This window comes from Pyxicephalus adspersus, chromosome 3, assembly GCF_032062135.1.
Source record: "Pyxicephalus adspersus chromosome 3, UCB_Pads_2.0, whole genome shotgun sequence".
NCBI lineage: Eukaryota > Metazoa > Chordata > Amphibia > Anura > Pyxicephalidae > Pyxicephalus > Pyxicephalus adspersus.
In genome coordinates, this window is record NC_092860.1 from 103,494,584 (window position 1) to 103,555,973 (window position 61,390).

Below are 61,390 nucleotides of genomic sequence, written 5' to 3' on the forward strand. Positions count from 1 at the left end.
GAGCCCCTTTGAGGGACAGCTAGTGACATGACTATGGACTTTGTAAAGCGTTGTGTAATATGTCAGCACTGTATGAATAATGTTTATTATTATTAATAATAATAATCACAATGCTAGTCCTTAATATATACAGTATTCTATCCGCTCAAGGATGTAGAATTGTACATGGTTCTATTGGATACAGGTTAGGTCTTGTGTTGATTACTTGACACGAATGTGTCAAGAACTCTCTTTTTTACATGGAAGAGTTGCTTAATTTCACTCCTTTTTTCTGCTCCCTATTTTCTTCTTTATGCCTTTCCTATTTCCCTTTATAAAAATGTACAGTATTTATCTGGAACTTTCCTGAAAACAATTGTCCATGTCCATACTTTGCAAGACAGATGTAAACTTTTCTTGATGGTTTTGTTGTTACTTTGTTCTTTATGATGTAAGATGTGTGTAATGGATAACATTTTTTTGCCTGTATTAGTATTTTGATTGTATTTTTGGTTGCAAATAAAAAAAGAAGATAAAAAAATATGTTATTGGCAGCATCACCGGGTAATAACTAAGAAAAAAATAATGCAGCCAGCACAACTAAAGGCTGGCAAGCTATTGAATGTTTGTTTTTTGGTTTAGACATGCTTTAAAATCACATAAATGTAGGAAAGGAAATAAGCTGTAAGTCCCCTAGGTGAAGACAATTTGGGCAAGCCAACAACCTGGTTTTAAATCCATGTATTAGAAACAAAAGAAGGGAAGTAGAAGTGAAGATGACGCGGGTGTTTTTGGCCTAAATAATATTACATATAAAAAGTGTGTCTGCAAGACAGATATGCAATCAAAACAAAGTATAATCATATACACAATTATGATTGGATATGACCCCCATATTTGGGGTAGTAGATTCGTCTATACTTGACAAAGAAAGCACCTGTGCAGCCCTAGCCAGCACCAGTATTCCCCAGAAACCAGTCCCCCAATCTACGCCTTCTCTTTTATTAAGCCCCCACTCAGCCTCGGGAGACTGGTTGCATCTCCCAGCACTCGATTTGCCCCCAGGACTTGTGCTCAAAGGATGGAGTCTAGAGATGGGCTGGCAGCAGACCAGGAGCCCACAGATGCCAAGCATTCAATAGACTAGTTCAGAATTCAGAGCCAGAAATCAAAAACGATATTCCATCCACCAGGTGAAGTACACAGGGGAAAAACACAAGCAGAGTTGTGGTCACTATAGGGCGGTTCAGGCAGCATAAATTTGCAGTGTCAGAAACAGGCAAAGTCAGCAACAGTAAATCAACTGAGAAACTCTCCAACACAGATTAGCCCAGCTACAACAGGCAGTGGTGACTGGGAGTAGAGAGGCTTTAAAATTCCAGCAGCCAATGGCAGTGCTGGTCAGTCGCTGATCAGACTCTAGAATCCCCTTCAGCTGTGCACAGCCTAACATTGGATGCTGAGGATGCCAGAATACATCGGGCTGCACTGCTAAAGGGAAGCAGGGGCTCCTGCTATTTCTTAATACTTTTTGCTGCTGCAAGTGACATTGCTGGGCAAAATAGGCTCTGTGGGATACTGTGATGGCGCACAGCATAGAATCGCTGGCCCGTTAAGCGTTTCCCAACAGCACCTGTATAGTATGTCATGCCTGTGCCTCTGCTTAGGGGGTATCGCAGATATGAAGTACACCAGAATTTGTTTGGATCAAATGTATCTAGTGGTCTCATATTCCAATGCACTTCCCCTATTTGGCTTCCTCAGGGGAAGTGGAGACATTTGCAGATATTCTGGTGATGGCTATTAGGAAGTTAAGAGTGCTTATAGAGAGTGGATTTCTTGATATGGTTGGAGTTATATTCCTGTATTTGCAGGAAGGGTGCCAGACGTGGTAGACAAGATAAAGTGAACAAGAAGTTAATCCATGGTGGAAGTGGTCCGTTTGGAAGGGGGCCTTTCAGAAAGCATACCCTTCTCCCAGATGCTGGAAGTTTAATCACGTACCCAAAGCTGTCCTTACATTTCTCTCTTTCCTTTCTCTTCTCATTTAGTAGTTACCTCCAATTTAAACATACTGCCACACTCTCCTTTTTTACCTGACTTCTAGACATGGGAAGTAAAATATATGGGGAACATTCAATTTCTGATTTGGAAAGTTAATATTTACATTGAGTTGCCGGAGAAATAACACACTAGCTGCTGGTACCTCTAAATGTCTGCTTTTAAATTCTCCTGATATTTGGATAAGTTTACTCTAACAAAATGTCAGACAGATTGCAATGGCAAGTCGCAACAATTAAAAACATTAAAATTAAACAATATGCACTTTCAAGAAAAATGTCAGTCCAATTTAGAAGCCATAACTACAAGCAAGCAGCAAAACACATTGCTGAAACACCTACATTTTTAGGGCTTGATCTGAAGCCAGTCTTGTACATTGCACAGTCAAACAGGCGAGACCCCTGGAACCTGTTCACACCATCCTGTAATTTCCTGACTCCATCTTGTTGTACCTGTGTTTGTTGGAATTATTATTCCATGTGACTAAAAATGCTGTATTTTCAGTGTGTTTTTAATGCATTGACATTGATTTAATGCAAAAATGCACATTGAATATAATACAATGTGCATTTTTACAGAAACATACTAAAGATTCCAAGCACATAAAATCCAATTATATGAATAGGCCCATACTGATAGTTTAGTAATTCAGCTTTTTGGCTCAGTTTAGTTACCCATCAACCTCTTGCTTGGTCTTTCAACTGATTCAGCATTAATAACCCTAACACCTATGTGATCAAAATTTATTTCTCCCTCTTAAAGTACATATTTAAATTATTGGGTGTGGGGCAACATGTGTATGTTTTTTTTATATCTGGTTTATATCTTCTAACAAAATGCATGCTGGGTAGGAAAGATGTTCACAAAAACATTTAAATACCTACACATGGTACAGTAGTTAAATGCCCTGAAACATAAGAATGTGTCATACATAGGACTGCAGATTTCTAAAATTCTTTTGTTGTTTTTTGGTATTGTTTAAACAGGAATACAGATTAGTCTGTTTTGTATTAATAGCTAGTTATTTATCTGTAAAGTGATAAATAATAAATGTCAGACTCATACAAGGTAATTAAAATGTAAACATGACTGACATATCCTTATAACAAATAAAAGAGTTGTCTGACAGCAAGTATATTAGATGAGACAATTTCCACTAATCAATATGAAAAAGTAGCCGAGGGCTAGGTATAAAAAGCAGTAGGAGAGGAGAAACATTAGATGAAAGGTGAATCATTTATTGATTAATTTGCCTTATAAACTGTGGCTTTAATGTAACAAAATGCTTTGATAGGAATCTGGGCTATATGCCGAATATTCATACTAGTTACTTTTAGCACATACCATTTGTATGGTTTATAAAGTAAGAATAATATTGCTGACTTTTTATGTTTTAGAGTTTTGACTTTGTTTTTTGGAGAGGAATTATAAATTAACACGCACTAGATTTCCACTATGGGAGTTTTCTCCCTCATCAGCCACTATTTTCTTTTTCTTCCACCCTATCACTTTATTTTACTAATTTATTCTCATATTAGATTAGATTGTAATTATAGTTAAAGATACAAACTTTTTTTTTCATAATGTATTGTTTGTAATTGGAATTGTAGCATTGAATATAACACAGATTGGACACTTCCCATGTGGGAAAGATTCCCCCACTCAATAGATTCATTCTCCTCCGTTTTTTTTTTTTTTTTTTTTTTTTTTTTTTTTTTTTAGAGTTTAATAATGCATTGGAAATGGAGAGTGTAACAGAAAATGTAATGATATATCTATTAGACATTATGAGATTAGCTGTATGAAGTCAATATTCTATCGAATGTTGAGTAGAATTAATTGTTTTTTAGCTATATAAATTGTAATCATATTGTTTTTTTGTTTGTTTAAAAATGAAAAATGTAATAAAGATATTGAAATATATAATAGTGTTTGGTTTTATTTATTATATAACCTATTTTTTTATAGTGGAAATAGCTTCTACGCTGTTTCATTTTAAATAACAATGTCCATCCTGTAGCCTACAACCAATCATTTAGAATGGCCAAGGGTTTATATACCATTATACAATAAGCTGTAGGCTTTGGGGTAGACATGATTCGGGCAGTTGTAAGGCCATCTGATCCCATTTAGAAGCCTCAGAAGAAGCTGTACCACCACCCCATGAATCCTGAAGTTACCTGTCCTTCCAGGCTAGGACCCCCAAGGTGGGTGTTAGGATGAATAACAGTGGGACCTTCTTTTTGGTAATCTATCTTGTGAAGAACTACCCCAAAATTGTTAAGGTGTGAACCCTTTTGTTTTAGAGCTCTCATTTCCCAGCCAAGGCTGCCCAAGGTAGAGGCTGATTGAGCTGGTATTCAACTTTATTAGACCACTTATGCCTACTTAAAAAGTACCTGTCACCTTAACTATACTAAGCTAAAAGGAAAACAATGTTAAAATAATTAAAGCTTGAGAAAAAACAAACACAAATGTTCTTGTTGGTGGTGCAGACGTATGAAAACGATGAATCACACGTATTTGCAGGGCTGATTTTATACTTTTTTTCTTCCCTAAGCTTTTGCTTGAGGGGTGAATATGGAAGGGTGGGCATATTGATAGAAGAAAAATTTTGATGGGAGTCATGATAGTTGTGGGCAGAACAGCCCAATACTAATTATTTTATCTATTATAATGGTAATATTAAAGTCACAATAGCAGTACGGATACCACCCCTAGTGGCCACGGCACCCTAGTGGCCTTGGCCCCCTGGCCACCATCTAGGTGGCTTTTGGAGAAATCCAGCCCTGCATATTAGGTATTGCTTTGCTTATCAGAGTGAGAGAACTCTAGAGAGAGAATTCTAGACCCAGATCTTTTGGTTAACTTGGTTGCTATAAATATTTTTCAACAATGTCAATTATGTCAACAATTTGGATACCATTGTTTTTAACTATTTTGAGGATTCACACAATTTTCAGTGTTGACATATTAATTATCTATTCACTCAACACAACCTTTTATGTTTTACAAGAAAATACATAGAATATTTATTTTAATAATATTATTATTACACAGTATTTATATAGCACCATCATATTATGCAGCGCTGTACAAAGTCCATGGTCATGTCACTCAAAGGGGCTCACAATCCAATGTCCCTACCATAGTCATATGTCCTTAATACAGTCTAAGGTCAGTTTTGGGAGGAAGCTAATTAACCTCACTTCATGATTTTGGGATGTGGGAAGGAAACCCACGCAGACACGGGGAGAACCTGTAAACTCCATACTCCAAAACTCCATAGTATCCTGGCCAAAATTCGAACCTGGAACCTAGCGCTGCAAAGGCAAAAGTGCTAACTCCTTAGTCACAATTTACTTTATATTTTACTGACAAATTTAGGTTTGACAAACTGTAGCACTAAATATTGTATGACATTGTTAAATTCTTTGGATTCTTTACTTTTAGAAAATAATGTTTTGGGTTTTTGACACTTGTGTAAAGTGATGTAGATATTATGTATGGCAATAGTGTTACATGTATTTTTCATAGGTAACCATTGAGAAATTAATAGAAAGTAGCATAAACTAAAATACCTTTTTTAATATTGCATTATAGGCATCCAGCAGTATGCTTTTCATTAATCTACAAAAAAATATGCTTTCCATGATGGCTACCAAGAGTCTACAAAATCTGAGCTATGATGATTTATGATCCCTTGTTTTTCTGTCCCACAACCCTCAAGGTTGCTAACACTAGCACAGAAAGCATTCAGTGGTAGCTAAAACAAAAAAGAAAAGTCTCTTGGTTTTTGTGTTGTTCCTCACTAGATCCCATAGTTTTGTTACTGGCCTAGTTTCAATAGCAATCAACCATATTCTTGTGTTGCAAGCACCCCGCATATAAAAATAAATAAGTGATCAAGTCTATAACATTTACATAGTTTTGCATGTGTTGCCATCTAATGTTTTTAATAAGTTTATTATGTACATTTAGAAACATAAACAATTAACTGGATGTACACACTCATATCTGTTTAATGTAAATGATAAATGCATCTGCTGTTTAATTAAAAATTCCCTAAGATTACCTCGCTATCCTAATTTATCCACTGACTTTAAATGTTTTATGTATGTCATGTAGTGATGCACAGTTCATCTGGGTTTTACATAGCAGAAGGTAAATCTGAGTGCTTATGGGACAGATGTAATGTAATCATGAGTGAACTGGGTTTCTATGTGAGGGGATTCCATTGGGGTCGATCATCACTGTCAGTTTAAAACCAAGTGAGAATTATGTTCTTGGGATATAGGTTCATCAGTAGATATCTTCTTTCCAAAAACATAGTTTAAAAACACAAGTAAATAAATACAGTGAGGCTAACCTTACCATTTTCATCAGTGAAGCTGGGTGATCCAGCAAACCTGGAATGGATTTCCTAAAAGTTATTTGCTATTTCTTAGCAAATGTTTTCAGTCCTGACCACATCCATTCCAGGTTTGCTGGATCACCCAGCTTTACTAATGAAAGTATATCCTCTCCAGTCTTGGAGAGTTTCAATAAATCAGGCCAGTATGTGAAGAATGGTAAGGTTACAGTTGACAAAGATTGCTGGAAGTAAAGATGAGAGTAACTATTGCGGGGTTGATATACTAAATGAGATGACAATCTTCACTTGATAAATTGTAGTAGTGTTTACTTTAAATGTACAGATGAAATATATTAAACAGTAATTTGTTTTTAGCATGCATGTATAATTAAAGATAAATTAAAATATTATGTATAAATTGTCAGTTGTTTTAGTATATCAGTTGTATTCTTTTCTCTTTATTAGCACTGCCTGTCCAAAAAAGTCATACACTCTGATATGTCATTGGACCTCCTTCAGCTTTGATTACGGCACATATTCACCATGGTATTGTTTGAATAGACTTATGCATATCACAACATTTACCTCCATCCAAAATTGAATACATTTTTTGCTAAGATGATGGCATGATGGCAGAGTCAGATCACTGCATCCTGAACTATTCTTATATATTCACAATAATATTCATAATAATATTCACAATTTTGAGCCCAATTTAGGAATTGTCATCTTGGCATATACCTGTGTTATCAGGAAAGAAAAAATCAATTGATGGAAAAACCTGGTCATTCACGTAGTCATCTGATCTCATCTTTTGAGCACTTTGGGTTGCTGAACCTAGAACCAACCAACTAAAGCAACCTCAGATCAGACCAAGATCGTCCCACAAGCTTCGGGACTTATATATTGTCACACTACCTATGAATCTTTAAAAGGCTTCAGAAGTTTGTAATACATGTAAGTAACATGAACATTGGATGAATGAGTGCTGTATTGTACAAATTTACTAAAATCTGTACAATACAGCTGAAAGCAGTGAAAACGCTTCCAGGTTCCCAACATCTCTCTCTCTTCTCCTCTTCTTTAGAAGTTTTCCTACATGTTAGCATTGATTACACCATAATTGAACAGATCAACTCTTAAGGGCAAGTTAAATTGATTGCTCAATTTTCACTGCAACCCGTATTCATTGCCTATCGGGGCTGCCACAAAGAGATGCTACCATGAAGCATCTTCCCATGCAGTATTGTTTCATGGCATGAGGAAATGACCTCACTGTCAGTGTGAATTAGCCCTAAATTGCATCACACACAATTACAATGTTATATATTGGAGTTTATCAGTCCTTTAATGGGATGGGTGTTCGGTTGGCTTATATTTTGTACTTTTTAAGTTTAAGTTAAAAGAAGTGTGCTTGTCACTTACTGTGACCTTAAAATAATATATTTTCTCTAAATTTCTAGTCCCATCAATTCACCATGTAATGAAGATAAACAAAAGACAGCCATATTTGTAAGCCTTTGTCACAACCATAACTCCCTCTACAGACACAGTGAATAAAAAAGTGTACACATGAAAAGACAGGAAGCAGGTTTATGTAGAGAATTACCAGGCAAAACAAAAATAAAATACAAAAAGGTTTACATCTAACTGCAATATTTTACATTTGTGGTTTGGGGTTCACTTTAACTCACTTAAACTAATTTTTTTGTTAGATTTACAAGCTTTTCCCAGAAGACAGAAAGCAATATGGACAAGTCAATAACACACAGCAACTAGCTAGTATTCATATTTTACTGACATATCCTCAAAAAAATATAGGTGGATTAAGGGTCCCACTTTTTATTTACAGCATTTACAAAGCTGTTGCAATACATAAGCAGAATATTTCACTTATTGTGCATATGTGCACGGTAAACATCTTAATATTGCCAATATGAAAAGACAAGGATTGGTTTCAATTGCATGGAAATTTACAATTTACTAGCAAGTTACCAATTTGTCATCTGTAATAAACAAAAATTCTGGCATTGGAAGCTCTTATTTTCATATCCCTAGTTCCTCAATAAGCCCAACCTTTACCTGATTATTGCACTGGGGAGTAAAACAGTGAGCAGGATTCGCTTGTTTACTAGGGTCAAATTAGTATTTTTCACATATTTACATGCTGCTACTAAACTATTATCGCTCATTTTTTGATTATAGCAGAAAGATGCCAATGCTATGATTGATATATTGATCTCTATACCACCTTTTAGAAAGGCAAAGGCATAAACTATGCCATTGCAATTTCCAAGAAATAAAAGAAGCCACTAAAATATGTAATTTATTATTTACTGTTGTTATTTATTGACCTGAACAATGTGCCCCCCTAGAGTTTAAAAAACTCCCAGGAGAATGCAATTTAATACACAAATACATTCCTTAACATCATCATGTATATGATGAAAAGATTTAGAGCCCTTTGGGATGTTTAAAGTGATTTATAGTGCATATCTACTGCAGAACTTATTATGAGCTTTGGGAGCCCTAATTCACGTTAACAATTTTTTTATTAAAAATGCATTGCAAATTTTCGTGATCCTATGTGATTAAAAAATTGCTTTTGTATTTGGACATTACAAAAAATACTACATATTTTTTATTAATATTATTATTATTTTTATTATTAACAGTAAAATGAAAATCCAAGTTTTATTTAGTATAGGTTTTTATATCTATTAAAATATTTTGTTAGCTCGTCCATTTCTTTGCATCCTAATAAAGCATTCTGCTATCATTACATTACCACAGCAATAGTGCCATCTAGTGAATTGCAATTCCTTCATGTCAGAACCTGAGCTATGTTGCTGCTGCCTAGCAAATCATCCCTGGAGGGGATTGTGAAAAAGGCCAAAACAAGAATAAAAATATTTAATGTGCTTAGGAATAAACATGTTTGAGTAGATACATCCTACTGCAGATGTAAAACTACAGACTATGTACATATATAATGGGGTGTAAGTGTGAAACTCTAAAACCTGTACACAGGTTCTTGCAGAAATGGTCAGTATGGTAAGTAAAGGTCCTGTTCTACCACACATCCCTTTAAATATCAGCTTCAACACTGATCATACATACCGATAACACCACTGACAAGGAAAAGTAAAACACAATGTCAATTGTGGGTAAGATATAATGAACAACAGACAGTTATTGTGCAACAGAAATGAACAAGTAAGTATAATGATCTGAGTGATTTTGACATTATGATAGCAAGTGAAATTATGCAAGAATTTGTAATGTATCAGATCTTGTAGGATGTTCCCAGTTTATCACCGCAGGCGGGAGATCATGAGTTTGGGAGACGTAGCCTGCTGTATAGGGGAAAAAAAGAGTGCTGATCTCACTTTGCATGTGTGAGATCGGCATCTCTTTTCCCTCAATGTAGGAAAATGCCTCTTCTACACATGCTCTTTCTCAGCCATGGGCAGAAGGAACAGCCAAGGGCCTCCCGAGATGCGTGATGTGGGTATCTCAGGATTTTTTAAAAAAAAGGGTGTTGCAGTTTAAAAAAGAAAAGAATAATATTTTGACTTTATACAAAAGGGTTGTCTACCCTTTTATATAAAGTAAAAACTTCAGTTTAAGTCCCCTTTAGGTAGGGCTGATTTAGATTACCAAGTTTATAGGTAGGGGTAAAAAGGAACAAGACTGAACACACCGGGGTTGATTTACTAAAGGCTATTTAGACAAAGAGGGATAAGTTACTAAGTGTTCACTAATTCATTTGCTAAGTAAACAGCATATATTGCTTTGGTAAATCAACAAAAAAACTTTTTTATTATAAGCAAATTTAAGCACGTCAGAAACACAAATTGGGAGCTAGATCTTACAATCTGTCACAGTAAAAGAGGGGGGTAGACACAGGATGGGAGTATACAGTCTAAGAAGACTATATTAATTATTTAGATTTAACAATTTATTGGTGTATACCTAATTATTAAAAAGGTTGTAACAGTTTATTTTGTTAAAAAAAATGAACATTTTAGAAAAAAGTTATACAAATAAGAAAATGAGTTCTAGAATGTGAGGATAACAGTGAGTTGTCTATTGTGAACAAACAAAAATAATTTTCAAACTTTTTTTTATATTCATGATATCTACTAGACCCTTGTTCGGACATATTTCTGTAACTTACAGGTCTAAAATGTAAAAAAAAAAATTTCATGAAAAACAGTGTAACGCTTTTGGTACAGAAATCTAGACATCAGTGTAACGCCCAGGAGGATTATGTATTTTAGGTGTCTAAATGTCAGATTGGATATTATTACTAAATCTACAAGTCAAGATCTTGGGATTTTGTTTTAGTCAGAACTTTTATTGTGGAACAGATTCCCTGTGTTATATTTGCATTTAGTTGATTGAGAAAGAGCGTTAGTACTTTGAGATACTTAAGTATTGAATGTGGAATTGGTTGTGCTTACCCCTAGAATCTGTCCACAGCATCAAAATAGGCAAAAAGATACAATTGTTGGAACCAGAATGAGTGTTTAAATGTTTAGCCATCAAAAATTAACTTTGGCATCAAAACTGTATGCAGGTGCTCTAAACTCAGAATGTCCTTAGTGAGTCCTTTGGGGCTAAATGACACTTATCCTAATTCAACAAAAAAGAGGTAATCTGGTAATGGAATAAGTTTACTGTGGGGGCTGTGCTGGAGAGGAGGTTAGTATTGCAGTCAGAGCTGCTATTTTCATTCAAATTATTTCTTTGCCTGGAGTTTTGCTAGTGCTGGGCTTCAAAATGTATTCTTTAGACCGCAGTAACAGAATAAAAATATATCCTCAAATAATAAGAATTTTGGAACATTTTTGTTTTGTATGCAGAAAGTTTATTATACACATTAAATAGTAACAACTAGTAACAAACGCAACATGAAAAATAGTTTGCTTTTTATCATATTAATATTTATTATTATTAAAACTCTAGACTTTCCACATTGCCTGATGGCTGACAGAAAAATACTCTATTACTGCGGGTTTTTTTTTGTTTTGTTTTTTTAATTAGTTGGGTATCAAGTTTTTCAATTTTGAAACAGAATATTAGAAAATCTGGGTAAAAAAATTATTTTCCTTTTTTATTTTACCTTTTACTTCTTTTTAAGAGGAGTTTCAGCTGAACATTAATGGTGGATTTTTCACCAAAATAAAGGTTTAATCTGGCAAGCTTCTTCATTGGGTTATTTTCACCTTAGAAGAAAGATGAAAAAATACTAGGCTAATTCTGTAAATGAGAGAAACTGGAAAACTGTCTTTCTGATAAAAATAAAAAGGTAAAAAAATCTTTTCTAATACTAAAAACAAACATTTTTTAGGAACTAATACTACACTATAACCTGTCTGTTTTAACTGTAAACATACTAGCACTGACGTTTAGAGCTTTTAAAAGACAAAATTGGTTGTTGGTTATCACAGTAAAAAATCAAACTTAGCTGCCAGAATTGGAATGCTGACATTTTTCACCACTGGCAGAGTTTTCTAATTATGTCTTCAAATACCTTGCTCTGATTTTAAAGTTCAGGAAAGAGGAGATGTCAGGAAGTAATGCAGAGCTGGCTGTGCCACATATTGATTTGTCCTTTTTCTAATTTTACCTGTCTGGCATATGGGTATGCAATTACATAATATGAATGATTAACAGTACCTACAATTTATAGTAAATTGGTCACATAATCTGTGACAAAACCCTGCATAGTCAAACCTGTAGAAAAGTCATATCTGTGCCCATACATGTCTCATTTACAGAATTATAAGGATTTTGGCTGCTAACCAAAGGGCATGCTCCAGTAGGGTACTTCTTCAGGCCTTCCAATATCCAAGATTCTCTGCAATCCTTGTTGGCAATGTAATGTGCATGCAAGCTACTATTGCCAATACCAAACGTTCATTATGTATGTTACTTAGACTACTCCAGGGCTTTGGAAGTAACTGTCCATTGAAGACATGAATACATTTCAAGTTGGCTAAAACAAAAAAAATATCATGTATGTTACTGTGATCTGTATCACCAACTAAAAATTAGGAAAATCTATTAAAAAAAAACTGTATGCGTAGTTTCAACTAGAAGCTCCTGGAAAAAAAATGTGAGATTCCAGGCCCTGATCAAAAAAGCTTTTGAATGATGCCAGGCCATTGCCCAGCAAGTTGTCTAACCAGCCGCTGGTTAGACATGAATATGCTCTAGAAACTGTTCATGCAGTTTTAAATTGAAGCCACTGATAGAAACAGGAGCTTTTCATTAGCAAGTTTGTCTTTCTTGATAGTTTAGCTCAAGCCTTCCACTTGCACCTGGTTCTGTTGCTCGCTAACCTTGGCCGATTTTGCATGTACTCCCTTGCTGTTTAGCCAAAACCATTTGAATATTTTGTAGGTATTTCGCTCAAAACTTTTGTACCTGGCTTCTCGACTGGTTAGTCAGGTACAAGTGGTAGGTCTGGGCTAACCAACAAGGGAGCCAGGGGCAGGTGGAGGGTCTGGTTAGCCAACAAGAGAGCCAGGTGCAAGTAAAGGTTGACACTCAGTTGGCACCTGGCTCCATCTCTGGCTAGCCCAGACTTTCCACTTGCTCCTTGTTCCCTTGCTGTGACAATTATATGTGACAAATGGGTGGGGTTGCTTCTCATTCAGGGGAGTTGGATTACTCACTATTTTGCCCAAGAACACTGCCATAAATAAGGAATAGTATCAAAATTAAAACGTCCTCCAAGAGCAACTTCTCTCAACGATACAGAGGAAGTTTGGTGAGGATCTGTGTATTTTTCAACATGAAGAAGCACCATATCCAAGGGAAAAAAATGAAGTGCCCTGAGATCATAACAATGACATTTGTCTTTATCATTATCTAGGGATATCAAAGCCTAGATAAATATCCAAGCTTGGCCAAACAGTGGAGCTGAATTCCCTTCTTAAAAACATGCAAAATAATACTTCCTGTTCGCTTTGCTACAACTGCATAAGCTTTATATTTTAGATGCTGTGGCAGTTTTTTGTTGCCTCTAAACATGTTGTTGATTGGATGTAAGAATCTAATGGATAGCCATATAGAGTTGTGAAAAAGAGAAGCCAGTTAGATTAGGTAGGTTTGGTCTGTCAAAACAATTAGTGGGGGCTACATATTGAATCTTTTACCAGTTTTAGGTACACTACTGTCATCACTTTTATCTAGAATGCCTAATTAGGTCCTCCAACAAACTAGAAAATGAAGAACAGGTTTTATTTGGATATCTTTTGACCAAGTAACTATTCAGAATATATAAATCATGTTTTAATGTAGTGCCTGATGGACTACAACCAAAAAACGGTTTCTCTCTTTCTCAAAAAATCTTTAGGTCATAAAGAATGTTTTATATTCTGCTTTTGAGATTAATGTATTATATGACTAAAATATATATTTTTTTTTTCTTAAAATCTTATGTATTTTGCCCCTTTTCATGTACTCTAAGGTTGTTCTGATATTATCTGCCTGTGTACGGATATCTTTATGAAAGATTAGACAGCATCTATACCATTGCTGTAGATGCTGACCTTCTATTCACAGTGCTATTTCTATTTTCTTAAAATGGAATTAGAGCAGAGCAAGTTGAGACAGGAAGGGTCCATGTTATAAAAAGTATGATTAGTTTTTTTTCATACAAATGTATATTCTACCAAAGAATGCCGTGATCCAATTATTCCTTGATTTATTTCCAACCCTGGAACATTAAGTCGATACCAAACACCCCTGAAAAAAACTAAATTGGCAAAACGCATCCAGTAACTAAGACTACAGCTGTTACTGAAAAACGCTAGTTGACTGGATGTAGAGTTTATAAACCCATCCCATAATGATACAATGGATTAGTAAAGGTTATATGAATATTTTATGTATGAAATTTAATATGAATACATAATTATACTTGTTTTAACAAAAACAGCCTGAAAACCCTGTCTTTTCTTTTTTCAAAAATTAGTAAAATCTTTACAGGGAGGCCAACATATACCCCTTCATGAATACAGGTACACAGAGAGACATTCCTCCCTATTTCCTACTTCTCCATATGATGATGCAACCTAGCTGTAAGATGTTCCATAAGCTGGATATCTTTAAAACATATATAGGTCAGAAATCCCAGAAGGGGATGCCTTGATATAGGACATTTGGTTGCTGTCAGGACATGGGAAGCTAATTTTTTACCAAGCTCAAAAAGACTCTGTATGGGCAGGCTCAACAAATGTGTAACTACATCAAAAGTTATCAGAACCTTAACAAACCCTCTTGGAGATCATGGAGTTCCAGATTAGGTTCGGACACGTCCAAAATATATGGCACATCGTATCCACCTCTCCAGCACGTATCACTGGGGTAGATTGCCTGTAATCTGTCAGGAGTGAGGATTGTACAGGAAAGACGTGAGTATTGAAGCAGGCACTGAGATCTTGAATGTATCCCTACATTGGGTTCAGAGAAGAGTCAGTTGGTATAGTGTTAACCGTTATTTGAAATTCTGCAGTTTGCTCTGGCATTCCACATATCAGCTTTTGCGTCAAATCCTGACTGATGGTGATCCACTCTTGACTTGTTAGTACTTGAAGTTGATCACAGTTTGTGAGCTTTTTCTTGCCCACCTAATTCTTGAGAATTAGCAACAGATACTTTAGGGGATTAGGATCTGGAGAGCTTTCTGGCTTCAGGTTTAAAAATTTAAATCACTTCATTATCACTTTTTCTCTTTTGGCATGATGCTCCATCATGCTGGAAATGACACATCATCAGACCAAACTGCCCTTGGATAGTTGGGAGAATATGCTCTTGGAGGGCATTTTGACGCAATTTCTTATTTATAGTAGTGTTCTTGGGCAGAATAGTGAGTAAGCCCATTTCCATGAAGAGGAAGCAACCCCACACATGGATTGTCTCAAAAACCTTTGCTGTTGGCATAACACAACACTCGTAGTGTCCACCTTTTCTTTCTCATGAAAATCAATTCCAGTCTAGATGTCTTAAGCAGTCTGAATGAGGATTCATCAGAGACAATACATTTGCACAAGTCTTCTGCCGTCACATACTTGCTCTGAATTTTAGTCTGTTCTTGATGTTTTTCTTGGCAAGAAGTAGTTTCTTTGCTAACCTTTTTTGTCCAAAAGTCTTCTCACTTTGCATACATTTGGACTCACACTAACCTGCTGCCAATATTGAGCAATGGTGGCAACACAATTCTGTAGCTGACTCCTCAGGAGACAAGCCTGGTTCTTGGTGGACACTATTGGAGGACCACAAGCCTTCTTCACTGAAAACCCACCTCTCACCGTGGGTTACTTGATGATCTGGTAAGTGTTTCTTTCAGTTGCAATATACTTAGCAGCAGTTTCTGTGTACATAAAGCCAGTTTGATGTAAAGAGTTGATAGCTGAATGTATTTCTGTGGAGGTTAACCATTGCTAACACAGGAAGACAATGATTTCAGGCCCATCTGCCCCCTTTTTATAGCAACCATCTGACAGTCACAAGGAGGTATATCATTCCTCCAAAGGTTTATCTATCATTTCGGAGAGATCTTGTGTTATGGCTCACCATGAAGACTCTCTCTTAATATGAGCTAATACTTGCAGCACTACAACTTAGATCATGTCAGAGGAAAACTAAAAATCTTGCAGTCCCTTTTTTAAAGTTTTGATGTATTTTGCTCTTTTGCAAAAAAACATTAGGGAGAGTCTAGAAATAGACTGAGCCTAGGAAATAGGAATATTTAGCTAGCAATTTATTTTCTTCTCTAGCAGAAAAAAATATTAGGATATAGAAGCTCATTAAAGTCTAGCTGCTGACTGCACCCCTGAGTTATCCAATTTTAGCATCAATTTAAAGTATACCTGCCATTTCTATAAATGTCCAAAGTAGTACTGTCCTGTTGAGGTGTCCGGCTGAGCATGTCCTAACGGAGTGCTTTTTTGCACTTTTATCAAATTTTCTTACCTGCTCCTGTGTTATTTCCTGCACATTACACAACCTTTCTCTTGTATCCAGTCAGTTATTTATCTTTTTTTTTCCAAATTTTTATTTGTTTTTATGCTTTCACAAAACCTTTCTTTGATATTCTGATTTTCTTACATTACAGTACACTTTTTCCCCAGTAGTTCCTTGGCCTTTCCTGTTTCTTAGCCTTCTTTACCATCCCTATATATTACTTTAACCCTATTTGGCATTGTTTCAAATCTTTTGTAATGTCATATTACTTTTTCAAATCTTTGTGGTATGGTTTATTCATAATTATTATGTTTCATCACATGGTGTTGGCGATTCGATAAATAGATTTTATTAACAATTCAATACGTTTCAGTGCATTGGATGTTTAATACAATAATTATCTCCTATTTTACATGTATTGTATGATGTTGTAATGTAAGAACCTAGAACCCAGCCATGGCAGTGGAGACTGAAGTGGAAATCCACAGCCTTCTAGAATACATACATCACATATCCTGTAAAGGTAACGTTTATTTTTATTTTTTTTTTGTTTTCATGACAGTTCCGCTTTAACTTCTCACAATACACTTAGCAATGTAAAATAACACGTCAAACACATATAAACAACAAAAAAAAAAAATGTACCATGATGAAAAAAGTGGATTACCTCTATAACACATGACTTCCCCTCCTATTGTGTGTTACTTCCCCCACCTCCTAGATTGTAAGTTCTTTCGGGCTGGGTCCTCTCCTCCTCCTTCTATGTCACTGTCTGTCATTTGCAACCCCTATTTAATGTACAGCGCTGCATTATATGTTGGCGCTATATAAATCCTGTTTATCAATAATAATACTGGTGTATTTAGAACATCACTTACAATAAACTGCTGCATACTGCCGTTAAGTAATATATATAACAGCCACCAGAGGGCACTGTAAGATAACAAATACATTTAATTTTTTTTATGCCCCAAAAATATATATATATTTATATATATAATAAAATATAATGCCGATGGTATAATGTTTAACTGACAGACATGCTTAGTATAACCAAAAAAGAATATTAGAAAATCTATACCATATATAATAATATTTATGTGATCAATTCTTCCAAATGTGCTGGCAATTATCCATTTTATTCTAATAGTAATCTCATTGTTCATCAAAAGTCTGATTTACTGAGATCCAAAGCTTGCTGGCATTATGAGTCTAGAACCTTTTCAGTTACCCAAGCAATATAGTCTTTGTTTTATATAGTATTTTGGTGTAAAGTGAGGGCAATGGAGGTAAATCAATGTTCAATCTGTTCACCTTCAGAATCTAAAAAATAGGCCTTTGTAATATATGTATTTAAATAAAAATAAAGTCTATTCAGATTCTGCATGGCAAAGTAAAGCATGGACATTGATGAATTACATACATACTCAATATAAATGGCTTGGGTTACAAATACATCCATTTATGTATGTGAGAATTTGGCATAACAAACAAAGCAAAAAAAAACAAAAGACAAAAAAAAAAGCTTCATCTACCGTTCAAAACTTTGACAGTGGGCAAGCAGAAAAAAGACAGGGATTAATGTGGGAGGTTACAGTGACTGTGAGTGATATAGCTCCTGGCCTATTGCAAACACACACATTTTCTTCTTTTTTAATTCAATAAAATTTAATATTTTTTTCTAGATATATAAATGGCAAAATCAAGTTAAATCAAATTTCATCCTCATGCTGTCTAGTATACACATCCTTCATAGAAAATCTGAAATATTCTTCATTGTTGTAAGGGATTAAACATATAGGGGGGGTTGAATGGTTTAATTTAAAAGTTTTAGGGTCGAGTTGCTAAAGTGCACCTAAACTCAGAATGTTCACTTTATATAAAGGGGTAGAAAATAAAAAAAAAAAACAGGGTACAGCGCCACACCCTTTATTCTCGATCGCCTACACAATCAAGAATGAATGAGAGCACAGAGTCTCCCGGGATACCTACCTCATGCATCCCAGAATGCTCTTGGCTGCTGGAGAAAGCACAGGTGCCCTTTTGCCAAAAGAGAAAGAAATTGTCAATCTCACACATGCGCAGTGAAATCAGCAAGATTTTTTCCCCATCTACGTCACCTGATTTCGCACCTGCGTCGGGTGACATAGGAAGAACCCGGAAGAGAGAAAATGGCGGCGCCTAGGGCGCCAGCCCGAAGGATGCCAAGGAGACGCAGGACCCGATAGATTAACCTTCTGGGCGGATCGAAGGTGGTTTTTTTTTTTTTTTTTTTGGGTCGTTTTTGAGTTTTTTTACTCTTTAAGTAAAAAGGTTTTAAGAACTTGGGATTTTTTTATTATTTTGGATCATATATTTTTCAGATTTTCCCTTCATTTATCAAGTAACAACAACTACTTGTGCACTGTACCTAAAGAGAAGTGGAGTTGTCACCCTAGACCTCTCTCTTACATAAGGATGAGGGGTTAAAGCGTACCTATACTCAAAAAATCAGCTTTGGTTTATAGATAACATAAGCCAAAGTTATTTTCATCTGAATTACTTTTTTTTTTTTATTTCCGCTTGCTTTTACCTTTAAACATCAAAAACGAGTTTTGGCCACACCCTCAGGTCTCTACACCGGCTAGGCAGAGAAGTTCAATTTGGGAAATGCCATTCGTGGTGGGAGCGTTTGTAATCCACTCCCACTGCCCCTATTATGCAGATTTGCCTGGGACTCTCACGTCACTCAGTGCAACTGCTCCGCCTGCAGCTGCTTCCTGCTTGTTCTCAGCCTGTGAGCTCTGCCTGCAGAGAGATTGGGATGGGGAGTGGGTGGAGGAGAAGGTCAGGAGAGGGAGATAACGTAAACTTGCCAGTCACAAGCTAGCCACTTCTAAACACTTCAGAAATCATTATATATTGCATGGATACAAGCTGACCCAGCCAGTGCCACCACGGAAGACTGACATTTTAGTGCAAGTAAGAATACATAAATAATTGAAAGACTAGTTTTTGAGTATAGTTGCTTTTTAATGAGTAGTTCACAGAAGATAACATTACCAGCTTTTCTAGGGTGTTTATCATTTCTGATTCAGTTTCTTGATGGTTATTAAGACAAATAGATTGGTAAATCTCTGCAGTGAACAAACCACCCATGTTCTGTTTGGCCAAGAGCAATGCAACTCCTACATACCATATCCCTACCAGCAATAGACTCCACCTCGCCTGGCAGCAGAGAAGGGCATACTCCAAAAGATTCTGTCACTTAGCTACCCTGACCTCACCTAACCCTACACCTTTTCATCCCTAACTGGCCAGTACTTGTATAAAAGTGCACTTTCTCCTGCAAACATGGCCACAATTACAGCATAATCTGTTACTTTCCCATAGCTGGAATCTACATCGTTGACCATTTTTATCTACTGCCTGGACTGACCTCCACCTGATCTCTAGACCACAAATTCTCTAACCTCTTGGATTTTATGTCTGGTTCATTGACCTCCTGGGCACAAGCTTTGAGTTGTTCACTCCTGACCACTATTGGACCCATTGGTCTATTTGCATGAATTCTCCATGAAACACCCTAAAAAATCATTGCAAACCAAATGGATTGAGAGATGTGACCTTATTTTGAAAATGTTACTGATTTATTATGACACTGACCTTATTTTGAAAATGTTACTGATTTATTAAGACACTGACTTCAATAGCTTTTAAACACTGATCCAGAATATGCAGATCTGGAAAGCCAGAGAAAAGTCAGACATATGAGTACTTGTTGTGGGACAGTGCCTGAATATAGGGAGGCAGGTGGTTCTAAGCCATGATTTCTAGGAAATATAAGCAATGGAAGTCTCCTCTTGGTTTGCTTCCTACCTGTCTGACCATTCCTTTCACATTTCTTTTTTTTTTTCTTTCTTTTGTTAATTCCTCCTCTCCTACTCAACTCCTTGTTGGTATTCCCCAAGGGTCCTCGGACCTGTTCTCTTCTCTGTACACCTCGTCCCTCAGTAATCTCATTTCCTCCTTCGATTTACAGTACCATCTGTATGCTGTACACACACACATTTCTGTTAACAACACTGTTATTTGTACCACCCCTCAGGTACATTGTCCTGGCGTCACCTTTGATCCTGCCCTCTCATTTACCCTCCGTATTCAGAACATTTTCAGGTCCTGTCACTTTTACCTGCGCAACACCTGTACTTTGCCTTCAAATCCCTCCACAGTTCTTGTCCTACTTACCTTTCTGACCTGGTACCTCATCACATGCAGGGCTCCAAGACTTTTCTATAGCTGCCCCGACTCTCTGGAATGGTCTTCCTCCTCCTATATTTTTTGGCTGTTGCTCCTACTTTCTGCTCATTTAAAAGACCACTCAAATCCCATTTTTTTAAAACTTGCCTACCCATCTTTTTCTGTCTACTAAAACCCTCACTACTTCCCACCATTCCATATCCCCTTGTTTTTGTGTAATACTTTCCCAACCTATGCCTGTATCTGTCTATCATTTGCAACCCTTATTTAATGTACAGTGCTGCATAATATGTTGACATTATATAAATACTGTTTCTAAATATTAATAATGTTTATCAGACAGGTTCACTTTGAGCTTATCCTGCTAGCCCCCCAGGATGATGACATCAGTGGGCTTGCACAGTAATATATTTTTGTTCTACCCTTTGGCAATACTCCAATAGGCTGACACAGACAAAATTGATGAAGCTGCGGTAGCCATCTTTTTATTCAGTGCAGTCTATTTCATGCAGGTACGGTAAAACGTGAAACACGAAAACAACTAAATAGAACTACACCTGGTCCAGCTAAATACAACAATTCTATGATAACGCCTAAAAACACTAAGCCACGGAAGGAGAAGTCACGTTAGGTGCTTTGTTTTGCCCATATTAAAAATGTCTGTTCAGTTGAACATGTGACATGGGTCTAGCTGGCTGGTGAAGAGTGATGTTTATGGCAACAGAAGCTGCTGGAGAGTACAGCCATTCGCCCCTCTGTACACCCAATCACTGAGCCCTGAGCCTAGGCTCCTCCTGGAGAACCTGGCTCCAATCCAGTAAACGTACCGTCTCTCTAAAGCAGTGGTCGCCAACCGGTGGTCCGCGAGAAGATTTTTGGGGTCTACGGCTCTGGTGCCTGCACCCCTGAGCGGGGTCAGGACAAGGACCCCGCCAGGGGAATGCACCGGCCAGGGCCTTGGACCACGTCCCCCATGCAAATCCCTGGCTCAGGGAAGTGGGCGGGCTGTGTTTCACGACAAAACCCGCCCACTCTCCCATCGCAGGCTCAGATCTGTGATGACAGAGTGGGCGGGGTATGACATCACTATGGGGGAGGTTCCTCCCCTTTTATTGACAACCGACTCTCCATGCTTGCGCAGTCAGAAAAGTCCGTCATTTTAGTAGTCTGCGGGACCAAAAAGGTTGGCGACCGCTGCTCCAAAGGATGGAAAATTGCCTGTTTATTGTGAGCAGACTGTTTCCCATCCAGTACAAGGACCTCCTTATTCCTTAGTGGTCAGGGTATTCAGGTGGTCAGTATTTGAATAGGAAATAGCCCAGGATCACACCCTACAGCCACCAAATACCAGATTACGGGGGGGGTGCACTGGCCAGGGCTGGGGATCATGTCTCCGGTATGCATCGCAGCCTCAGGGAGGTGGGCGGGTTGTCTCTGGAGACAGGTTTAGACCTGCGAGGGGAGAGTGGGTGAGTTCTGGCATCATGATGTCACTATGGGGAAAGTTTCTTACACTTTGACTGACACACGGCTACCTGCGCATGCATGATCCGGAGCCCAAAGATTTTGTGGTCTGTGAGTTCCAAAAGGTTGGGGACCACTGGTCTACACCCTCCTTTCCAGAACCACCATATACTAATACTACTAATAATTCTGAGCTCAAAAATCCCCCTGCAATAATACTAGCTATGTCACTTCTGACTGAACCCCTACATCATGCCTCACTTCCCAAACTTCAATATAACCCTGCAATAGTTGTGCACCCAATGCCCTCTCTTCCACCTCAATGATACAGTGCATACGACCTGTGCACCCCATCACCTGTCCCCCCACTTACATAACCCTGCAACAATAGCAGTGACCCCAACACCTGTGCCCCCTTCTCATACTCCCCTATACACAGCAATAATAGCAGTGCACCTTATTATCTGAACACATATATACCCTGCAGTACACTCCTCACATGTACTCCTATTCCTGAACCCTCACAATCCTTCCATAATAACAATGTTACTCATAGCTTGCCTCCCTGCAATGAAAGCTGTGCACCCTCTCACCTGCCCCCCTTCCTGTTTCCTTATCTCCGCCTTACCTTCATATTACCTGCAATAGAAGCATTGTACACCTTCACCTGTGTTCTCCCTTCATATCACCCTGTAATAGTATCGTACAACATCAGTGTACGCCATCACCTGTCTCCTCCATATCATAGTATCCTCTTCGTGTGAGGGGAGTCATTTTCTAGTGGCTCTGAGGTAAAGTTAACCCGCTCTTCTTCAACTTACATGTACGAGGCCCCGCCCACTTCCTGTTCACTGCCCGATGTCACTTCCAGGTCCATGTACTGGATTGGAACTAGCCGCTACCGAGCAACATGGCGGCCCTGTGTGAGGGATGGCTGAGAGCTGACGCTTATCGGGAATAGAAAGAGGAGCTTCTCCATAGGAAGCCGCTAGCTGAAAAGCGAAAGAGAAGGCGCCCAGCACACCTTGTGACCGGCCAGTAAGTGTGCTGATAATCCGGTGTATACAGAGGAGCAGTGGGCGCCTAGTAATCCGGGGGAAGCCTGAGCTCTGTATAGTGTGATGTGTGTATATATACAATGTGTGTGTATGTGTGTATATATATATATATATATATATATATATATATGTGTGTGTTATCACAATCCCTGCAGATAATGGCAGTGTGTATTCCCAGCTCCACAAATTACACCAAATTCATTAAATGCTTACAATGTCAGCCGGTGACACAATTGTTGTGGTATGAGATGATTCATGGTGTGTTGTGTAGCCGGCCTTGTTCATACATGATGGGTTATCGGTTTCAGGCCACACAAGGAATCACAAAAATATTGTTTGATAGACATTATCTGATTCCATACACATTGATGTTTTCTGTTGTATCTGGTGCTGCTGGTCTCCTGCACTGTCATTGCTGACATTTTAGTGCATTGTTATTAATATTATTACGATTTATATAGCGCCAACATATCATGCAGCGCTGTACAATAAATAGGTGATGGTGGCATGGCGTGTCTATGGGCAGCTACCGATTGTAAGCTCTAAGGGGCAGCGTCCTCTCCTCCCCCTGTGTCACTATATTTGTCATTTGGAACCCCTATTTAATATACAGCACTGTGTAATATGTTGGCACTATATAAATATATTAATAATAATTTAGATACGGTTGAAGCATTGGACACTGCTAGTTTAATTGTGAGACAGGGAATAGGAAGTTTTTACCACTAACAGGAAGTGGCTTAGCTAGTTTTATAATTACAGGAACATCAGGTATTATTTTAATGAAAGCTTCTGATTTAAAACTAATGATGACATTTTAAAACAGAACTATTATCAATAAAAAAAAACTTTCTAAATGGAAAGTCATCAATCCTTTCTTGTTCCTAGTCCATTAGGTTGTGCACCATTCCAGCACAAAATGAATACAAGACGTATGTGTCCCAGGAGGTTCCGGTCTATCCTTCAATTTAAATTATTTTATTAAAAATACAAAGGTCCCGCACACTTTTCTGCATAGAAGTGCGTGTGTGTCAATACACTAGTGGGAACCAGCTGTGTAATGGTGGGGTTTATATTTTTTGGCTGTTAAGTTTACAATATAAATCTTAAAGAAAAGTAGAGATATTACTACTAATAATAATATTATTAAACAGGATTTATATAGGGCCAACATATTACACAGCTCTAAATCCAACTGTGACTAGGGGTAAAAAAAACAAGCTGGAAGCTTAAAAAAGTAAAAAATAAACACTTACCTGGTCCTATCGGTGTCTTCCAGTCTTCTGCCATTCTCTGGCTGCGTCCTCTTCCTCGATCTGTTCCCCGGCGAGTGCGCTGAGGTTCCCCTGGAATTCCATGTCCAGCCGCCTCTAGGGGCGCGGTGAAAATTTAAATTATTGTAAATATGTGTACTGTATTAAATAAAATACACTGAATTCCTATGTCTAAAGCAGTACATTGTCCTTCATGAAAATTTATTTTACAGTATAATATAATAGTATGAGTATAATAAAGTTTAAAACACAAAATTATGTCAAAGTTTATTATAAATTTAATATTAAATGTATTTATTTAAATTATTATTTTGAGATGATTTTCTATTCCAAACTTTTTTTATACTCATACTAATATATTAAACTGTAAAATAAATTTTCATAAAAAACAATGTACCACCTAGACATATAAATCCGGACAGAAATGAACCACCCAGGAGGTTAAAAAGAAGTTGTTAATGACAGACAGATACAGACAGTGACACAGGAGGAGGAGAGGACCCTGCCCAGAAGAGCTTACAATTTTGTGATTCAGTGATTAACCAAATTGACCCTGGCAAACTTGATCATTTAAACTTACTAGCAAATGTACAGGGAATGTACCATTCCCGAGTTTTACAATGTAAATGTTACCGATCCCATCAATATTTTATAAATATGCCCCATGGAGTAAAACCTTCCACTCCTAAAGAGGAACTATACTCTAAACACAAAAAAAAAACAAAAACACACTTGCCTTCAATTCCGCAGGGCAAACTGATCACTCCGGTATCTGGTCTCGCGTCATCCTGACAACCTTCCGGGAGCGGTCGCAAAATCGCGTGACGTAGGATGAAAAAAAAAATTGCTGATCTCACTATGGGCATGCGTAGAAGGAGCGCCCAGGAGCCTTCCAGGATTGCCTGACGTAGGTATCCCTGCAGTCCTTGTGCTCTCATTGGAAATGATTGTTGCTGATAGTTTCCAGGAAGATACTCTACACATTGTTTTCTTCTATGGCGGGGGGGGGTTAAGGATGAGCAAGAGGCATCCTCCCCATTAACAAGCAACAAAGGTCTTTCATGTCAATCTTTTGGTGGTCCAACATGATGGATCACTAAACAATATCAGGATATCAGGCCACATTGGTACTGTCACCCAAAATTCATGTTTGTGATCGCTGACTGTTGAATTTTAGCAGTTATACTACCTACAAATAACAACACACTGGTATTTAGAAAACACATAGTAAGACTAAATGAGTTTTCTGGACTTTGGCTTTAATATCTGGTTTATTTCTCTTTTAGATGTGGAACTAACTATCTGGCATCACAATGGACAAGATTTTGGAAGGCTTGGTGACTTCTAACCATCCTCTGAATCTGAAAAAAGTTATTGTTAAAAAAGTTGTGGAGTCTGCAGAAAACTCTATCAACGAGGAGCAATGCAAGGCAATGTTCAGTCTCACCACTCGCTTGATATTAGAAGGAGAAGACTACTTTCAAAAACAAGTCGGGCACCAAGTTTTGGACGCCTATGCAAGATATCACCGTGCTGAGTTTGAAAATTTCTTCAACAGAAGCTTTGTTCTGACCCTCTTGCAAGAAGGCTACGGATCTTTAGACCCCAAAGATGTTGCTATCATTGACTATATTCACAGTGGACTCAAGTTGATTATGAGTTGTCCATCTATTTTAGACATATTTGCAGTTTTGCAAGTAGAAGTATTGAGAATAGTATGTGAAAGACCAGAGCCGTCGCTATGTGCTAGGTTAAGTGAACTACTAAGTGACTTTGTGCAATGTGTGCCCAAGGGTAAAATGTCCATTGCGTTTTGCCAGCAGCTTGTAAGGACAATTGGGCATTTTCAGTGCATCTCTACACTGGAAAAAGAGTTAAGGGAGTATGTTTCTCAAGTTACCAAAGTTAGTGGTTTGCTACAAAATATCTGGAAAGCTGAGCCATGCACTTTACTTCCATCTTTGCAAGAAGTGTTTGCTATTATTTCTTCCACTGGTAAGTGTTAATGAGTGTCCATATGTTACAGATCTCTATCTATTAATACATAATTGAATGTATTTCTTAAATAGCAAGTACTGAAGTTTGATTGGGTAGCGAGGGACAGCAACAGGAGCCAGACATTAGTTTTCAGTCTGATGTTCTCTTTTCACCGTCCAGTTAAGGCGGGGGGATGGAAAGGAGTCGTAAGGCTGCATACACACGTCAAATCAATGTTGTCAAAGATGAATGGTTGGGCGAAAATGCAATGTCTTCTGACCGGTGCTTACTAAAATGAAGTAGAGCACGACAGGGTGTTGTCCCCCCCAAAGCCTTTGTGTTACCTAACAGCCTAGAAAAATCTAGTAAAAAGACTTCTAACTTACCAAATAGATAAAGTAAAGATTTTCATACAGTGTTATGTATGTGTCAGATGGTATCAAACTCGTTTAGGCATGTTTGTTTCAAGTTGACATTTGTTTGAGTTTAAAAACTTCGGGAATTAAGGTGCAATCTTTCCCTAAAAAAATAGGTCCCTATTTCTACATATCTCTGTTCCAATGATCTTTACTGGTTTCAATTAAAACTTCCCTGCTATGAGTATGCCCCATCTATAGGTGTAAAAAAGACCACGGCTCACATGCAAAGCAAGAAGACCCAGCTGGGATGTTTTGTTGGAAAGGTTGTGTGGCACTTGGCAGGACCACAATAAGAATAGCTAGAATGAAGAGCAAGGTCAATATTTTACTTGGCAGGCTGCACTAAATAGGAGGATCAACTTGAGGACTATGAGAAACTATAGTGAATATCCAGTCATTTACATTTAATTTTGTAGGGATGTACGTCAACTTGAATATCTGTAAACTAGCCAGGAGCAGTATGCTTGTCTAAACGGCCAACAGGAGACTTTATTTTTTAATACATTTTTTTTCAAGTTTGAAAACTAAAAATGTATTTGTCTGAAAGTTTTCATGTGGATCCATATCCAACATATTCCATATAAACTCCCTGAAAAGTTGGCAAAATACAGTGTATAATTCATATTTCATATTTATCATATAAACACTTGAGAAAGTAATTGAGTAACAATCCCACCAAGAATGTGCCCGTATAGACAGTTATGTGTTTAATTCTTGTTGTGGTTTTAATGAACTAAATTTATGTGTGTTCTAATCTTAAATAGAAAACCTTTTTTTTGTGTTTTTAGATGCTTCATTTGAACCATCTGTTGCTCTGGCGAGCCTTGTGCAGCACATTCCCTTACAAATGATTACTGTTCTCATCCGAAGTTTGACCACCGATCCTAATGTGAAAGATGCAAGCATGACTCAGGCTCTCTGCAGGTATGAAATGTCAGCCGGAGTGCAGGGTACTATTGATACATAAATTGTTTACAAGTCCTATCTAATATAAACATTTCCTAATGATGGGTGCACATTGTTATGAGTAAATTGCATACATTCAATGATCGAAAGCTGGTTGAAAGTGGTTAAAATTGCAGCAAAACTGTACTTAAAGCGCAATGCCACACCAACTAATTGACTTTTAAAATTGTGGGGTAAGTGGGTGACTGTGCTGGATAAATCCCACCCGCCTCACTAGTTAACATTCCTACTATTTTGCTATTCATTATGGTCTTTGAGCAGAAATCTGTTTACATATTTGTGTTGTGGGGACATAGCCTTACTTGCATACATTACTGCAGCATGCATCTCAAATGCTGCTGTGGTGCTATTCATTTTCACTTGCACTCCAACACGCTTTCTTCAGTGTATTGCATTTCACAGTACAATATTTTGCAGTGTACTGTTGTAATTAATGCAGATCTGATTTTTGGACCTCTGTGGTCCTGGCTTGCCCATGAATATGTTCTGCTACACTGTATATGTGTGAATCAAGGTCATGGATCTTAGACGTTGTTTTGGTTAGTACATATGTTATTTCTGACATTGTTTTCCTTGTTTTGTCTGGCTGCTATCACTTAATGATCACATGAAGAATTTTATAGGATGTTAGCTATTCAGAGTCTGTACAGCAATGTTTGAGTAATAGATAACTGTTTTACTTTACTAGGCTAACTCATTAGTGTGTCTATCATTCGACAAAACCTCTAACTATTTACTGAATCTCGTGGCTGGAGAAGCTCAGTGCTTAGAACATGCTGTCCTTTCTCTTTCAGGATGATTGACTGGCTTTCCTGGCCTCTAGCACAGCATGTGGAGACATGGGTGATTGCTCTGCTCAAGGGACTGGCAACAGTCCAGAAATTTACTATTCTAATTGATGTCACTTTGCTCAAAATTGAACTGGTATGTATGTTAATATTTATGCTGTATGATCTGACCTTTCGATTTGTACTGTATTTACTAAAGTATTTTATTGTGGTTCCCAAAAAGCAAACTTATTTATCTATTATTTTATTTGCTAACAACATCTATAAACCTGGTACATGCAAACTACTGTCTATAAATATTCAGATCTGGCAGATCTTTGCCAGGCCAGAGAATGTTTACATGAATTTGTCTCGAATGATTAGATGACACATGGGAGAGTTGTAAAACCAAACTTCACCTTGTTCACAGGTCAGAACATCAAACTGTCAAAGAAGAAATATTAAATTTTTGTTTATTATTTTTTTTTTTTTTTTTTTTTTTTTTTTCTGTTAAAAAACAAAAGAATCCTAAATTGATTAGAGGTATAAAAAAGGACTCCAACCCTTCTTCCCTAGCCCATGATTGGACATCAGCATGTGTTATGGGAAGAAGAGGCAGCATGATCCAAATGCTGTGCTGCTAACATCTTGATGCCAATACCACAAAGCACCTTCAGAGTGTGGGCATTGTTGTGGAGTCCATGCCTCTACAGGGCAGGCTGTTTTAGTGACACAAGGGGGACCTACACAATATTAGGCTTCTGGTGTTATTGTTTTGAATGACCAGTTATCTGTAGCTAAATCATTGTATGTTTAAGGATAGTTACAAGGACATTTACATCTTGGTATTATGGTGTTTGATGTTCCGCTTTACGATGCTTGTAGAAGATTAAGCAGCATTGTACATTTTTACCTTAACTGAGTAACAAACAAAAGGTATTAATGATCTAACTCCTTTGAAGCTGTTGGATTGATTTCTGCTGATAAAACTAAGAGTGAGAAAAGAAAATACTATGATACATATGTAAAAGCTTTACAAGGTTATTGTAAAGCTGCGTACACACTTCCAATTTTTATCGTTCAAAATGAACGACGAACGATCGATTGGGCAAAAATCGTTCGTAAAAAAAGTAACAACGCCGACGAACGAGGAAAGTCGTTGGAAACGAATGACCGGACCGGCGGATCGGATTGGACGACGATCGTTGGCCATCGTTCGTGTGTACGATCGTTCGTTGATCGTCCATGGTCTGAGCATGCGTGACGAACGAACGTTCGTTCACTTCCTGTCGTGCACGTCACTCCCTCTATCGCTCAAACGATCGTATCTATTGTGTGTACAATATCTACGAACGATCGTGTCGTTATCTGTATGTGCAGGATCGGTGCTATACGATCGTTCGTAGATATCCTGCAGGATCGTTCGTCGTTCGTTTAACAACGATAATAATTGCAAGTGTGTACGTAGCTTTAGACTGTGTATTCCAAGTTACAAATGGATAATAAGATTTTCTAATTCTTTTCACTTTTTTGTGATGCACCTATTTTATGTTTGCAATATTCACTGCCTGGCCAAAAAAGTCCCCAACCCATGTGAAGTTCACTTAATCTGGGATTGATTCAGTCAGTCAGATCTAGCTTCAACAATGTTTTGTGCCAAAATAAGCATAGATAGTTTGTACATGCATACTGTATATAACAGACATGATCTATACCTATATATATTTATTTTACAATCCTGTTGCAGGTATTCAACAGACTGTGGTTTCCACTGGTAAGGCCCGGAGCATTTGCAGTGCTCTCACACATGCTGCTTAGCTTTCAGCATTCTCCAGAGGCTTTCCATATGGTATGTTTTGCAAACAATGTTAGTTATTCATCCAAAGTATATGTGCACCAACTTGTAACACCATAATTTATACAATCATAAAGTGTTTTAAAAACCATTTTGAGCTAGCTCATATTGTTGCAACAGCACTTCTATGGCTACCAAGCAGGGTATATTTGTTATATAGTGCACATTTGTTTCAGTCATCTTTCATTGTGAAATGCTGTGAGTGCTTCATCAATCTGCCAAGTAAACATGATAGAAGAGAGTATATACTTACCTGTCTTGTGGCATATGCCACTAATGTCTTCTCCTGAAAAATAGGTTCTGTAAAGTCCAGTTTGAAAAGCAACACTTCCAAAACTATCCATCATCTCACTGATTTCTCATCCTGACCTTAATGTTGCTACAGTGGCCTGTAATGATGTGGAGGTCAGTAGGATGAATTGTTGGTTTTCCCGTGGGCTTTAAAGGATCATTTTTTAGAAAGTGTGGTGTTTGGTGACACAAGCAGAATAGTGGTATGGACTTTCTTCTATGAATTCAGATTGTTTTGCTACATTTAAATATATTATAAAGGTTGCTTTGAACACAGTGTGGATTTTATTTGGAAAAGTTTTCTTTTAAAAGTCCTTTTCTGCTTTGACAAATACATGTCGACAAGATTGCCTGTAGCATTTCAAATTACATATATATATTAAAATTATATATAATACTATATATTAAAAATTTCATATTTTCAACCTAGATAACACTAGTTCTGTTAATGTATTTCGACATTAACTGCACATTTTCCATACTCTATTACCTACTGTATTGGTTAAAGCCTGTTCACAAAGCTCAGTAGCACAAGCACATATAACCTAATAGAGGATAGCGAATGACCACCCCTCTATGAGAATTAAAAAGGTTTAGGTATTAGGTTAAACAGATTGTATAAATGAATTATGTCTTACCTATTCTGTCCATCCATGCAATATTGGCCAAAAGATTCATCAGAAAAATAATTATTTGGCAAATCGATACGTGTGTGATGGATTCTGCTTCTAATCACTGTATTTTTCTCAAAGGGATTATTTTATGTGCATGAAGCTGGCATTTTCTTTATCTCAACCATAGCAGTTTAATTTTTGCCTCTTGTAATAAACGCATTTTTATCACTTACTTTCTTAGTATCAATGAAGGTATACTAGGAGATGCAGAAGGTCTAACTATCTTTAAAAAGAGATGAGCTATGAAGGTGGGATTGCAAAGTAGGCATAAAAACTGTTGCAGACATTTTCAGTGAAGTTTCTCCTAAATCAGGAGTTTTTTCTCCTGAATGTGCCATTTTCCAGACTTCAGACTAATCTGCAATTCACAGATCCAAAGTGTGCAAATTGATTTATTCACTATAGCAGTTTTATTACTAGATTCTACTTTTTGGCGTAATAAAATAAGAAAAGGAGAAAGAAGGCAGAGGAACCGGTGAAGTCTTCTAATGGCTTTGTTACTCCTGGAGATTACACTACATCAGCAGAGTTTAGGTTACCAGTTTGCATTTAGAATTATGATGATAATGTGAAAGTTGACAAGTAAGCACATATAATTTGTATGGTATACTTTATTCCATGGGAACCATAGGTTAACACTGCCTACTGTAGCTCTATATAGCTGTGTGTTTTTTTTTGGAGGGGGGGGGTTATGCTGCATATACAGTATGTGTGTATATAATTATATTTTGCAAATTTATGTTTAATTGTGTTTTCTTTAAGATTGTGCCGCATGTTGTAAACCTGGTCCAGTCTTTTAAAAGTGACAGCCTCCCAACCAGTTCAGCGTTCCTTGTTCAGTTTTCCGAACTGATGCACTGCATGATCTATCACTATTCTGGATTTCCAGACCTTTATGAACCTATCTTGGAAGCTCTTAAGGTAAAAGATACATTAATGTAACTAGTTAGTTGTTCCTTAAGACAAGTTTAGAGTTGAGAAAGGCTGAGAGATTACAGCTACATTTGAGATTTGAATTTTCGTAAATATTCTAATAAGATAATGTATCTTGTGTGCATGTGGAAAACTTTCTTGTTTGATAGATGATAAAATTACCACTGTGCTGTGAGGTAAACAAATACAGTAAATATGTGTGGTGGGAAAAAAAAGGCTCTAAGGATGCAGTAAGTGATAGGGCTAAGAGGGTTTTATTGCTCATAGTTGCAGCACATTGGGACATAAAAAGGAACTAAACTCAAAAGTGCCTAAAACCAAAAAAAAATCCACTTACCTTCACTCCCGCAGCACAGTAGATCCGTCTGGAGGTGTCTTCCCATCGTCCCGGTATCCGTCACTGAGGCGGTGCCATCTTTGCCTCTTTTTCCTGATTCTTCTTCCTACGTCGCCCGACACAGGCGCGAGATCAGGTGACGTAGATTGGACAAGAAAATTTTTTTCACGAAAAGGCTCCTTCTGCGCATGCCTGAGATGCTCAAGCATGCGCAGAAGGAGCACCCAAGAGCCTCCCGGGAGGCTTTGTGCTCCTATTTATTCTGGATCGCCTAGGGGTGCTTCTGCACACTTTTTTTTTTTTTTTTCACCTAAAGAATCTAAACATTTACCTTACATACAGCAATAGAACCTAATACATATTCATGTCAACAGTTGTCTTTTAGTTTACCTATTGCATGTGCACTGCCCTACTCACTACACCAGAACCCTTCCCATAGAAACTGTTTTTAATGCAGCTTGCTGCTCTCCTATTTCTCTTTGTATTGATTGATTACCTACAACTCGGACAATTAGTCTTGTGTTAACAGTTTGTAAATGTAATACTTTTCACCTAGTTTAATACTAGTTTTACTCATGTTGCCCATCCCAGATGTAGAAGCAAAGTTTGTATACCACAAGAATGTTATGAAACATCAAGGCTTATTTGTGTTACAGAAAACCTGTGTAACACAGTATGTGGAAAAGCTAAACATAAGACTGTATTAAAATTAGTAATGGTGTGGCAAAAAAAAAAAAAAACTACATTGTATGGGCTGTATAACCTTATACAATATTAAATCCATTCTACATATAACTGTGGACAATAGTACATTATGCAAAGAACCCACATAGTTCAGCCTTTACATTGCAGCGAACGTGTGACTAACCTTTTGTGTTTCAGGTCACACTATGCATGTTAGTTGTTATAGTACTTTAGCCAGCTACATTTAAATCACATTCATTAGTATATGTAAAATGAAGTTACCCTGGTTTCTCCATTTAAAGAGAAAGGGGGCAGGATAGTCAGATATAGTAAACAAGGGAGAAATACTTTGGCTTATTAACAAAGAAGGATTGTTTGCAAACTCTTTAAGGAATTTTTGTTGGCATGATGATCAAAGTTATTATTGAAATCTTCCTTCTAGGGAAGGTATTATGGGGAATTCCATGATTTTATGAAGCATTGCTTAAATAAAATGTGCAGATGTGTTGACAGTTTGCTTTTCTTTCATTCTTCTTTATGCAGGACCTGCCAAAGCCCTCGGAAGATAAAGTAAAACTTATATTAAACCAAAGTGCCTGGACATCGCAATCCAATGCTTTGGCATCATGTTTACCTAGGCTATCAGGGAAATCTGAAACTGGAAAAACCGGTCTCATTAATCTAGGGAATACCTGTTACATGAATAGTGTCCTGCAAGCACTTTTTATGGCTACAGAGTAAGTTTTATCACATTTACTTACATATTGTACACAATTACAGATCTGTGATATATTAGTTCATGATACTTTTTTCATCTACCCCTAAAAGGACTAGGCATGTCGCTTCATTTTCTACCCCATAGGCAAAACAGGATATCTCCCAACATGTTCCATTTGGAACATTTACCCTCATTTCTTGTTTTGCAAAGAGCTGAAAAATTTTGGATTTCCCCTGACTCTTTCTCAGTGCCAGTGGTTACCAATATACATAGGGTGATGAAACTCCCTAATTGAGACACACACAGCAATAGTAACTTATCCCTTGCCACCCTAATAGTAAATAAAAAAAAAACTGTGTCCAGATATATACTCTTTACTTTTCAGTGAAGGTTAATAAAAAATTGGGAACTCTATTTTAATATTATGGGTTGGTAATCTAATTCTGTATTCAGTTTCAGGAGGCACGTAATGTCGCTTAATTTAAACGGGTGCAATTCACTAATGAAAAAACTGCAGCACCTCTTTGCATTCTTGGCACACACTCAGGTATATTTTTATTATTCTTGACTATTGCTTTTTATCAGTCATAGCTAAGAAAAAAATAACTTTATTTCTCTTTGTGTAGAGGGAAGCTTATGCTCCTCAGATTTTCTTTGAGGCTTCTAGACCACCTTGGTTTACACCACGATCCCAGCAAGACTGCTCAGAGTATCTCCGCTTTCTTTTAGACAGGTAGATTACTGTTACAGTTCACATATATAAATGTACTTTTTTTACTTTGGCCTAACCTAACAGCAAAATGTATTTTGATTTAACGTTTATGGGGTATATATATGGTAATAGTTACAATGTTTTAGCACAGATGTACTTCCCCAGGTGCAGAACTCAGTGTGGGGTTGTGAAGAGAAAACTTTAATAGAGGGCATGTTTGGAGGAAAGTTACAGACTACCATTTGCTGCCTGAACTGTAGAAGCATTTCTCAGAAGATGGAAGCCTTCACTGATCTTTCTCTGGCCTTCTGTCCATCCTCTGATACACCTGCACAAAGCATGATCTGCTCCCCAAAAGAGAAAGATGATGATTGCATAGAGATAGACGTTACCCCTGCTGGCGAAGCTCAGAATGTTTTTGATAATTCAGCACAAGATAACAGTGGAGAGTCTACTAAACTTCAGGCTAGTTGTAAAACCTCTGTGGATACATCAGCATGCGATAACACATTGCAGCCTGACAGTGACATGTGTAGAAAGGCTGATCAGGATAAAACGCTCTCTGTTACGGATTTATTGAACTATTTCCTTGCACCAGAAATACTTGATGGAGAGAATCGATATCATTGTGAAAAGTGTGCTTCCCTCCAGAACGCTGAAAAGACTATGCATATAATAGAAGAACCAGAATACCTCATTTTAACTCTATTAAGGTTTTCATATGATCCTAAATGTCATGTGAGACGTAAAATCCTGGATAATGTGTCCATACCACTGGCACTCAAATTGCCAGTTGAGAGATCTACCTCGATGGCTTGTTCAGCAGATAGAACTCTAGATACAGACGTTCCTGATGTCAGTGAGAACCTGGCTAAAAAGCTTAAACCATCCGGTATTGAGGATCTATGCTGCACACAGCTTGTCCCTTATGTACTAAGCTCTGTTGTGGTCCATTCTGGTACCTCTTCAGAAAGTGGCCATTACTACTCATATGGAAGGAATGTTACTAGTTCATCGCGATATTTCTGCCATGAGAAAGCATACCAAGGTCCTTTAGTGAACAAAGAGACGTCCAACTCTGTTGTTGGGAATGACACTGCATGTAATGACATGCCTAAAGATTGGTTTCTGTTTAATGATAGCCGAGTGACATTTACTTCATTTCAGTCTGTTTTAAATATCACTAATCGATTTCCAAAGGACACAGCTTATGTGCTGTTATATAAAAAGCACAGTTGTAGTGATGAAAGTAATCTACATCCTAGTTCAGTAAATGGACATTGGGTCAATGGGGAACCACCTCTTCAAAAGGAGCTGATGGATGCCATTACAAAGGACAATAAACTCTACTTACAGGTACAAATACATCTACTCTACTAATTGTTTTTACTCGCATGCCTGCCCTGCAATTCAAACACATATCCAGCAGCAAATACTTGCCTTTCCTTCATTCCCCTGCTGCTCATTTAAGCATCCATGTAATACCTTAAACCAATTATTGTCTCAACAAGAGAGGGGGGTGGTCTACAGCCCTGTGTAACCTATGACTACAGCAACATGTAGCTTCTGAAGGGTTTTTCTTTTGCCCATGATGGCTGAATGGAGTGCTGGGGTGTTGGAACAGTAGGTAGGTTTATGCTTTTGGGAGGTCTGTATTAAATGCTAAAAACAAAGATTTCTATAGTGTTTTGTCTGCAATGAACTCTCTTTAAACTAGTTTTGCCTTCTTCCCCATAGGCTTAAATAAAAGTGTATACTAATGATCTACATTCTTCATATGTGGCTCCACTCAAATCCATGGGCAGCAGCAACCAGTGGAAAAGAGATTTTATTTCAGAATATGTATACATTGGTGTAAACTGCAGCTTCTGAGCAATGAAGGAAAATAAGTAGCTGGATGTGAGAGGGATGGGTAGTTCATCTTGGGAAGTGGATTAGCAGTAGTTAAATTGGTGGTAGACATATCCTTTTAAGGTAAACATTACCATACTAATTATTTACTGAAGTATAAAAAGTCTAAATTTTCCAAATTAAATGTTCTTTTAATTAAATATCTTAATAGCAGCCATCACTGTACTGTTCAGTGATGCATTGATACTGCAGAAGAGTATGAATAAAGATATCTTTTTAATAGTCATGTGTTTGTTTTCACAGGAACAGGAACTAAATGCCCGTGCGCGGGCTCTACAAGCAGCATCTGCTTCCTGCTCCTTCAGACCCAATGGATTTGACGACAATGACCCACCGGGAAGCTGCGGGCCAAGTGGTGGTGGTGGAGATGGAGGTTTCAGCACCATCAGCAGACTTGTCTTTTAAAGAACACATATCTATATAATGTCCAGTATGCACTGATGACTAAATCACACTGGACACGGACTTTGTAGTCCAATCCCTTTCTCACCTCTCCAAAGTGTTGACATATCACATTTTCCTTCAGACACCAATATAAATAATAGGCAGCTTATAATTTATATTTGCAAGAGATATGTGTGATTTGATACACACCAACATTTGTTTCCCATAATGCCTTGAACTGGTTGAAGCAAAGAAAATTGATTACAGTGGTGCCGTAATGTTAGAGCTGTGTAATAATTTAGATGGCTTTGTTCCCCAAACAAAGATTTGGCCACAGTTAGTATTATATTTAGAACACAAATGTGTTCTGTTTTCCCAGCGTATTGAAAGCTTTACGGTGCAACCTATGCGGAAAGCAATAACTGTCTTCATTGTGTTCTAGTTCAGGGTATTTTTGTTTTCCACTAAAGCTTCATAAAAGCATCAGAGGATGTATGTACATAATCTGTGACATTACTTTTTAAGAAGATTGCATGAAATTCTACAGTTTTTAACCAGAAAAAAATGCTAACTTTATAGTATTTCTAAGTTGTCTCAGAATTTTTAAAAATTCTATTTCAGGGAATACACCTGCCATGTAAAAATGAGGGAAAATTATGTATGTGCCTTGCAGTCCTGTACATGAGAAATGAGATTCCTTTGGATTGTAGAGTGTATTATGTATTCTACCTTGTCAATATTAAGAGTTGCAGCTTGAACTTATTTTATTGCCAGAGAAAAAAAACACAGTGGTTCCATAAATTGCTTTAACGGATCATTTGTTTTTCTCAGTTTTTTAATGGTTGGTGTCAGTGTTGCTTAGCAGAATTAATGGGTAACTCCAACTAAATATAATTTGACAGTTCCCTAGTCACAACAATTAGTGCTAATATATAGCTAATATACTGTTCATATTACAGTTTACCAGTGCATAGATGTGGAAGCTGCATTACTTTCTTTTTCGAGGCAAAGAACATTTTCTGCAGCTACAGAAAAATACCTGAGGAACCGTCCAGAAAACCAGTTCCTTGTAACTTCCTGTGTAGTGATCTAAAGTTTCCAATCATGTTAACAAGTTTTTCATTTCGTAGGGTGTATGGTGCTGTGGAGAAGAAAATGTCTTTTGTGGTCCTAAAAAAAAAAGAAAACATGTTTTAAAGTAATAGGGCGGCCATCAGACTGGGACAACCAGTATAGCTGTACTGAGCCGAACCAATCTGTGAGGCCTGATCATGGACCCCAGGTTAGCCCGCCCAACATTGTCCCAGTGTTGGAATACTTGCCTGGGTACTCAACACCACTATGTGAAAGCAGAAACAGGATAGTAAGGAAAGACTATCCACGCTTCCTGCTTCTGGTCATGTGATGATTCCCTTTTCCCCATCCAATTGATGGACTTTGTCCTTAGGGGCTGGACATGGGTCATGGAAGGGAGTGTGCAACAGTTAAGCAATGGCCTGTTCTTGAGGTCTGAAAGAGGAGCTGGTAAGGATGTGTGTCTTCAATGGGGTTCTGGTGCTGTATTCCTGACAGCCTATATCTTAAAATTTTGCAAGTGTTCCACACTTCTCCATACTATGGTTTCTCCTTTATATTGTTTGACTCCCTGATAAATTCATCCGATTTTACATTACATAATAGACCAGCGGGAACAAGGAGAGATAGGTACAAATGCTCCTTGCTTAACGACCCGGTTCCAGTCCTGCAACCTTGTTAAGGGAATTTGGTAATGTTCTGTCATATCTCACTTGTGTATCCCTTGTTATTATTAAAGGAAAAAAAATAGTTGTGCAGGAAAGCATAAAGCCATGCAAGTTTTTCTTCATTGCCCGTGTCCTGATAAACATCCAGAACATCTTGTTTCCAACAATAACAAGTTCTGGTTGAAATTCTACTTTAATTATAATCTGTGAAAAAAATTAGTTGAGAAAATATTCAAATTCTATCTATGAGAATTGTATACTTTTCAAGAATTTTACTAACCATTATTGCAGAATCTTACCATCCTATATACAGAACAAATTTATGTGGAACTAAAGTGAAAAAAAAAATTACCCTCTTCACAGTCCATTGCAGGCACTAACCTCCTCACCCAGGTTACCAAGGGGTACAAATAATGCTAGGGCTTGCATTTTATTGGTCCAGGCAAATTGAGAGGAGCTTCCTGGTCCTTCAGGAGTTATCTAAAGACCATTACAATTGTAATATCATAAACCACCTTAATTTTGCTTTCCCCATCTGCTCAAATGCATTTAAACACAATAGCTAATTTTTACAAAAGGTCACAGTTTTCTTAGGAATTTTGTCAACACAAACATTTTTGTAACCCCAACAACTAGAATTTATTGCATCCACACAACTAAAATTGCGAGAGACTGCTCAGAAATAAAAGCCCCATATTGCTCTTAGGCTTCCTGTAATATTACAGTTTATTTGTGCTATGCATTTAAACCAATTTTAATTAGGGCATACATGGAAAAAACTGCTAAACAGAATATGCTGCTTTTAAAAGGAATTACAACTAAATGGAAATGAAAGACCTAACTTCGTAAACCTCTTTACAGTTACTTGGAACCTTGGACATCTATGTAGATTAGACCTAACAAGTGCTCTTTTTTGTTTTGCACTCTAATGATTTTTTTTGACACTTTTATTAACTTTATAACCTTATAGCCACGATAGCACCCAGCTTTGTATTTTCATGGTGAAAGCAATGAAATAGTAATGCTGGCGTTACAGGTCACATGACATTCTTTAAAGCGGTATATTTAAGTTTGTCAGAGAGGAGCACTGAACAGTGCAGATAAAGTTGTCTCAAAGAGTGCAGTGGATGAAATTTTTTTGAGTGCCACTTTAACCACTTTCAAATATATAATGTACAAGATATGTCCAAAAACAGACTGTGGCCTCATACACTCTGTCTCTCTGGATAACCCCTATCCTCCCATGTGATAGCTGTCATAATTGGAGGCAGGAGAGTCCTCTACAATGTGTATTCTCAGATTTGCAGACACAGAGCTTACACAGCAGTTCCTTTTAACATTCTGTCTGGACAAAAAGAAAAGGATATTACATTTTACCCTGTATGGCCAGTTCTGCTTTTAATGGCATCTACTTCTTCCAACCCCCTCCCATTACCTAACTTAATCGACCCAATCCGCAGTAGATCCCTATTTAACTAAAGCCTGCAGCCCTTCTCGTGTTTGTAATTAGAAATCTCTAAAAGAGGTAGGGTGGGTTACAGTTGGTGTGTGTGTGCCCCCTGACAAAGAAATGACCAGTCTATAATTGTAATGGTAGTTTTCTTGTAACAGGGAGACAGAATAACAACAAAAGAAGCCTCAAAAACCCAGTGCTCAAAAGCCAGAGCATGATGTGCATTTTGATGAGTGAAATAAGTATTTGATCCCCTATCAACCATTTATATTTTAGGCTCCCAGGTGTCTTCAGTGTATGCAGGTAACGAGTTGAGATTAGGAGCACTCTCTGTAAGGGAGTGCTTCTAATCTAAACTTGTTACAGTACCTGTATAAAAGACACCTGTCCACAGAAGCCATCAATCAATCAGATTACAAACTAGCCACCATGGCCAAGACCAAAGAGCTGTCTAAGGATGTCAGGGACAAGATTGTTGACCTACACAAGGCTGGACTGGGCTACAAGACTATCGCCAAGCAGCTTGGTGAGGTGACAACAGTTGGCGCGATAATTTGCAAATGACAGAAACACAAAATAATTGTCAATCTCCCTCAGTCTGGGGCTCCTTGAAAGATCTCCCCTGCTGATGTTGCAATGATCCGAAGAACGGTGAAGACGCAGCCCAGACCTACACGGGGGGGAACTTGTCTATGATCTCAGGGCAGCTGAGACCATAGTCACCAAGAAAACAATTGGTAACACAATGCACCGTGAAGGCCTGAAATCTTGGGGAGCCCGCAAGGTCCCCCAACTCAAGACAGAACATGTACAGGCCCGTCTGCAGTTTGCCAACAAGGATCTGTAAGGTCAAGAGGAGAACTGGGTGAAAGTATTGTGGTCAGATGAGACCAAAATTGAGCTCTTTGGCATCAACTCAACTCACCCTGTTTGGGGGAGGAGCAATGCTGCCCCCAAGAACACCATCCCCACTGTCAAAAATGGAGGTGGACACATTATGCTTTGGGGTTGTTTTTCTGCTAAGGGAACAGGACACCTTCACTGCATCGAAGGGACAATGGACGTGGCCATGATTCGTCAAAATTTGGGTGAGCACCTCCTTCCCTCAGCCAGGGCATTGAAAATGGGTAGTTAATAGGTATTCCAGCATGACAATGACCCAAAACACATGGCCAAGGCAACAAAGAAGCGGCTCAGGAAGAAGCACATGAAGGTCCTGGAGTGGCCTAGCCAGTCTCTAGACTGGTTGATACGGGATCAAATACTTATTTCACTCATTACAACGCACATCAAGCTCTGACTTTTGAGCACTAGGTTTTAAAGGGTTCTTTTGTTGTTATTCTGTCTACAATAAACCTACCATTACAATTATATACTGGTCATTTCTTTGTCAGAGGGCAAAAGTACAAAATCAGCAGGGGATCAAATACTTCTTTCCCCCACTGTATGTGTACTTATATATATAAAATGCATGCACGTACGCACGTGTTCTTTCCTTCAGATCGGTTCAGGCCTCCTTAAATTGAATAGAAACAGGAGGGAAAGACAGAGAGGGGTTTTGTGTGGAAACAAATGGTTGTATATATGAAACAAAAAAAATTTTCAGTTACATACAATTTTACAAGGATGTGATGCTTATATCAAAACACTAGATATACGGTATCGTATAAATGGGAACCAAACATCAAGGCTCCATGTAACAGTGGGGAGGGAGGCCGAGAGGGCGGGAGGGCAGTCTGAGGTGAGCAGTGCTGGGCGGTTTCTTGTGCAGCACATCATTCTCCTATGACAGGTGAACTGTAGCTTTCCTGTCACTATAGTCTTGTAGTGCAATTTCTGTGCAATATTCTGCCATTCAATGTTTAATTAGCTTCAGTCACTTTTGTGTCATACATTTTATATATATATATATATATATATAAATAAATATATGTTTGCATTGTTAATGTTGGTAGATTGTTTTGACTTGGTCATTTAAAAAGTAGCTCGCGAGCCAAAAAAGTGTGGGCACCCCTGGCATAGTGGGTTGGATCAGGTTGGGTACTAAACATGAGAAATTACGAAACATATAACTCCAAGAGAGAAGGGGAAGAGGATAAGCAACGTTGTCGTGATAGGTCTCAGGGACTGATGCGTTTCACCCTCAAGGCTTCCTCAGGGGATAATGAGAACCCTTCCAATAAGTAACATATAGGAAATTACAACATATTCAACAACATATGGGGAAAATAGGTATAAACAAACAGGGATAATGAACTAGTACAATTTGTTATATGATTGTTTGAAAAATAGTAAAAATGTATCGAAACTATGTAAAATAACTCATATTAAGAAAGGAGCTAAAGATAAGGTGTAGCAATTGGTAGAGTGAATGTAAGGTAGGTGTTGAATATCTTAGTCCTAGTAATTAAGGGAAAACTAGAACTATGGGCTTTAAAGAAAGTATATGCATATATATTTGTATGTATAAGTATAATGATGGTAATAAGGTTTTATTGAAAAGTATACACATTGACCCTGATTTATGAAAGCTCTCCAAGGCTGGAGAGAATATACGTTCAGAAGTGAAGCTGGGTGATCCAGCAAACCTGGAATGGAACTGGTCCAGGATTCAAAACGTTTGCTAGCAAATAGCAAATTATTTTTAAAAATCCATTCCAGGTTTTCTGGATCACCCAGCTTCACATCTGAAAGTCTATTCTCTCCAGCCTTGGAGAGCTTTCATTAATCAGGCCCATTAACAGAGGAGTCCCCACCTATACTGTTCTGGTATTGGACTTCTCCAGTTCAACATGAATTATGGGAAAACAGAAAGAAGAACACTGAAGAGATGATAAATCCTACAAGAGTGTATAAAATGTATATGAGGATAACTATTATGGGTAGCAAAAAGGGTGAGGATTACAGAATATATATAAAAAGATTTATTTGTGATGGTTGGTGAAGATTACATACCAGAATTAGGTTCAGTTGTTGGGATCAAGAGTACCACTGGTACTGGTTCAAGGTAAATAGAACCTAAAAAAAATGGCTAATAAAGTATAGTCACAAATGGCCATTGTGGCCCAATAATGTAAAAAAAACTGTATAGGAGTATTATATCAATTGTCTTACCTGTAGTGGTGGGAGAGAAGAAAAGAGGAATTGCATCCAGTGGTGTGGAGGTAGTGTTCTGAATGAGGGCACCTAATAAAGGCTGGGTTGTGGCACTGCACATGTGCCGTGTTGTGTGTATTGCGCATGCTTCTTCGCATTAATTCTGTGCATGCGCTTGCCGGGATTGGCAGTGTGGTCCATTCAAGGCTCCTCCCCTTTGGTCCAGCCATCCATCTCAGCACCTGGGATAGTGCTGTAATCGGCAACTAGCCGAGTTGTTGAAATTCTGGACAAACGTCCATGGTTTTTCGAGAGGGCGAGTCGGTGGACAGGTCAATTGGTTCTTGGCAAATATATAGATGTCCTTTAAGCTAGACCCAATAGCAATACAGTAAATAGAAAAAAAACAGGAATCTGCCGACAGTTGTATTATATTTTATAGAGTTGGGGTGCAACTTCTCTTAGTAAACACTAGGAGGCATATTTGTTGTATAATTTGATATTATAAGAAAGGGTCTTAATTACCATGTTTATCACACTTAAGTAGTTCTTGCATCTTGAATTTATACTGCACAGGCCACAGAAAGTGGACATTGCGTTTCTAATTAATGAAAAGACACAAAAACCCCGATGACATAAGCTATGTAATTAACATATTAATCATTCATTTTCTTTAAATACCATCCTGGGGAAAACAGCCAAAGGGAAGGGTTTCGGTTAGGTGTCGGCATAACAAAAAGAATCCCTCTCCATTAGGGCACAATGAAAAAGGATGAACACAACTTTACATTTTTATTGTACAAGTTTGCAAATATTCAGAAATATTTACCATGGTATAAAAAAAAAAAAAAAAGAAGGATTTTTTTTTAACCCAAATTTTCTCATTTATTATAAATGAAAATTGGTTTGTGAGTGAGCATTGTATAAAATATTTAAAGATTACTAAGAAAGAGCTACAGCAAATGTTCTTGGCTGTCATCCATGTGACTTTCTAAATGATATAGCAAATGAAAGTATAAATTAAATGCACTATTTTGAAATGATATATATATATATGATTTTTAAAACATAGGACAAAAATATCTTGTTTATTTTGCTAGTTCTTATAAATAGGCATGGTCTATTGGGAGGATTTGGCAGGACAGTCATTTTTCCCAACATATTGAACAGGTTTTTCCAGGTATCATTGGGAATGATGCTCCATGAGTATCACTATGTAAATTGTTTTGTAAGAAGCAGTGACTGAGCAATTTATCAACACAAAACTCTGAAACATGAATTAGTGTGCTGTCTGCAGCTTTGTGTCCTGAGGTCTAGGGCTTTTGTTTTGGTCAGATCACTTGTTATAACAGCTTCCCATAAGATTCAATGTGAATTTAACCACTTGAGTCCCCAGGCCTTTTTCCTTATAACACCCTTAAACAAAGCAATTTTCTGTTTGTTTCAGCTGTGACTCACCTATATACACACCTTAGATCAGCGTTTCTCAACCAGGGTTCCTCCAGAGATTGCTACGGCAATGGGCAATGAGTAACTTTTACATCTCAGGTCAGTTATGACTGACACCAATGATCTTTGTGGCAATCTGTGAGGGGGCATTCCTCCCACTGGCCAGCAATGTATATTGTGGATATAATAATTATAGAAGAGGTTCCCTGAAGACCTGAAAGTTATTTTAAGGGGTTCCCCCATGTGGGAGAGGGTAAGAAATGCTTGTTTATATCCCCTAGGTTTTATAGTTGACTCTAACATGGCTTACATTGCTTACATTGCTTTTCTTGAGACAAACAGATGTTTCATTTGATAGCAGATTTGAATACATGTATTTATATTTCAACCCATTTACTTCAAAATATACCTGCAAAAATATGCACTTTAAAATCACATAATGGGATTTTAGGTAACATAAGAAAGTGGTTATGTTAAGAGGGAAGCTTTGGATTTTAGTATAGGACATTCTTATTCATCTAATAAACATGTGTTCATTCAGGCAGATCCAATAAAAGTTGTACCATTAGCCTGGATAATATATAGGCCGCCTAATAGTAACCTATTGTTAGCTGCAATCAGCACAATACTGCAATGGAATTTAGAAGAAATGCATGCAAACGTGTAATTGTACCCTAAAAGTCAGCATGATGGTCAGGATCAGGACACAGGGACGGTGTGTGGGAGTGCTGTCACCTTATAATAGTGGTTACCCAAACACAAACCTTCATGGCATAAAAAGAATATTAAAAAGTCCTTGAAATTAAATCAATATGTGTTTTGAATATTTTACTTTGTTCAAAACTTCTGTAATTTATTGTAAAAGTGATTTATGTCTTGTAGGTGAAGTGTTTCTTCCATAATTTATAAAGTACCAGCTACATTCTTTTAGTCTACATAAACTCATTTTCTGTGTGTCATGTGAATAGAACTGTAAATACCTAAAATAGTGGTGCTTATCAGTAAATGTAAAGTTGCTGGTTCGTAACTGGTTCTCAAACTCACAGCTACACAGCTTTAGGTATTTACAACCTTTTCTACTGTCTGTACTGTACTTGATGTACATCAGTACAATGTGTACATTCATGTATTAAAAATCTGTAAGCAATCTTAATTGAGCCAAAGCTATACAATACACTTAATAGGATAACTGCTTGAATTTAGCAGAATGCCCACCTTGCAGCACAATACAATCACAACGCATTTAAGGCAAACATATTAAAATCTAAAATATTAAAAGATAATGTATCAGATGGCATTAGCATTTTGTCAGAACATTTGTCAATTTGATATTGGAGAACACCATAGGTTACAATGGGCATCAGAGGTGTTTGGTATAAAAGTAGTAATAATCAGCCACAGTGTAAGCAGGTGGAAAATGCAACAATCAGTACTCCAGAATATTGCCAATTACCAAATTAACAATTGTGGTTAATTACAACAGCAAGCAAACACTATTCACCAACTTATAAAAAAAAGCATGGTGAGTAGGGGGGGGATGGTGAACCAATTGGAAACCCAGGGTGTTCAATTTGGCAGCCACAACGTTGGACATGTGCACGAGTGCATTGTCCTACAAAAAAAGGATCCCTTTGGTCAACTTTCTGCGGCGTTTAGTCTTAATTGCCTCCTTCAGCTGGTCCAGGAGGTTAGCATAATACTGTCCAGTGACACTACAGTCCTGAGGTAGGTAGTCCACCAACAGAATACCGTCTTTGTCCCAGAAAATGGACCCCATTACTTTTTTGGTCGATTTTTGGGTGTTCGTTTCCAGCGACTTTCCTCGTTCGTCGGCGTCGTTGGTTACTTTTTTACGAACAATTTTTTGCCCAATCAATCGTTCGTTGTTCGATTGGAACGATAAAAATTGGAAGTGTGTACGCACCTTTAAAAAAAAAAAACTGATCTCAAGGGGCATCTCCAACTATTTCTATCTGGGTTATTATTACCCTAATTCCCTACCTTTGTTTCTCTCCTTTTCTGTTTTTTGATATCTAACATTCTGTGGGATGAACTTGTTGGTGATTCAAGAGTGGAGCAACATGTAAGCTTATGTGCATATACTAAGATTCATTTTTTGGGAGCTGAAATTGTTATCATTGGGTTCACATGGTTTTGGTGGTTGGTTTTATCTTTTTCTAACCTATGTGGATATATAACCTTTGGAGGAATCTGTCCATGAAACATATCACAAGAATTTGGGCACCTGAAATACAGGAAGTAATATAAAAATGTGTGGGGGGCCTACATGGCCATAGTGCACATACATATAGATAGATAGATAGATAGTTATATAGGATAGAGACACATTTTAGTTGGAGTGGAAAGCAAGCTTTACAGCACACTGGTAATATATAATTGCTGCTCTTGCTGTATATGCCACACTGGTAATTGTTGTTATTAAATATGACTTATTGATTTAAGTGTAACAGACTAAGTGCTATGATTCTCTAAAACCATCAAAAACAAATAAATGTTGCATTCTGTACATTTTCATCTTTCCTCTTAGTGTGATTACATCACTCCTTTTTCTGGACAGCTGCACTGAACTTCGGAAATCAAAATACATGTGTCCTGAAATAGTAGTTTTATTTTTTGTGAGATACTTTCAGGCTGTCATCACTCATGTGTGTTACCACAGTGCACAATAATGCACAGTACTATATGTATAGTTGCAGTGTCATTCTTTTTTTAACTACTTAACATTGCAAGCACGCTTTACTTTATAATGCATCCACCCTACAGCTCATAACCATTCACCTACCATGTGCAGCATTGATTCAAATGTGTGCATTGGGGTGCTCTGCTATACCATCTAAACTGAATTGGCTGGCTAAATGTGGAATGCTTCAATAAACAATTTAGGGAAAGTGTAAAGGGGCCCTAACACAGAGTTATGTACCAAAGGGATTCCAAGGCTCCAAGATTGATTAGGTAGATATATTGGCTTATTAGGTAGGTATAATAACCCATTAAGTTAGCAGTTTAAAAGGAAAATAAACTTAAAAAAAAAATTGGGAGCAGACAGGTTCTTTACTGCAGAAGGGTTAGGCAATGTGTCTTCTGCAATAAAAGAAATGTACCTGTCTGTTTTGCAATTATTTAACTAAACTCACCTCTCATTGGTCCTACAACAGCACTGGACTTTTCAGCTGGTTCTCCTCTGGGTTTGGAATCCTTGGTCATCTTGATTTGCCAGAATAGAATGAGACAACTCCAGCACATGCACATAAGGGTTTATTAATTCAAGCACCCAGCTCTGCTGGGACTGTACACTTAGCAGCACGCTAAGGTGAGCTGTACATAGTAACATACATTACAGAGAACATTGTCAACAGGTAGGTAAGTTTGTTTTATGGCAGAAGGGACATCGCTGTCCTTTCTACAATAAACAATTTGTCTGCTCACATTTTATTTAAAATATACCGTAGTTTTGCTTTATTAAGGAACATGGTTAGGGTTATACTGTTTTTCATCAAAGAGAAAGGTAAAATTCTGCTATAAAGTTTACTAACATTCTGAGACAATAAAAAAGATGGGGTTTAGGGTTCTTTAGGCTGGTAAGTGACCTACAATATGTTGTGTTTGTTTTACAATAATTGGCAATCCAGTTCTAGTAATTCCAGGCGACCAATCACAAACCATACAGTTCCATCACTTTTTTATTTAAATGTTCTATAGAATTACTCTGATGGCATCAATATTGTAATGTGATATCTTGGATCTTTTTCTCTCTCTCTTTCCTTTCATAAGCTCTGACATTTTGAGGAATTGTATTTCATATATCTTATTTTTCATGTACTAATTACCTTTTCTATAATTTACTCATGACACAACAGCTAGTATTTACTCTTTTTCTTTATAAATTGTCTCACAAAAGAGCTAGATAATGCCAAAGCAAACATCCGACATAACATCATGTGTCTTTTTACAACAGGTGCTTTTATGATATACAGAGATGTAGCCGGGAATAAATGTATGGCATTTATTTAATGGATCTGAACCCGGTGTTACTACTGGCTCTGCTCAATAGATTCTCTGTGAATCTTGGCTCTGATCAGTATCATTCAATGGTGCACTGTAGCGGCATTGTATCCTAAAATGTTGTGGTTGTGAACAGAAGCATAGATGATTTGTTTGTGAATAATTAAACAGGCAGCTTAAATAAAGACTTGATTATATTACTTGCAGTCCTTTATTCTGTGCATCCAGTATGAAAATAATGTAGACATCTAAATCCGGCTTTACCTTCTATAGAGACGTTTTATGATAGGAAATAGAAGCAGATGATTCCTGTGCATAGTGGAAAAAGCTCAATACAGATGGTGTAAGCTATGGCCGTATTTATTGTGCAGTTCCATGCAATAAAAAGATCTGCTAATGCCATGCAGAGTATATAGTTTGTGTTCAACAGAATAGTATTGGGAATAATTTCTCACACCCAATCCTAAAACCTTTCTTTGTGCTTTTTAACAGAATTGCACTTTCATGTCACATAATTCTGTGTGCAATCACATGGGCAGCAAGAAAAAAACTCCATATTTTAATATATTAAAGTTATGTACACACACAAGATAATTGTCCCCTGAGATAAATGATTGTGATGGTCTTGGGTAGAAATCCAGCATGTTTACAGCAGTCCTCTGTGTTGTTTAGCAATCAGCCATGGTGGATCACTTAATAACTGGGAACGATCACGATTATTTCCTATGGAGAAGAGCAAGCGTTGCTCATCCTCCCACCTCTACTCTCCATAGAACTGAACAGAGCTGTGTACACAGTGCTTGTTCATTCTTGTGTCATTTGAAACAATCACAAAAGATCATTTCTAGTGACATGAATTTGACATTCAAAGTGTAATTTTTACAGAGTGTAAGCTTAGTTTTTCTTTCCATTAGCACCACAGAAATACCAAACTAATGTTTAGATACAAAGCTTTTTTTTAAATATTTGAGCACTGCAAATTTTTTAATTTCTTAAAAAAAGGAGACATTAAGATAAATGGGAAATATCCTGATACTATTTGGCAGAAGGAACCATTAACCGCAGCACAATATGATCTATTATATATACCCTGAAGTGTGTTAAAGTTGTAAAGATAGGTGATCAGCTGCATGCCCTCCATAAGGAGTGTACCTGCTCCCCCTTTCATATCCACAGATAATAAAGCAAAGAAAAATTTCCAAGCTTCACAAATTGCTTCCACCAGAGTATACCTGAAATCTGGAAGGCCCTGGCCAAATATATTTCTTGTTTTTTAGACTGTAATGTCAAGCAGGTTTCCTTTTATGGATGTTCTTCAACCACAACCAATGATAGGGCTAGTCCCACTGGTTGAAATTAATTCAATAGATATTATTTACAATAACGCAGAACTTTCCCCCTAAAAATGTCACCTAACACTATAAGATTGACATATGATTTTAGTGATAATATCATTATTTTTCTCCTAAAGCCAAAATGGTGGTGGGACCCAGCTGAGCCTCCACAGCCTGGAGCCTCATGGAGTGAATACCTTTTAGGGCTATTGCTTGATGGTAGGTACCAAGGAAATCATTGGACCAAGCAGTTCTGTCTGTGGTAAGTTACAAAACGTGCCTCCACTGGTGCCTCCAGGTGCGTGGCTACTATTGCCAGTGGCAAATCCAGCTCTGCTCTACTGAATCTGCAATGCAGCCTTGAAATGTATCGCAGTACTGGCAGCATAGAATTCCTCCTTCAGGTTTTCTTATGGCCACAACATGGGGTCATGTGTGTGTAATGTGTGTTGTAAGTGACCATTTGTGGTTTACTTCAAAATAACATGTTACAGGGTGACTTCCTAGCAGCATACTAGACAGGGAAAGGACAGAGTGTTGTCATCGTACAACAAGAAGTGTCTATTTCTCCCCCTGTGTCATTTTTCTTGTTATATATGTAGGTTTGTCATCTGCAGCTACTGCTGCTTAATACGCTGTCTCTTTCTAAATTAAGAATAATGATATTACCTAGGACTTTCAGGGCAGGATAATTATTTATTATTTAAAATAAAAATGAAGATTTGAAATAAATTGATAATTACTTTAAAATGACATTAACATGTTTGAGCCTTCATGAAATTTTCTATATATATTTTCTATATGACGATTTTCTATATAACCTAAGCATTTTACTGCATACAGTCATTGCATTTGTCCCTGGCAATTTTTCTGGTTGGCTCATGTAACAAATAGAAGCATTAGGACATTCATGGTGATAGAGCCAACCTACCTATACGTAAGAAAAATATTGTGATGTCTGATTGAGTTTACGTATTTGTGTAGGCCTTGTTAGTACAATAAAAGTAATTTAGTGTAAAATAGTGTAGTTAAAAAAGCATAAATAATATTTAAAAAATCCCTTACCTGGTAAAATGTATGTATCCATTATATCCATTTTTATATTGAAACAAGTGTCCTGATAAAAAGAAAAAGCTTTTTTGTGAAATTTGAAGATGTAACATTTAAATTTGTGCACATAGCAAGTCACGAGTTCTAACCAGTGCACGCTCTATTCTTCACAGTGAATGAAAACATCAGGAAGGGAGTGGATAAACTGGAATTATTTTATATCTTCTGACATTTCTGATAGCTACAGTAGTGAAAATTATATGTCAGATGAAAGCATGATAAATATATAAAAGATCTTCAGTATTCGGCACAATAGTTCAAGCTGAAGATTTTATGCAGCGGTTTTCTTTTGTGAAAGCCATGTGTGACAAAAAGGCAGAATAAAACATAGTGCTAAAGAGATAACAACCATTGAATGTTTATTACAGAATTACAAAATAAATAAATAAATAATAAATCACTGTACAAGACCTACTTACTGCACATATTTGATGTGAACCCCCTGTTCCAGCATATCACAGAGATGCTCTTTTCGGGTGAGATGATGACTGTGGAGGTCATTTTAGTACTCAGCTTTGTGACATGGATATTTTGCTAGAAGTAGTACCATTTGGGGCCCAAAGTGTGCCAAGAAAACATCCCTCATATAATTACACCACCAAAATTCCATTTTCTAGAAGAATTGTAGTGTGAAATTGTAGCCTGTGGTGCCAGGTCTTGGTGGCACACAGCATGGTGCCCTGAGGCTGTACCCATCTGTTTCAAGGTTCTCTCAGAGATGCTTTTCTGCATATCATAGCTGTAACAAGTGGTTTACTGTGGCCTTCTATTAGCTCAAACCAGTCTGGCCATGCTCTTCTGAATTTGGGCATCCAAGACTTTATTCGCCTGAAAAACTACCTTGAACCATTCTTTGTAAACCCTGGAGATAGTTGTGTGTGATAAACCCAGCAGATCAGCAGTTTCTGAAATACTCAGACCAGCCTGCTTGGCACCAACAACCATGTCACATTCAAAGTCCCTTAAATCACCTTTCTTTCTCATTCTGATGTTCAATTTGAACTTCGGGAAGTTGTCTTGACAATGTCTACGTGCTCAAATGCACTGAGATGTTATGTGATTAACTGATTAGATTTTCGCATTAACAAGCAGTTGAACAGGTGTACATAATAAAGTGTCCAGTAAATGTAGTATTATAAATAGGAAACAGTTTATGCTGCACCCTTATTATAAATTCTTTAAACTTAAGATTGATATATTTTCATATCCAAAATGTCAGTTAAGCTATCTCTATGGATAATGTAGGTATGCTTATGCATATATAATTACTATTTGTGTTTTATAATAGCATTAAAGTGGCTGTAAACTAAATGGACAAAGCAACCTTTTAACAGAACAGAACAGGGAAGCCAGCAATAGAAAACATCTGTTTACAAGAAACATTTCTAAAGAGATCTATGGAAAAACTCATATTCCAATGGAATACAAAAATGAAGTGTTTATAAACATGTATTTGTTTTGTTTTATTGTCATTTTTAATTTGTAGACCCACAAATTTATTGTTTAGTATGTTTGGCTTATTTATGTTTTGTTTAATTTGTTTTATTGTATTTTGTAATTTGTAGACCCACAAATTTATTGTTTAGTATGTTTGGCATAATGTCGCAATGTATACAGTTTTTTTGAGTAAATTGATTTTATGTGCAAAGTTTTTTACTTGGAGATCTCGCCACATGAGCATCATTTCTAAATCTTATTGGACCATGAAATTGACTGTGACTTTTTTGGAAGAAATCTTTATCACGGTGTGTTTAGTTTGTGAAATAAGTTTTATGTATGCTAATTCATAATTATTTTCACTGGAAACACACCTGAAAATAACCAGAAGTGACAAGGAAGTTGTAAGTATAAATATTCATATATGATAGTTCTTAAGGCTGGTTCATCCAGTTCTGTGGAACAGACATGTGTTACCTCATTCTACTTATTTAGAAACATAACATAAAATTAGTAAATTGATATGATGGCTCCTATCCAACCTAACATAAATTTTCAGACTTGATCATCTTCCATGGGCCAAAGTACCTTTTAACAATATTACATAGCCTTGTGGATTATAACCCTTAATGATTTGCGTGACTGCTCGAAGAGCTCTACAGAGTCGATATCTTATTGCTAAGTATATTTTGCACACAAATCATATCTAAGGTATATCAGTATTACACAAATGTGTACAAAATGTTAAATGTTTAAGCTGCCAGTCACAAGATGTAATTTATAATTGCTTTTATAAAAATGTGAAATATTTACAGTGGAAGCCTCATTAAAAATATAAAAATTGTAATAACTTACTGGCATTGCAATGCACAACCATTTCTAGGTTTAGCTCAAAAATAACATTTTTATTAATAAACAGAAAAAAGTCAAGTAGTTAATGTCTAAGGTATAGCAGACTTCAGAGACATTTTCGTCACAAATTCTGATAATTCTAATTAGTTCTGAACTCTTGGTACTACTAAAGCTGCGTACACACTGCCAATTTTTGTCGTTGGAAAGGATCTTTCACGATCCTTTCCAACGACAAGGGAGTGCACGATGCATGAAAGGTGCTGTACATACAGCCCCATTCTGCTCTATGGAGAGGGGAGGGGGAGAGCGACGGAGCGGCACCCTGCTGCGCGCTCTCCCCTTCACTTTCATTACGATCGGCTGTCGTCCATCGTCCGTGGATCCGGCAGGTCGGTCGTCCGGACGATGGACGACACCGACTGTACACACGGCAGATTTTCGCCCGATAATTGGCCGATGCCGATTATCGGGCGATAAAAATCTGACGTGTGTACGTAGCTTTAGACTCACATTATACAATGTATTACATTTTAGGCAATATGTACAGAATTCTTAGACACTGTTGGTGTTGATTTTAGTATTATTACACAGTATTTATATAGCAACAACATATTATGCAGCGCTGTACAAAGTCCATGGTCATATCACTAGCGGTCACTCAAAGGGGCTCACAATCTAATGCCCCTACCATGATCATATATCAATACCACAGTCTAAGGTCAATTTTGGGGGAAGCTAATTAACCTAACTGCATGTTTTTGGAATGTGGGAGGAAACCCAGGCAGAACCTGCAAACCCCATACAGATAGTGCCCTGGCCAAGAATCGAACCTGGGACCTAGCACTGCAAAGGCCAGAGCGCTAATCACTGAGCCACCCTTCTGCCCAAGGAAAATATTTACGTTATTAGCAAAGTGAATGATAACTGAACTTAAGATGAAGTTTTAACGAACATCAATCAACAAAGCTGTCCAATTTTCTAAATTTGCCATGCACATGATTTGGTATTTACCGTGAACAGAGAGGCTCAGTTTATTTACAGCCATTCACTTTTAAAAGTAAGTAGCCTCTGTTACTTTAGAAAATTAACCACAACATGTGATGTTAAATAACTATAAATTAAAAAGTAAATATTGGATAAGATTACATGAACATCTGGCAAATTACAACAATTTAGCTGTAAAAATGTATAATGCATTATGGTTGCATTGTCATGTGAAGCAATGAGATAGAATGTACAACCATGACCTTTCAGCTAAGAGATGATTATTTTATTTTGTTTACATTTAGTTGCCATCAGTTACATTTTAATAATTTATAGCTTTAAAATAACATTTTATAACTTAAAAAAATATTTCAAATAAAAAATCAAGTCTTCTGCTGATTTCTCTGCGCCAGAACAAAGAAAGAATCCAGGGCAGCACGGGACTGAATGGAAGCCAATTGTGGAGGAATCAAAGGCTCTGTAAAGGTGTTCTTTATTTTTTTTTTAATGAAAGTTCCACTTTAAATGCCCACCCTAGCAAAACATACTGCATTTTATTATTGCAATGTAGTTAATACTTGCATTTTTTTACCTAATATTTTATTTAACACATTTCTGTTTTTTATTTAAATTCAGAATATCCAGCAAAAGGTGACAGTATGGCGACGTTCAGTCCTGCCTTAGGATCAAATGACCCTGTGTGGCCTACGGTTGCTGGTACCCTGCTACTGCACTGCAACCCTATTTTTTAAAGAACCAGGCTAGCCTACCCCACTCCCAATGCCCCAGATACTTGTCTCAGCACCCGACATTGGTATGTGAAGGCAGAAATCTTGATCTATCACTGTAACCTTTACACATGGGGTGAGGGGCCCAGAAATTTTTTGATGCCATACCAGGATGGCTTACCAGGACTGCTTTAATGCCACTCTCCCCAGTAGAATGTGCTTAGCAATTCTTTGCTTCTTTGACGACTTTTTAGCTACCAAAGAGTAAAAACAGATAGGCTTCATTAGTATGTAGTTTAAATATTTATGATTAGGTTTGTCCGGAATAAACCTTCATACCTTATCTTGCAAAACAACTTGATCTTCCTCGCTAAAGCGCAGGCATCTCTCTCCTGCTCATGCGGGCAGTTCTGACTCTCGGCATGCCTAAGCTCCCAAGCTTTATCAGTTTCGCCCAACCTGCCACCGGCCAATCAGGAAGTTGCCTCTTAACCATCCCTAGTTATTTAGCTAGCTCAGACACAGCACTCAGCGTTCCTGTACACCTGTTTAATAATTTTGTGTTTCCTCTGTCCAGCTCCTGCGTTAACCCCTTGTTGCCCAGTCTGTTTTTTTCCAGCCAATTCCCTTGTGCTGTTCCAGTGTTCCTCTCAGTCTGTGGTTGTTCCTGTGTCATCTGTGCCTCCTGTTGCTTCCAGTGTCTCCTGTGTCCCCTATGTCTTCAGTGGCCCCTGTTTCACTAGTCTGTCTCCTGGATCACTGGCAATTGACCCTTGGCATGTGACCTGACCCCTCTTGCTTGCTGCCTGCCGTGACCCTGAGCTTCCTTGACCATTCTTCTGCCTTGTGATTTGGTACCGTGTATCCTCCTGCCCAACCTATTGTGCCCAGGGACCACAACCTGGCGGTAACCAACATCCTCACCACTAGAGGCTCTGGAGAAGACCTGGTTCCTGCTTTGACTCTGTGCCTTGGCCCTTCTCAGGGCTCACACCACTTCTGTGCAAGCTGTAGTGCTCCCCAGTGGCCCAAACGTGACACAGTGGAAAATGTGAAATGACCCTGCACTTCCTTGCGTAATGTATAATACACTAGAGAATGACAGTTGTGATCTGATTACTATATGGGGATTACTTCTTTAGGAATCTGCACAATAACATTCTGGCTCTTCCATATTTAGGAGTTGTCCAGTTTTGGTGTAGCTTTGCATAGAGAAAAATCTGAATGTGGTGGATGGAAGTGGCTTTGTGGTGGGGCTATAAAAACGGAACAGGACACAGCCCTGAACACATTTTTGTTAATGTTCTAATTCCACCCCATTAGCAGTAATGTATATTTGTTAGCCGTTTATCATTTCCTGGTTGTAGTGTGTGCACAGAATCCTCACTAGCCGGATGAACTCTTCCTCTGCAGGAATTTTCCACATTTTTTAGATTTGGCCTTACAAGTACACATTTCTAAATTCTGCAGAACATAATTTTACAAATGTCGAAAGCATGTCAGTTGGTGTTTTGTAACTTCTAATGCTTTTTTTATTTATGGTCAAATATAATGGGTATTTCACTTCTTTATAACTAATTCTAAACTACTTCTCAATATTTGCATTAAATTTTATAGAATAAAATTGTATTACAGGTTGTATTCATTGCTCTGTGTTTGGTAAGCATGCTGAGATTTCCAATAAAAAAGTCTAAGACTGCCTTTTTGTGCTCCAGCAGACTTTGGTAATCCATCAGTTATGTGGCCGATTTATTTCTGAATTACATACAAGTGAATGCAGCTGCAGCATAACTTCACAGCAGTTTTTTGTCTGTTTTCTTTGTCTGGTAATTGATTTGGGTCCCTGATCAAATACCAGGGTCCTCCCACCCATGTTTGTCCATGTCTATCTACTTTCTATACTGTCATTATTCCTAGCACTTGATTAGCTTGCTTGCTATCTAGTCCCTTCTTTTTTTTCAACCAATTACTACTTTGTCTCCACTCAAACTTCCAATGCTTCATGGTTTGGTCCCTCAAACATTATTAGATGACAATCTTGGACACTTTGAACTTGATTTATTAAAGCTCTCCAAAGCTTTAATAAAATACACTAAAATACACTTTTATTAGTGAACCTGGGTGATCCAGCAAGCCTGGAGTGGATTTCTTATAGGTAATTTGCTATTTGTTAGCAAATATTTTCAATTCTGTACCAAATTAATTCACGGTTTGCTGGATCACGCAGGTTCACTGATGAAAGTGTATCCTCTCCAGCTTTGGAAAGCTTTAATAAATCAGGTCCTTTGTAACCCCTTTTGCAACTTGCATTCAATTTACTCCCCTCCTTCATCTACACTTAGGCTACGTACACACGTAGGCTTTTTGTCACTGGAAACAATCTTTCATGATCATTTCCACACACAGCGCCCATTCTGTTCTATGGAAAAGTTAGGGTAGAGAATGAGCGAGAAGCGCCTTGCTGTTCTGCACTTCACCGACATGAATGGCAGTCATACCCAATTGTCGCTCATTGATCCTCCGTAGCAGATTGATGAACAACATAGGGTGACTGCTGTACACTTGTCAGATTCTTGCCCGAGACTAGCATGACTTTCGTCTTAGGCAACCATTAGCTGACCAAATTTGCATCGATCTAAAACTTGGTGTGATTGCATTCTTTTGCATGGACACTATGTTTGATGAATTTCCCATTGGCCAAAAAACTCACAGCATAATCAACCTGTTAGTAAACACATACAATTGCTAGTATTTTTACAAATGTATTTTCATGTTTCCAACATTGAATACAGTATGAGCACTTTATAAAAGCATCATAGATATTATTTTTAAATACACAATGGAAACATGAAAAGAATTGATTGTTGTGGAGAATGCGCATAGTTCTCTTTTCAAAGAAAACAACATTACCAGAATATAGCTCCTGCAAAAGGGGAACTCCGTTAGGACAGAGTTGGCATCTGATCACATGACCTGTACGTTGACTTGCTTCCTGATATTGCTTCAAGTGCTAAAGTTTGAATTTAGATTGCAACATGTGCATAAAGATTCACGATATAGAACTTTGAGAATGATTCTATGCTATTCTTTTGTAAAGTAATACAATAATAACAGTAATAACTTCAGTTGGCAAGTAGACTCTGTTTCTAAAAAAGCAAGCAAAAGATTTATTGCTCTTTTTTATTACTGCACCTAATGAAGGTCATATGTTATATCATATATCAGTATATATCAGTATGGAATCCCTTACAATCATCCTGTTGGTTAAAATGCAGGGCTGGGTGACACTTTTGGCGGTCATAGAAAGAAATAGAAGTCTGCTCTGTAGCCCATTGGTTGGCTCCTGAATGGTACTGAATCTGAGTCAGCTTCCCCTGTCCCAATACCAAACCAAGAACAACTGCTCTGATCCAGTACCCTTGGTCCTCACTCATCCGAACCTTAGGCATCACTCATCTCTCAACATTAAAGTCTTTCAAAGGATTGGCTGAAGATTTTTCAGGAGTTTTAAGCTTATTGAAACCACTGGTATCTCACACCAGAATCACATCTGCAATGCGCTACAGCTTGTAGTGTGGGACAAGGCTAGAAAAACTCAGAAGCAGTTTTTCTGTTCAACCAACTAAACTAAAGCTGAAAGTCTGCAGTTCAACTGCATCTGAGTTGTTTCATTTTAAATGAATTGTGGTAATGTACAGAACCAAAATTAGAAAAAAGTTGTCTCTGTCCAAATATTTATGGATCTAACTGTAAATTTGAGGGTTTGTAGCTTTCATTTCCTGAAAATGTGTGAATATTTGTCAGTAGGTATCCAGGGGTAGTATAGTGCCAAGACTTCCAAGGTGGTGAAAGTTTTCCCAGGCCAGTATGGTGCCAGGACAAAAGAGGTGGTGAAAGATTCCCTGGGGCAGTATGGTGCCAGGAATGGGAGGGTGTTGCAGGCTGTCCTGGGGCAGTATGATGCCAGGGCAGAAGGGCTGGTGGAGGTTGCCCAGGGCAGTATAGTGCCAGAACTGGAGGGGTGCTGGAGGTTGTCCCAGGGCAGTATGGTGCCAGAACAGGAGGAGGGGTGGAGGTTGTCCCAGGGCAGTATGGTGCCAGGAGAAGAGAGGTGGTGGCAGTTGATTCAAGGCAGTATGGTGCCAGGAATAAGGGGTGGTGAAAGCTGCCAGGGTGCAGAATGGTGCAATGACTAGGAGAGGAGGGTGGTAGAGGTTTCCTCCGGGGCAGTATGGTGCCAGGACTAGAGGGGTGGTGGAAGTTGCCCTGCGGCAGTATAGTGCCAGGACTGGAGGGTGGTAGAGGGTTTGCCCGAGCAGTAAGGTTCCAGGACTGGAGGGTAATGGAGGATTCCCCTGGGGCAGTATAGTGCCAGGACTGGAGGGGTGGTGGAAGTTACCCCAGGGTAGTATGATGTCAGGACTGGAGGGGTTGAGGCAGTTGTCCCAGGGTAGTACAGTGCCACGACTGGAGGGTGGTGGCAGTTACCCCGGTGCAGTATGATGCCAGGACAGGAGAGGTGGTGGAAGTTGCCGGGCGCCATATGATGCCAGTCCAGGAGGAGTGGTGGTAGTTATCCCGGGGCAGTATGGTGCCAGAAATGGAGGGTGGTAGAGGTTACAACCGGGGCAGTATGGTGCCTGGACTGGAAGGGTGGAGGAAATTACCCTGGGGCAGTATGATGCAAGGACTAGATGGGTGGTGGCAGTTGTCCCGGGGCAGTATTGTGCCAGTACTGGAGGGGTGGTGGAAGTTGCCCTGGGGCAGTATGGTTCCAGGACTGGAGGGTGGTAGAGGTTAACCTGCTGCAGTATGATTCCAGGACTGGAGAGTGGTGGAGGTTTCCCCCGCAGCAGTATGGTGCCAGTACTGGAGGGGTAATGGAAGTTGCCCTGGGGCAGTATAGTGCCAGGACTGGAGGGTGGTAGAGGTTAACCTGCTGCAGTATGATGCCAGGACTGGAGGGTGGTGGAGGTTTCCCCCGCGGCAGTATGGTGCCAGGACAGGAGGGGGTGGTTGCAGTTGCTCCGGGGAAGTATGGTGCCAGGACTGGAGGGGTGGTGGAAGTTGCCCCGGTGCAGTATGATGCAAGGACTGGAGGGGTGGTGGAAGTTGCCCTGGGGCAGTATAGTGCCAGGACTGGAGGTTGGTAGAGGTTTCACCTGGGGCAGTATGATGCCAGGACTGAAGGTGTGGTGGCAGTGGTCCCCGGGCAGTATGGTGCCAGGACTGGAGGTTGGCAGAGGTTTCACCTGGGGCAGAATGGTGCCAGAACTAGAAGGGTGGTGAAAGTTACCCTGGGGCAGTATGATGCCAGGACTGGAGGTGTGGTGGCAGTGGTCCCGGCGCAGTATGGTGCCAGGACTGGCGGGGTGGTGAATGTTGCCCTGGGGCGGTATGGTGCCAGGACTGGAGGGGTGGTATAAGTTGCCCCGGGGCAGTATGATGCCAGGACTGGAGGGGCAGTGAAAGTTACCTCGGGGCAGTATGGTGCCAGGACTGGAGGGGTGGTGGATGTTGCCCTGGGGCAGTATGGTGCCAGGATTGGACGGTGGTAGAGTTTTCTCCTGGGGCAGAATGGTGCCAGAACTGGAGGGGTGGTGGAAGTTACCCCCGGGCAGTATGGTACCAGGACAGGAGGGGGTGGTGGCAGTTGTTCCTGGGCAGTATGGTGCCAGGACTGGAGGGGTGGTAAAGATTACCTTGGTGCAGTATGGAGGGAGGGGTGTTGGAAGTTACCCCAGGGCAGTATGATGCCAGGACTGGAGGGCTGGTGGAAGTTGGTCTGGAGCAGTATGGTGCCAGGACAGGAGGGGGTGGTGGCAGTTGTCCAGAGGCAGTATGGTGCCAGGACTGGAGGGGTGGTATATGTTGCCCCGGGGAAGTATGGTGCCAGGACTGAAGGGGTGGTGGAAGTTGTCTCTGTGCAGTAAAATGCCAGGACTGGAGGTGTGGTGGAAGTTACCCCAGGGCAGTATGGTGCCAGGACACGAGGGGGTGGTGGCAATTGTCCCAGGGCAGTATGGTGCCAGGACTGGAGGTTGGTAGGGGTTTCACCTGGGGCAGAATGGTGCCAGAACTAGAAGGGTGGTGAAAGTTACCCTGGGGCAGTATGATGCCAGGACTGGAGGTGTGGTGGCAGTG

At 38.3% G+C, this 61,390-nt stretch overlaps 1 protein-coding gene across 1 annotated transcript; it reads left to right on the top strand.

Annotated features, from left to right (window-relative positions):
- Positions 1–22,958: 22,958 nt before the first annotated feature.
- USP38 (ubiquitin specific peptidase 38) lies at positions 22,959–37,852 on the top strand. The gene is given in 11 exon segments (XM_072405867.1): positions 22,959–23,116; positions 25,697–26,405; positions 27,595–27,730; positions 28,567–28,696; positions 30,287–30,388; positions 32,122–32,280; positions 33,857–34,050; positions 34,485–34,578; positions 34,658–34,780; positions 34,876–36,099; positions 36,898–37,852. Coding segments are annotated over 10 exon segments (3,006 nt in total). The 5' UTR covers positions 22,959–23,116; positions 25,697–25,723; the 3' UTR covers positions 37,060–37,852.
- Positions 37,853–61,390: the final 23,538 nt, after the last annotated feature.